Raw genomic sequence first — 50,533 nt, 5'->3', positions numbered from 1 at the left:
CCAGCCTGGCTTGCCAGGTACCCTGTGTGTGTGTGTGTGTGTGTGTGTGTGTGTGTGTGTGTGTGTGTGTGTGTGTGTGTGTGTGTGTGTGTGTGTGTGTGTGTGTGTGTGTGTCTACTAAATGTGACTCTTACTGAATACAGATGAAATAGGATTCAGTTCTCGGAACTGAAACACTCCCACACTAATGGATGAAATATCCCATGTTTTGTGCCATGTAATCCACACTTCATGTTGGTCCATCTTTATTAGTTTTATGTAATAACGATGATGCAGATAATGCAGACTTCACTCAGATATCCAGATATCTCAGTCTTAAAATATAAGCACTATTGTGCATGTGAAAGTTATTGTTTATGATAATCATGGAATAGGCAAAAAAAGCTAAAGATCTAACTACATGAGAAAAATAAGAGATTTAATAGTCTTAATTTTTAAAAAGCAAATGTTGGCAGTGAATAGTGTACAGTCTAAGCTCCTGGATAAAGGTCAGTCTGATGTATTGTTCTCTGTTTTGTTCAGAAGCATGAGGAAGATGTTCACAGCATTTGCCAGCAGAGGGAGATGCTGTTCTATCACATCTCCTTGTGTCAGTCTGTCAACACTGAACTGACAGCAAACTGTGTAATAATTTATTTTCTGTCATAACTGCAAAGACAACTCTCTTGATTGGACCACAGTTACTTTACCTAGAAGGAGATTTTGAGTTGCAACTTCTACAACTCCAACTCCAAGATTTAATCGAGCCTTGCAGGATATTCATATTAGTTGAACAACATCACAGTAACAAGATAAGCCTACAGCTTTGGAGGGAGCAGTCTGATAAGATGAAAACTTGGAAGTAATATACTCCTACTATGTCGTTGTACCATGAAATTCCAAGTTCGAGCAGTAATATGGATTGTTAGATTTTCTTTATATGATGCAGCCCACAATTCACACTACAGGTTTTTTTGTGGTATATGAAGCCTATACTGTAAATCAGATCTATGCCTGATGTGGAGTTTACACAGTAAGAGTGACATGTGTGGGTGAGATGTACTTACTCTTTCAGTGAAATGCGTTGCTCTACTTCTCTCATCTGCACTCCTGCCTTATATAATTCTATAAACTGACCGGTGGCTCAAGTGAAAGCCTCAACAAATTGAGCTTTAAATGCACTTTGAGACCACTTCAAATATATTGCTTGTAAACATTAGAGTGGTTATTGATTAAAGATGAGGATGCAGATTATACCCTTACATAATCTGGGGCTATGACAGGCTCAAGACTGTGGTCTAAAGGATTTGAGACATCAGCCAAGTCAACCGTTTTTCATAAGCCTTTATAAAGTTGGCTTGAATTAAACAGCCTATTTTGGTAACTAGTAATTATCACAGATTTACTGCACAGTGTAAGCAGAACATCTGAGTCACTCTATAGATTAAATAAAGGGTCAGTCAAGGCAAACTTTTTTTTCTTTTTGGGATTGTTAAAGTCAGGACATACTGTACAGTACTGAATGACAAGTGCTCGTTCACATAGTTCCAGCAGTGCTAGCACAATAATTTCACTATCCTCTTATTCCTCATGACTAACTAATATGACTGAATTAGGTTTCAATGCCCCCCCCCCCCCCCCCCCCCCGCCCCCCTTCTGTTGCGTAGATACTTACTGTCATCTGGTAATGTTTAGACTTGTGGCAGTTCTGTTCCCTCAGACAGACCTGGGTGTGGGGCCAACTTTATTCTACACTATGACATTTTAAAGACAGTATGTTGCAGCAGTTGGTCACAAAAAATGTCCAAAGATACTTAATATATCAAATGTACTTCCATTTCATTGAATGGTGCTGTGACAAGAACATGGTTCTGACTATTTGACATAGTGTAAACATGATATTGCTTCAATGAGGAGTTGGAACAAGCTTATGCATAACACAGAATGATGCTGTCAAACTGTAAAATGAGATTATGTCGTCCATCCTTAATATGGGTGGACAACATAGGGTGAAATAGGCTGATAGTTGGTTAACTGCTCCTCACTATTGGGACCCAACCTGTGTCACTCTGGGGGCCACTGACGCACGTATGGGTCCGGGACAAGACAAACTGGGGGCCCCTGTTAGGGAGGTAGGCCCGTGTTTGTCCCGGTCTGTGTGTCGGGATGGGCGGAGGAGCGCGGAGGAGGCGGGGCATTTTGAACTGTTTTTCAACCAGATTATATTTAACACTATTTATAATCATATAAAAGATGTTGTTACAACAGTTGTGTACTGTGTGACAGTAAAAGTTTGCATTCATGCGGCCACTGGATTAACAGAAGTTAGGAGTAATTTCACCCATTTATTCATAGTGTTTAGCTTTGTAATTCAAGGATTTATTCTTTCATTTTCAACCATTAATCCATTACTTTTAGCTAAGCATTGCAAAAGTTTATCTAGTTTAGTTTATTTTGGTCATTTTCAACTCGAATACACATTTGTAAATTTGTCTGTCACATTTACTTAAATATCTGAACTGTGTATTCATTCCTTTACTTATTTCACCATTTTCTGTCACATTTAGTCATTTCAGCTGTTTAGCCATTAGTTTAATCATTTGTTCATTAGCTTATAGACGACAATTTCAACTGTTTTTACATTGCTTTATTACTATTTCAACTTTATTGCCATTACTTTTTAGACTTCTCTGACCCTTTGCTAAGTAGATTCTTAATTACAACATGTAGTATTTAATTTGTGCAAGTGTTTTTAAATGAAATTTTAATTTCTGTTTTGTCACATTTGTTGTATTTTCTTTTTTTTTTTTTTTTTTTTTTTTTTTGTATTTTCCCTTTTTACTTTTTCCTGTATTCAGTCAGAAACAGCTGAGTGATACGGTTCAGTCTGTTATCCATCTGACAGGATCGGGTGCACAAGCAACAAAGACATCCAGCTCATGGGAGTCAGTTATGTGCTCGTGTGTTTGTGTAGTGAAGTGTGAGATTATGAGATTATTGGCTCGGAGAACAGGCGCGCTCGAGCCAGGAGAAGTTATGGGATGAACGGGAAGGGAAACCAGAGACGTGGACGAGGGAAAGGAAATGAAACAAAATCACATCAAGCCACATCAAGCTGCAGAAAGGTCAAGGTAATATCAACAGGGCGAGGAGATTAAATTGACAAAGTGAAGTAAGATTAAAAAGCAAGGAAAGAGCAGAGAGAGAGGCAGCGGCTGCCGGGCAAACAGTCTGTAGTCGAGTCAGACTGTTTACATGCAGCTCCTGTTCGGTGTGAGCGTGTGCGCATTTCTGCGTGCGCGCTATTCCTTCCTCCCATGGGTCTCCAGTGTCCCTGCGCTCCAGGTGGGCTTTGCATTTTTAATCGATCCTGTCTGTAGTGATTAACACCACTCTTCTCTCTGCAGCAGAAAAACAGAAGGAAGGAGGGAGAGAGGGAGACAGAAAGAGAGATGGAAATCTGTCATACACGAGGCAGGGTGTGTGAGTGAGTGTGTGGGTGTGTGTGTGTGTGTGAGTGTTTGTTTGGCAGTAATGACCCTCTGCCTCTGGGCTCCTACTGAGTATGTTTATCTCCCACAGCAGTACCGGGCAAAAATAGACGATGCATCACTGCCACACACACACCTTGTGCATTTTTTCTTTTTCCTCTCCTTTGCTCTAATTGCCTCCCTCCTGCATTCTTCCTTTCACACACACACACACACACACACACACACCCACCTTCGCTCCGCTCCATATTACTTACTCCAGCCTCACATACCGTTAAGGCTCTTTCCTCCTATTTCACTCCTCTCTCATTTTCCCTCCCACTTGTGTTGCAATATGCCTATTAATGATGCAGCTAGAGCACCACTGCCAACTTCCTGCCTCTGACAGAGAGAGAGGAGTGTAGTTGTGGTGTACATGCCCTGCTTTGTACCACTCCCTCTTATCTCTCCACCCCCCTGTCTGTGTTGTTTTCCTCAGAGTTGGCCCATGCGAGCAGCGTGTGGACTGAGTGCAGCTGTTTCGTTCAGAGCAGAGCCCAACATGTGAGAAGATGTCTGTTGGAGGTTGCGCTTGTCCCGGTGAGTGCCTTCTCTCTCTCTCTCTATCTCGCTGTCCCTCTTCTCCCTCTTTCATCGTCCATCTATGTGCTCAGTGGTGCTGTCAGAAAGATGACTTATGTAAAAGCGCTGTAAAGCCGCCTAGGGCCAGCGTCAAGCTGCGTGTGAGTTTGTGTGTGCATGCATGTGTGCGATGGTGAAGCCATGCTGCACTTTCAACACATGTCCTAAAACAAGGTTATGGACTGAGGCTACCACACTTTAGGATTGAGTTGTTCAGCAGACCCTCTCAGTCACGCTAGCTTGCTGTGCAGTAGATCGATGCTTCTGAGATATCAATAAATACTTCACTTGCTGACTCTTTTCACTCCTTTTTACTCTTTTTCCCGGCTTTATCTGGCCACTCTAGGCCTGCTTCTTGATTATTTGTGCTCTTACATGTGTTGAAGAGTTTGTAGAAATCACTGCTCACTGTCACTGGAACTGTTTTTTTTTTTTTTGTATTTGTGCCATGGGTCAGAACTGAATGAGGCAAAAGTACTTTAATTTACTCCCTGCAAAATGGTTTAAAGCTGGTCTCTCTTGATGAGTTTAAACCATTAATGAGGGTACATAAGAAGATTTAACAAAGAGTTGAATTTGCGTGGAGTTAAGCTGCTGTTTGGATATTCGACAGCTTTTTGTCATTGTGACTTTGCATTTTCCATTCCTGCATATTTTTGTTTTGTTTTTTTTACGCAGTTGTTTCGCTTGGCTTGGATTTTCCTGAAATCAAGATTCTTGATCTCATGAGCTTTAAATAAAGGTTATATAAAGTATGGTTTACTGCCATTGCTTATGGTGTCCACATTCTGCTACTGTATAAGACCAAGATGAAGGAAATCTAGTGTTGTCGGAGTCTGTCTGCACATGTCAGTCTTTGGCAAGCAAAATGTTTTGGCAGTTTTTATCAAGTAGATCTTATCTGCCTAATCTCTCCCATAGAGTGTTTGGTCCTTTTTGACTTTGGAGCAATTTGTCTTTAATGGTACCCCAGTGAGAGCAGGCAGGCTACAGAGACAGTTGCCTTGTGCACAGCGAAAAGCCTCACAGTGCCAGGGGACGGGCTCTGTGCAGCACAAGGGAACGAGTAACAGATAGAAATTGAATCGTAGCATCTGCTCGAGGGGATCTCAGAGAAGGCAGATTGAATTAGGGTGTCAGTATCATTTTAATGGGGCTGCTCTGATTCATTGGTAGTTGGCTATCAGATGGAATAATATTAGAGAGGCCTCTGCTTGATGTTCTCTTCTCAGATCATTCCTTACCGTCTTCTGTAGTTTTCCAGTATCTCTGCCTCCTTCGCTCCCTCTGTTGACAGACTTTACTGTGGAGCAGAAAGTTTTAATGACATCCACATGTTTGTGAAGGATGTACCAAGAAAGAGGGTCCTCCAGAGAGAGAGAGAGGGTTGGTGCATGTTGCACAGCAACATTCAAGCGCACACAAAGATGTACACATGCAGACACGCGTGCGAATGCACTCCGTGTACGTACACTCACAATCACACAAGTACACCTTCATGACGCTCCTGCTAGAACAAGTTTAGACTGGTGGATCTCTCAGATAACCACAGAGCAACATTGATCAACACTGGTTTGCAGTTTCTCTCTCCGTCTCTGTGTGTGTGCGCTGTAAATCATTATATTTGAAGGCTGGTTTGTTTACATTCTTGTATGATAGTGGATGGAAGATCCTCCCCACCCTTTGTGTGTGTGTGTTTCTGCTCTGCAAAAACAAATCCTCTCTTATTCTAACATCACCTTCTCTTTTCACCTGGTCCTGGTCATCTTTGTTTTTGTGTTATCGGCTCAGAGTATTACTGAATGCACGACTATGAATTGAGCGTATTTGCATGTCTGCATGCATGTGGGAGAACGTGAGCCATAATAAGGAACAGACTTCTCCTGTCTGTCTGGTTCATTGACAACCCTGTGACATCCTGCTGTTGTTGTGACTTTGCTGTGAATCAGTCTTTTTAAGGCTTTGTTACCCGCATGAAGGAGATCCGTCCTAACACAGTGGAGCCAATCACATCCTTTGTTCAGACTAAATGGTAAAAATAGATTGCCTGTGAGCTGAAGATACCCCCCCTCCTCCATTTTCACATGCACCCACTCAACCATGCACTCCCCTCTGCTCACCACTCTCTCCATCTCTCACCCATTTCATTCTAACCCCTCCCTCCTGTTTCTGCCTTCCTCCTCTCACTCTCTCCCCCTCTTCCTCTTTCTCCCTCTCTGTCACTCCCTCATCCGTTGTTCACTGCCTTTTGCAGTAACAGTGGTGTTACCTCATGCAGAAAGTCACATGGCTCCTGATTGGAGAAAAGTGACTTAAAGCAGAGCCAAAATGGCAGCCAAACAGCCAAGGCTTTTTTGATTACCGTTACACAACAACACAACGGCCTCAGCTTTATCTCACTGCACTGAAAGCCCGTGCCTCTCTTTCTTTTCCTCCTCAGTTCTTCACTTCTTCTCTCTCTCTTCGTCCTCTACTAGTGAGTCTCTCAGATCTTGTTTGCTAGATCAAAATGGCTGTGTGTGCAGAGGCAGAGAGAAAGAAGGAATGTGTGGGAGACAGAGATGCTGGGGAGTCAGAGAGATGGCGGGGAGGGTGGGGGGGGGTGCAGAGTGGAGATGAGCTGTAGTGATGTCACATCTGCTGCAGGCCGACAGGATGGCAGTGGAAAGCTGGCATGTGCCACACAGCCGAGAAGAGGGGGAGGATGGGGAGAAAACTAAATGCGTGGGAAGGGAAAAAGGATTTTCTATCAAAGCGCACCTTTATTTGTGAGAGATGTACAAGTTGCAGAGTCTTTAGACATGAAAGCAGGTCTGATATTGAGACACAACATGACAGTAACAGCTCTCAGATTGAAATAGAGCCGTGCTGAAAACAAAAGCTGCGAGGGCAGCTGCAGAGTTGTTTGAAAGCTGTCTGCTGTGTCTCCGTGCCCCCTGTGTATGTGGGTTCAAGACTATTTAAGGCACAGGTCTGTTGTGTAAATACAGTATACAAATCATGATTAGTCTTTATAAATGTATCTGTTTGAGCCACTGGTTGGTCTCAAAGATTAACTGTGCAAACATACCATGAATGGCACCCACTAGATTTGATAAAGTGTATGTAAATCAAGATAAATGCTGTCATTTTGTGGCTATTAAAGGGATTTCTGCCATAAGACATGGATGAATAGATAATGTCAGCAGGTGGAAGTGTAGTTGGTGTAGTTGGTGGACTGACTCATAGGTTTTAATAGAATTTGCTTTTGAAATGTGACATAAAAATAAGCATTACTTGAATCTAGGGCCTCATGTCGTGAGTTAGATAAAGTGTCCACATTGTGGTAAAATCAAGTGCTGTGTCATAGTCATTTCATTATTCATTATCTGTGGAGAGGCTCCAAGATTAGTCTCTAAATAACTCCAAATAACATCATCACCGCAGTCTGTCTCTCTGTTCTTTAGTTTAAGAGGAGGCATTAAAACTGAGTTGTGTGGTAATATAAGAATACAAGTGTCAATTTTATTTTATGGTGTTTGTGTTTCTTCTTTTTTTTTTACACAGACACATTATAGAAGTTTTGGTGAGACATTTTTTTCATTTAGTTCCCTGGATGTTAGCACTGCAAGAGAAGCTGTAAAAACAACTGTCTTATTAATGGGGTTCACTGCTCAAAACTACCATTTAAACTGCACCAGATCCAATCTGTCAACAACAATCCTCTGTGGCATCCCTTGGGGAGTGGCTAGGTGTGCCTGGATTCAGATCAGTGGCCTCTGTCATTGCAAATGTCTGCAACATCAACCGTCGCACATACATTCGCATACTAGCTTTCTTTTGTTATCCCTCAGTTTATCTTGAGCACGTGCTATTTAACTTCCTCCTGTCAGACCACAGCAGCATCCTCTGGGTGCAGTCTGTGTTAGTTCTGTCTGCTGCCGCGTTGCTATCACTACCAGTCAGGTGTCGCAACAATTTCCCTGACAGGTTTGTTCTTCTACTGTGGCGTCTAGAAAAGCAGCAACAGGAATCTGAACATGCTGTTCACCACTGCTCTCTTCAGATATTCTCAGTATAACTTCACTCTCTCTCTCTGTCATAAGTCTGCGCACAGACACAATATGTCTGAAAGTTTTGGAAAATGTTTTCAAGGCATCTTTACATGTGGCCAGTATAAGGCACATGTGAAGTCAGTTTACCTTTGTTTTGTTTTATCAAGGTTAGGTTCTTCAAGTGTGAAAGTTGTCTAGCTGTATTGGCATTTGAGTAATGAACCAAATAATCAAAAACCAGATCCATTTTCTACTTTTCTTTATTACAGATCACATTATTATTCTCCATGACAGTCCAGTGTAGATGTTATGCACTCTGCATAAAACGGCACATGTAAAGTGGTCTTAGGAGCTAGAGATCTACAAATACTGTACAAGACTTAGTTCTTGTGTATATGACTGTCATATTCTGATTCTGCCTTTAGTGTTATCACTGCCTGCCAGCCTGGCTTGCCAGGTACCCTGTGTGTGTGTGTGTGTGTGTGTGTGTGTGTGTGTGTGTGTGTGTGTGTGTGTGTGTGTGTGTGTGTGTGTGTGTGTGTGTGTGTGTGTGTCTACTAAATGTGACTCTTACTGAATACAGATGAAATAGGATTCAGTTCTCGGAACTGAAACACTCCCACACTAATGGATGAAATATCCCATGTTTTGTGCCATGTAATCCACACTTCATGTTGGTCCATCTTTATTAGTTTTATGTAATAACGATGATGCAGATAATGCAGACTTCACTCAGATATCCAGATATCTCAGTCTTAAAATATAAGCACTATTGTGCATGTGAAAGTTATTGTTTATGATAATCATGGAATAGGCAAAAAAAGCTAAAGATCTAACTACATGAGAAAAATAAGAGATTTAATAGTCTTAATTTTTAAAAAGCAAATGTTGGCAGTGAATAGTGTACAGTCTAAGCTCCTGGATAAAGGTCAGTCTGATGTATTGTTCTCTGTTTTGTTCAGAAGCATGAGGAAGATGTTCACAGCATTTGCCAGCAGAGGGAGATGCTGTTCTATCACATCTCCTTGTGTCAGTCTGTCAACACTGAACTGACAGCAAACTGTGTAATAATTTATTTTCTGTCATAACTGCAAAGACAACTCTCTTGATTGGACCACAGTTACTTTACCTAGAAGGAGATTTTGAGTTGCAACTTCTACAACTCCAACTCCAAGATTTAATCGAGCCTTGCAGGATATTCATATTAGTTGAACAACATCACAGTAACAAGATAAGCCTACAGCTTTGGAGGGAGCAGTCTGATAAGATGAAAACTTGGAAGTAATATACTCCTACTATGTCGTTGTACCATGAAATTCCAAGTTCGAGCAGTAATATGGATTGTTAGATTTTCTTTATATGATGCAGCCCACAATTCACACTACAGGTTTTTTTGTGGTATATGAAGCCTATACTGTAAATCAGATCTATGCCTGATGTGGAGTTTACACAGTAAGAGTGACATGTGTGGGTGAGATGTACTTACTCTTTCAGTGAAATGCGTTGCTCTACTTCTCTCATCTGCACTCCTGCCTTATATAATTCTATAAACTGACCGGTGGCTCAAGTGAAAGCCTCAACAAATTGAGCTTTAAATGCACTTTGAGACCACTTCAAATATATTGCTTGTAAACATTAGAGTGGTTATTGATTAAAGATGAGGATGCAGATTATACCCTTACATAATCTGGGGCTATGACAGGCTCAAGACTGTGGTCTAAAGGATTTGAGACATCAGCCAAGTCAACCGTTTTTCATAAGCCTTTATAAAGTTGGCTTGAATTAAACAGCCTATTTTGGTAACTAGTAATTATCACAGATTTACTGCACAGTGTAAGCAGAACATCTGAGTCACTCTATAGATTAAATAAAGGGTCAGTCAAGGCAAACTTTTTTTTCTTTTTGGGATTGTTAAAGTCAGGACATACTGTACAGTACTGAATGACAAGTGCTCGTTCACATAGTTCCAGCAGTGCTAGCACAATAATTTCACTATCCTCTTATTCCTCATGACTAACTAATATGACTGAATTAGGTTTCAATGCCCCCCCCCCCCCCCCCCCCCGCCCCCCTTCTGTTGCGTAGATACTTACTGTCATCTGGTAATGTTTAGACTTGTGGCAGTTCTGTTCCCTCAGACAGACCTGGGTGTGGGGCCAACTTTATTCTACACTATGACATTTTAAAGACAGTATGTTGCAGCAGTTGGTCACAAAAAATGTCCAAAGATACTTAATATATCAAATGTACTTCCATTTCATTGAATGGTGCTGTGACAAGAACATGGTTCTGACTATTTGACATAGTGTAAACATGATATTGCTTCAATGAGGAGTTGGAACAAGCTTATGCATAACACAGAATGATGCTGTCAAACTGTAAAATGAGATTATGTCGTCCATCCTTAATATGGGTGGACAACATAGGGTGAAATAGGCTGATAGTTGGTTAACTGCTCCTCACTATTGGGACCCAACCTGTGTCACTCTGGGGGCCACTGACGCACGTATGGGTCCGGGACAAGACAAACTGGGGGCCCCTGTTAGGGAGGTAGGCCCGTGTTTGTCCCGGTCTGTGTGTCGGGATGGGCGGAGGAGCGCGGAGGAGGCGGGGCCTTTGTTTGTTCGTGTCTCGGCTGGCAGGAACAAAGGGTCCTGTAGTAGTAGTGGATAGGTAGCACCGTCCCCCAAACAAATGACATTTAAATCATAGAGCCGGGGGTTGCAAATTGACGGGAACCAAGGGAACTAGCGGGAGTGTTTTACTTTCCGTCGCTTGCCGTGCTGTTTGGGATCGTAGGGACTACATTTTCAACGGCCGGCGCTGGAGCCCCCCCCCCCCCATCCAGCCTCTCCGGCTAGCAAGCGAGGCTAGCTGGCTAGAAACACCCAGCGGAGGTGTTGAGCAACACCGTGTTTCGGTGGACCTTTCTCTGCAGGTAACTCAGACTAGCAGTCGCGCTACTTTAGCAGCACCACCGGTTCAGAATAAACGGCTGAAACGGAACCGTAAACAACTACGGGGAATTATAAGTGTACGGCGGTGGTGACGGTGGTGTAGCAGCTGGGTTAATAGCTTAGCAATGGCATCCGTCCTCTGCAAACGGTTAACAAATGCGGCCCTGGGGTTCAGTTTACGCCCGGCCGTGTGTGGTGGAGTAAACACCGGCTTACTGTTAAATGTCGACACGGTGCATGTCCACACATCGAGCAATAAATAGACCTCAGTAAGCACAGCAAGTATGTTGGGTCTTTGCACATTGCTTTGGATGTTTTATTGGCTAAGGGCCAGCCTCCGGATGTAGCTCTATTGTTCGCAATGAACAGTTTGGGCGGACTAAACTGCACCAGATTAATTTATTAAAAGTTAGCCTTTGCTACATTGGTCGTGCATCATGAGCTCTCATCCGATTTTAAACATGTTCTCAGATGAAGGGGCACTCACAGGCTGTAGTTAGGGTTAACCATCTGTGTTTGTCATGTGTGTTTTAACTCAAGATGCTTCCCTGATCCCGTCTTTCATTAAGACGTAATGTTTGGCCCGTGAAATTGTTGTTATATACATGGTTCTGTTAGACTGGGGCCTATAATATGCAGGTATTATGTGGATAAGTTTAATGCTGGTGATTGAGCTTTTTTGGGGGTGTGTGCGTCAGTGTTTATTAGAAATGAGAATAATACTGTGTGTCAGCAATATTAAAGACTGCATTAAATGCATGCATTACGTATTAGAGGCAGTATGATACATATTCTCGTTTGACATCAAACATTGTTATTATGAACAAGATTTATAGTGGAGGAATTATTTGTTACAGGGAATTTGTGTTTTTCACAATGGTCATTAGCATCAGACTAAACAAAGGCTTATCATATTGGGATGAATGCTGTCTTGGGCTAATGGCTGGTGACGTTTGGGGGGGGGTGAGTCTATAGGTCAGAGGTAATGCATAGAAAACCATTGTCGGGTGCTCCTGAGCAGGTTTGCCCCCTTACTAATGGGGAGGAGAACATGACCTGCCATGACTCTGTCTGGTTTTCTGAAGCAGGGAAGAAAGGGATGAAAGTAAATTAAGGAGGAGTTGTAGTTGTTCAAGGAGCTGAGAGAGAGGCTGTGAAGGAAGAGGGAATGATTTGAGTTCACATAGGCATACTTAACCCCAACTCATGCCTTTCACCTTCCATTTGCATTTGCCTTGACCTAAACCACCGTCATTTGTGGAGGGGTCTGTCTGTGAGGCATCCATTAGTTCACCAAAAGTGATGTGTAAAGATAAAAAATTAGATTAGATCCAGTTAGATTGGATCCTGCATGAAAGAGACCCATGCTGGATGTCCATGTTTCTTCCCATTTCTGTTTTAATTTGCTACAATCGCCATTTCATATGCCAAGCTGACAGTGACTGACTGCTTTGCATAAATTGCGACTGAGTCAAAGTAAGAAATTAACATTATGCTGCCTTCAGGTGCCTGTTGGGAATACCTGATTTACAAACAGGGCACGCATAAACACCATTATCAAGTGGGCAAATACAGAAACAGGCAGCGTTTTCTACGCTTCCACTGTTGCCAATTTTATGGATGTATCACTGCCACAGGGATTAAATTCCTCTGGATCACTTCATATTTTTCTGTATTTGTGCTAAAAAGTAGGCTAACTGCAGGGTGGTTATGACGGGTCAGTCTGGGTCATATTTCCAGGGGTTGTTTTTTTTCTTCCAACATCCCAGTCAGCCACTTGTGTATCTTGCTTGTGTGTAAAATATCTTTGGTCAGACCTAATTACACACAGTCGCTGTCTGTGTGAGGTCTCATGGAGCAGAGATGCAGAATAGACGTTTTCTCCGAGTCCTGAATTGTTTGAGCATGAATGCCTTATCTGGGAAGACAAGGGTTAACAACAGCCAGGGCAGAGAGTGGGGGGATGGGTAGAAGAGGCAACTAGAGGGGGAGAAACACACATACACACAGTGCAGAGAAGCATGGTTAGGATCACATGGGGCTGTATGCAGAGAAGAGGGTTCCCTGTAACTGTACGGATGGTGCAAGAACACAAAGAACATACAAGACCATCTCCTCTGCTTGTATCCCCCCATTTCACTGATTGTTTTCTCAGATTTTCTGCATGCTAATAAATATTGCTGTTTTTTCTTTCCTCATGATGATTTGTTTTGTTGTCCATTTACCAGATTGAAGATACATTAGATAATGAAAGCAGCAGGAAATTGTTTTGGCAGCGTGCTTTTATTTGAGTAAATCTCAACAAAATCATCCCACATTAGATTGCTTAGATGCTGCTGTGATTTGAATGAGCTAAATCTAAATCTCCTCTAAATCTCTGCTCTTTTTTTTCTCCCCCCCACCCCTCCTCCTCTACCCTGTGGTTGTGTACAGGCTGTTCGTCAAAGTCATTCAAGCTGTACTCTCCTAAGGAGCCCCCCAACGGCGGCAGCTTTCCCCCCTTCCACCCAGGCGCTATGCTGGACAGAGATGTGGGGTAGGTCTGGGTAATGCTGTCAGGACAGGAGCTGCTCTGTCAAAAGGAAAAGATGAAAAGATATCTAAAACTAGGGCACCTTTTGCATTAATCCAGTCATTAAATCATGAAATTTATTACTTCTCTGATGTCTCCTTTTTACTTCTTGCGAGCTTTAAGTCTTAATATTATAATTTGTCATCCTGACCTAGATATTTTTACACACGAATACAACCTGTCTGTTTTAGATGTTGGTCGTTTTTGTACATAATGATTTGCACTGATGTTTTATGGCTTACATTTTAATGTGCTTTGTCACACATTTTTCAAATTGTGCTGTTGGATCACCCAGCCTTTGATAGTAATATTGAAATAAAATCAAGTGAGAGTTGACTACACAGAAGCAGACTAAGCAGGTTTTAAATGCGTGGCCTAAAAAAAGCAGAAAATAGAGAAGAAGAACATTCAGCTTAATTTAAAGTAATTTAAACGATAAACTCATTACTTTGTACAGTTCTTTACAGTTAAATATATTTTTAATTTTGCAAGTGATGAATATTTTAACTTTTTGTTTTTGTGCCTCTTTATTGTGATGTAATTTATATTTTTATCTGAAACAGTGTTATGTAATATCAGGAACTGAAATCAGTTACTGGCTCTAAATAGTTTTTTTTTTGCAGTTCTGAAATCAAGATGTAGAAGTCATAGTATATAAACCACTTTCCTTATATTATTAAAAGCACATGTGTGGTATTATTTTGATTTCTTTGAAACTTTTCCTCCTAGGCCTACACCCATGTACCCCCCCTCATACATGGAGCCTGGAATGGGGTGAGTACACTGATGCATATAGCTGTGGTTCATCATAGCTTAGAAGTAATGAATAAAACTTAAACTTGGTGCTTGCTATTCACACTAAAAAATATAGCCCTTAAATTGACCTGTATTTAACTGAAGTTTTAGACTGATCTTTGCTTGTACCATTTGTTTGCACTATGGGTGTGGAAAAGTCCCTGAAGCAGCTCAAACTCTGGAGAGTTGAATGCCGTTTTCTGTTTCAGGAGACCCACACCGTACGGGAACCAGACAGACTACAGGATATATGAGCTGAACAAACGGCTACAGAATTGGACAGAGGTGAGAGTCACGTCATCAGTTACACAGAGAGTAACAAGACCTCAACCTGAACAAATACAGAGCATCAGTGTTTCGTTTCCAAGTTGTTTGTGATTACAGTCTGTAATACGCGCTACATTCTGCAGCTTCTGAGAACTACATGTTTCCAGATTTTCCCTCCCAGATGCTGCTTATGTGTAGCTAACCATGCTAGGGATTTTGTGGGATATTAAGCTTGAGAACTCACTTAATTTACATTCAGAGTCTAATAGGATTATCTGATCAACCTGGCTGAAATGTAATTGGAGTGCCAACTGTTTCTATGCCTGGGCGCGCAACTGAGTAGCTGTTAGGAACCGTTATTTTCCGTGCACACCACAACAAATACATGCACCATAACCTGTGTGCAATGGAGAGATTTTAACAAAAGTAATGTTTTATGTCCAGCAAAACACCTGGTATTTGAATGAGCAGCATGTCATATTTAGAAAATTCACCCTCTGAACTTCAGTTTTGTTTGTACTTCTTCACTGAACCAGCAAAACATTTACTCCTAACCAAAGACTTACATGTTCAGAACCACGTGCATGCCTCCCATGTTGTGTGGTTGACCATCATAAAGCATGCACATCTGTTCTCATGCGATCTGCACACTTCCAGTAGTTTACACAAACTTCTACAGATTATTTGGAAGTACAATAGAAGGGCTATAGAGCTGCAACCTATGAGGAAACAAGAATTTCTGCTTCTTTTAACGTTCTGCTTTTTTAAAAAACGTTCATTATGTTTGTTTATTCAAATTAACTTCTGTAACTTCCTCACATGCCTTGAGTAAACACCTCTTGTTGGTTTTGATCAGGGTTGAATGCTAACTGGTATTTTTTCTTTATGACAAATGACCCACTTAGCTTGTTTCATAAAAGGTAACCTGAATGAGAACTGTTTCATATTAAAATGGAGAACATGTAGTATCTATTCTGTCTTCTTCCTGTGTTAGACATAATAGATGTTTCATTTTATTGTTATGATTAAGTAAATCGCCTCGTGTGTCATTTTCGCAAAGTTTTAATTTCAGATTTGAAGGAACTGAAAACTGAGAGTAATGATTCTTCTTCTGCTTTCAGGACTGTGACAATCTCTGGTGGGATGCCTTCACCACAGAATTTTTTGAGGATGACGCCATGCTCACCATCACTTTCTGTCTGGAAGATGGACCCAAACGATACAGTAAGATATTTTTTTTTATTTCAAAAGCACAATCTTGAGTTCTTCAGGTATTTTCAGTTTCTTATTGTAAAGACAGTGAACTATTTTATTTTGGTGATGTATTGGATGTTTTGTATATCTCATCTTAAATTTTCATATATTTTGAATCCTATTTTGTCCTGGCAGATAACTGTTAGTAACATTATGTATATTCTTTCTGCTCTACAATTTCTCCATAATAATTTGGTCCTATATATGGCTGTGTCAGATTATCTGCTACTGTACATTCAGGGCAATCTTTGAGTATTAATTTTGATTTATCAATCATTTTTCTCCGTAGCCATCGGCAGGACGCTGATTCCACGCTACTTTCGAAGTATTTTCGAAGGGGGTGCAACTGAGCTGTTCTATGTTTTGAAGCACCCAAAGGAGTCCTTCCACAGTAACTTTGTGTCGCTCGACTGTGACCAGTGCACCATGGTGACACAGAACGGCAAACCTATGTTCACACAGGTACGTTTAATGTCTCACCGGATAAGTTGTTTACTCCTTATTGCTAACATTGTGACCTCCAACCCCTGATCTCTCTTCTGGAAATAAGGTTTGTGTGGAGGGCCGTCTGTACCTAGAGTTCATGTTTGATGACATGATGAGGATCAAGACGTGGCATTTCAGCATCAGACAACACAGAGAGGTCCTACCCAGGAGCATTTTGGCTATGCATGTGAGTTCTAGACTAACGCAAACAAACAAACACACACCCTCGCTCATATGCACATCATGTGTCATCATCATACATGCAATTATTCATCTCACCTTTTAACTCAACCATGTAGGATCCCCAGATGCTCGATCAGCTGGCTAAAAATATCACCAGATGTGGGCTGTCCAACTCCACGCTCAACTACCTCCGTGTAAGCAAATACTCTTGTGATCATGTTATTGTTTTTGAAATCAGTAATTCAGTTTACCTCAACAACACATGCAACGATCCACTAACACCATTTCATGTCTCTTTGGTTCCTTTTTTTTTTTTTTATCTTCCCTAAAGCTATGTGTGATATTGGAGCCCATGCAAGAGTTGATGTCCAGGCACAAGACCTACAGCTTGAGCCCCAGAGACTGCCTGAAGACCTGCCTCTTCCAAAAGTGGCAAAGAATGGTAGCCCCTCCAGGTAACACACACCTTTAATATTGCTAGTGGCAATTACAGCAGTGTTGCCCTTATATCTGTTAAGCTATGAAGTACTCATAATCAAATACAGCCGCAGTTGCACGACTTTCTTAAGCCGCAGAGACACAACTGATTTATAGAGATTAATTTACTTGACTATGAAACCTCCTCCCTTTTTATACTTGTAGCTGAGCCAGCCAGACAAGCTCCAAACAAGCGGCGGAAAAGGAAGGTGTCCGGTGGAAGCACCGTGAGCTCCGGCGGAGGCAGCAACAACAACAGCAACAGCAAAAAGAAGAGTCCAGCCAACAGCTTTTCACTCTCCAGCCAGGTACCTGTAAGCATTACATCTACTTGACCTCTTTCTGCACCTCCAAGTTCAGCTGAGCAAGGCGTGGGAGGATAAGACAGAGGGTGGGGTCCGGGGCTTGGAAAGGTTAGAAGGTTATTTGTGGGTGATAGCTGGGGCTTGTTAGTGTGCTCAGGAGTAGATACATCAGCGGGTTATGATGGAGGTAGCTTAGACAGGCTTCTGGAGGTGGGGTTTGGGTTCAGGTGTGGTGGGGTGGGGATAAGGATTGATTTCTATAATTCTACAGAGGATTATTAGAATTAGTGAGTAGATCCCCTCATGTGAACCAGTGATGGGCAGTCCCTGGTCCTCTGGGGCCACAGGTTTATGGGTTTATTTATATAGAGGGGGCACAAGTGACCTCCATCTCTAAGTAACGGTATATTTTGGGGCCATGGGGTAGGGTTACCTTGCTCTGATTTCCAGTGGGACAGTTAGGGTTTCTCTCTAAATCCGCTGTATCAACTATGGTTTTAGAGTTACCACCAAGTCTATCAGAGCACATCATTCACACAGCACTGCTGTCTTTGCTTACTTGGTTGCTTGATTGAGCGAACGAGACCCGAGGTGGAATGAAACCCCCCCCCCCCCCTCCATCCCCCTCCGTGATGCAGCACTCAAGGATCAGGGATGCCCACTGCTGGCCAGTAAGGAAGGCCCTTTGACCCTGGTTCTTGGAACAGGGGCAGGGAGTCAGGGCCACATGGACTACTGAGCTGTTAGGGTGAATGCCCTGACAACGTTTTGTGCTTGGGTTCAGAATGAGAGGACACTAATACCTCAGGATTTTAACACTTGGGGGACCACTGGTCCCTAAAACGTAGACTCACGTTGAATGATCAATTATAATGGATTTCATAAATTGAAATTAATTTGCAAAGCTGGAATTGAACCCATTTAGATCGCATCTAGACCATAACCACGTTACAGTTACAACTCGTCCGTGCAGCCAGTCATTCCGCGCACCCCCCTGTATTATGGGGATAATATGTACCGGCCCTTGCTGTCCCCTTTAGGACGTGATGATGGTGGGAGAGCCCACTCTGATGGGAGGGGAGTTTGGTGACGAGGACGAGCGTCTGATCACGCGGCTGGAGAACACGCAGTACGATGGGGCGAATGGCCTGGAGGATGAGGACAGTTTCAACAGCTCGCCTGCACTGGGGGCACACTCCCCCTGGAACAACAAGGCCCCCTCCAGTCAGGAGAGCAAGAACGACAACTCCCAGTCGTCCCAGTAGAGTGCTGAAGTCCCAGCCAGCCCCTTTTTCATTGCTTAAAACCTACTGGGACCCACCTGAGCCAACACGCTAGCGAGAGGAGTCAGGGAGGGTGGCCTCGAGCACTTGTGTTCAGTTAATTTTTGTTTGTTTTGTTCCGTTATGTTATTTTTAAGACAAAAGGAGAGTGATTAGGGAAAGGGACAATAGCTGATGGACTGCCTGAAGGACAGGGTCAGCAGAATCCCACTCTCGATCCCTCACATTGTTGCACATGATCAGTGGTGCTCAGCCTTGGCCCTTGTCTGCTCGGCAGTCCTCTTAGATGTGTGGTGAGGCTGGCGGGGTGGCAGTGTGTGTGCATGTGTGTTTTACCCCCCCATCATCGCTCACCACAGAGTTTGGGCCAAAGTTGGTGTGTCCTAATGTCCGAGTGCTCGCCATGGCGACCATGTCAGTGGGTTCTTGTTCCAACCTCGGGTCTCTCAGGCGTGCGTTTTGCTTGACGACGCACCTCGATGTTTCTGTTGTGTTCATGTCACAGGGAGGAAATGCTTAGCTTTTATTTAACTTATTTTTTTGCAGGCTGCAGAAAACTGTGTGAACTCTTAGTATCAAAATTCAACGTTCAGTTTTTAAAAACTCAATTATTTGTTTTTGTAGGACCTGGTTGGAACAAAAACCTGTACAGTGCCGGAGCTTGAGGACCGGAGTTGAGAACCACTACGCTAAATCTTACCCACAAACACACACTCACACTCACTTACTCACTCACACATACACACATACACACACACACACACACCCACCCACACCCACACACCCATACCAGTGCACACACTAACACACACACTCACCTACACCTACACCATAAAACATTGAGGTACTGGAGAGAGGTGGTACGTCTGGACCAGAGCACCAGACGCTACAGAAGTGTGTTTTCATTTTCTATGTTTTAGACTTGTTTTGAGTTTTTTTTTATTTTTGTAAACAATTTCTAAAAAATAAAACAGACAAGCAAGCAAACAAAAACACCCCAGAATATTCTTTGCACTGTTTTCCACTATTAACTCCAATCTATTTTTCTTATGAATTGACGGTGTATTTTTTCTTTTCTATTATTGCTAATGTAAGAACTGTAAAACAAATGAAACCTGCAGTATATTAATGTATAAGTATTGCTGTTAGATCATTCTTATTGTGATGGTAATAACTTTCATGTAAGTCTATGCTTGATATAATGTCATCCATCTGTGTCAGACATCACACTGTCATCTGGTCCATTGGCTTCAGTGCTAGAAAACAGGCTGTGGAGAACAAGGCTAGTGTTATAATAACTGTACTGGAAACCAGTTTACCCACTAAATTTCCATCAAACGCCTGGTTTGGATCTGTTGTCTTGTCATTGCAGAACTGTTTGCTTTGTCTCGAAATCTCAATCTGGGGGTCCTCTCTTCAGAGAACATAATAACAGAAAACTCAAATTTGCTACTCAAAATATTTTAAAAACAAGTTTTGACAGGATTGTAAAATAAGAAAAAGAAGACTTTTGTATTAACTTAAGTTTCCCAGAAATGTTTTTAATCACAATTAAGAAAGCTGCAGACCAAGGAGCTACATGTAAAGATTCTTTAGATATTGATTACACTGCGCTGTTTTATGTTTTATGAAGAATCATTTTGTTGGCTTTACTCCTCATGTTTGTGTCTGTGCTTGTATATTTTTAGCTAGTAATTTCTGTAAAAGTTATTCTATGTATTCCCCCCTAGAACTATGAGAAACTCAATCTAATGTAAAGAGATGAAAAGCCTCTTAAAAGTTTTTTTTAAACGTGATTTTTAATGGTACAATCACTGATAAAAGAATTTTGCCCTCATTTTAGCAAACTGTATTTATTTTTCTATGTACTGACATTCTGTTTAGGTCCAACCCACCTGTACATTACTCATGATAATATATGGAGGAGTTTGTGGGGCTGCTGAGCCAGTTAATGCTAATAGAGGTCATTCCATTACTTTTGTTCTTTGACTTGCGGCTCCCAGGTCATCCCGACCTGTTTATTACAATGGTTCAGTATGTTCACAGTAAAGAGATATTTAATAGCCATTTTCTGCCGTTGTAGGTTTCTGGTCTATCTGAAAACATGTCAGATGCACTGCAAACCAATAAATAACCACATTTAGAGAAAACGTTAACTTCTAAGTTGTCCTTTTTATTTATTTATTTATTTTTTTCTGTGGAGTTGCTCAATTTTATGGTGAGTCATCTTATCATGTGGAGCCTGGAGGTTTTCAGATGCTGGAAATTTGCCATAGTGGCGCAAGCTTTACTGATTTAATAAAAAAAACAAAAAACATTTAATAAAATTTACCTAAATCTTAAATCATATGATTTTTATGGTTTTGTTTTATAAAGTATTTGATGGACGTTTTTCAGATACATTTAAAGTCTGTAACTGAGAAGTGAAAAGTGCAAAACGCAAACTCGATTATTCCATTAATGGCCAAATATTCTGCTTGTTGACATTGTTATTCTGGATAAAAGACCCACAGGAATTGACCTTAGGCTGCTGTGTTACGGTTTTTTGTTTGCGTGTGTAGAATAAAATGGAAAATGTTGCCTAACTCTTTGGCTTCAACATCAGCCAGATCCCAACTGACAGCATTTGGACAGTAATTTGCAGACTCTCCCAGCAGGGGTCTCTCAGAGCTCCATTACAGACTGAGCAGCCTGTCAGAAATTCCTCCATCATCATACCAGGCAGAAATACTATCTATAAATTGCTACTGACATGTGAGCTGTTGTGTTCAAAATCCTTATTCATTGTCCCTAGCACCCCCAGTTTACTTTTGTGGTGTATCAGTTCAGCAGGCTGACACAGAATTTAATCGAGGGGCAATTTATTGACACAGTGTTTTTTGAGTTCACGAAATTTAGGGAACATAAGGGTTTCTGAAAAACAAAATGGCAATGTACCCATAGCTGGCTCTTGTAGCACCTCATCACAGGGGTGATTTTATATCTATATTTTTTGCCAGGTTTCTGTCATTGATAATTCATGTATAAAGATGAATTTTCACCAAAAAAAACCCCCAACTCTGTTGTCTTTATTGGACTCAGCTGTGATGATTCTTTGTAGAAAAATACTTGGCACTTTGTTGTTAAAATGTTTATTTTTTAGTCACACAGAACAAGAACATAAAAAAATTACACAAACAAGACCTAAAAAAATGATAAATTACTGACATTTACTCCAGTGTGCTTTGGTAAATCTGACCTCAGTGAATTTTTAAAATCACCAGATGTTGAGCAAAATAAACATGTTTTGAACAAAAGTTCTTTCTTGGCGTGCAAAATGGACACAGGAGCTGTGCTTAGTGCAGAAGATTGAATTTTCCTATTGAAACAAAGTTTGAAGTGGAATGTGAGCAAGACCCTGCAGACCTTGCTTCTGAGTTAATAAATAACAAATTGTCAAGGAGTCTAACCCATTTCTATCTGCCAGCATTTTTTGTTTTTCTTCACCAAGGCAGAACTAACTAAGAAGATGGTAGCCATGATGGTTGGCAAGAAAAGAGAGCTACGAAGTTGCTACAATAGTGGCGTCTGTAATAGATAGCGATAGTTATAGATAGCTGATAAAGCAGCTATGTGTCCGCTTCTTCGGCCAAGCTGGTGAACAAGCATCTCAGACATGTGATCCAACAAAAGGTACAATGTAGTTTCTGATGTACAGTGGGTACGGAAAGTATTCAGACCCCCTTTAATTTTTCACTCTTTGTTATATTGCAGCCATTTGCTAAAATCATTCAGATTTATTAAAAAAAGAAAAACTGAAATATCACACAGCCATAAGTATTCAGACCCTTTGCTGTGACCCTCATATATTTAACTCGGGTGCTGTCCACTTCTTCTGATCATCCTTGAGATGGTTCTACACCAGGGGTGTCAAACTGTTCCACAAAGGGTCGGTGTGGCTGCAGGTTTTTGTTCCAACCAATGAAGAGCACACAGTTTGACCAATCAACTGTCTGAAGACTGAGATCAGTTGATTAAATGAGTCAAGTCTGGTGTGCTGCTGCTTGGTTGGAACAAAAACCTGCAGCCACACCGGCCCTTTGTGGAACAGGTTTGACACCTCTGTTCTACACCTTCATTGGAGTCCAGCTGTGTTTGATTATACTGATTGGACTTGATTAGGAAGGCCACACACCTGTCTATAGAAGACCTTACAGCTCACAGTGCATGTCAGAGCAAATGAGAATCATGAGGTCAAAGGAACTGCCTGAAGAGCTCAGAGACAGAATTGTGGCAAGGCACAGATCTGACCAAGGTTACAAAAAATTTCTGCTGCACTTAAGGTTCCTAAGAGCACAGTGGCCTCCATAATCCTTAAATGGAAGACGTTTGGGACGACCAGAACCCTTCCTAGAGCTGGCCGTCTGGCCAAACTGAGCAATCGGGGGAGAAGAGCCTTGGTGGGAGAGGTAAAGAAGAACCCAAAGATCACTGTGGCTGAGCTCCAGAGATGCAGTCGGGAGATGGGAGAAAGTTCTAGAAAGTCAACCATCACTGCAGCCCTCCACCAGTCGGGACTTTATGGAAGAGTGGCCCGATGGAAGCCTCTCCTCAGTGCAAGATACATGAAAGCCTGCATGGAGTTTGCTAAAAAACACCGGAAGGACTCCAAGATGGTGAGGAATAAGATTCTCTGGTCTGATGAGACCAAGATAGAACTGTTTGGCCTTAATTCTAAGTGGTATGTGTGGAGAAAACCAGGCACTGCTCATCACCTGTCCAATAGAGTCTGAATACTTATGGCCGTGTGATATTTCAGTTTTTCTTTTTTAATAAATCTGCAAAAATTTTCAACAATTTTGTGTTTCTCTGTCAATATGGGGTGCTGTGTGTACATTAATGAGGGAAAAAATGAACTTGAATGATTTTAGCAAACGGCTGCAATATAACAGAGTGAAAAATTTAAGGGGGTCTGAATACTTTCCGTACCCACTGTGGCATGGGAGCTAGTTCCTGACCTTTGAATCTTATGAGAAAATCATCTCAACATAAGGTATGCTCACTAGCTTTATGAGAACCACATCTCATAGTCATCATGGAGACAGAAAGCACTCTGCAAAACGGAGAACATCTGTGGTATCACCAAAATCTTAAGTAAAAACAAAACCTGTCCATCTAGTATAATTTTATTTGTTTTAGCCAACTTTTGTTTGAAGAAAAAAAAAAAACATTTCACTAAGTGGTAATGAAAGGTCCTCCTGGGCATTGATGGCGATGAGAGATGTTGTGCTATTTTGCTCTTTGACTTTAAAATACTCCAAAGGTGTCATGTTGGATTCAAGTCAGGCAATATATGTTCTTGGTCAGGTCTTAGTTTTTTTTCCTTCTTTACAGACTCTTGTGTGATTTTTGCAGTGTGTGGGAGATCCCCTGCCACACTGTGTGTTTGAGTCATTTAACATTTTAGTGAAATTGCACCATGGTGTAGGCCTACTCAGTTTTGTTGTGTGTGTGATGGTTTCTGTTTGTGTACACTACAATTTTCCACCAATGTCAGTCTCAAGTTCCTGGAAATGGCAGTGCATGCATTTACCACACCACAATCAGGACAACCAGCAGGAGTCACTAGTGTTTCCTTAAGGTCATGATCCTTCACTGGCTTCCCACCTGTGAATACGGTTGGGTGTTGGCAGGGGAAAGAATTAGAGGGAATTATCCGCCTAAACTGAGAGAGGGGAAAAAAATCACATTTACTTTCTCAAGTCACTGACTCCAGTGTGTTTTTACAAGGATGTTTAAAGGATTTTGACATGGTCTCTTAGTGCTGTTGTTTCAGGAACACAGAACCATTTGGACAGACACTTTGTGCCAACACTGCAGGGCCTTGATAGTCTTCAAGTGCCAAAGCTGCTTGATAAGTGTTCTCTCGGTAGCAGATTAAAGGATCAGCCTGTAATTGATGACTTTGGGTTGACGTAAACCAGGGATGAGTGATCGGCAAGTGATTATGCACCTGATAAGGGAAACGAGGAAAAGAGGACAGACGCAAGCATACAATTCCTGCTTTATTTGCATCAGTAAAGCTTAGGAAGGGAAATTAGATTCATGCCTATGGTACGATCCAGTTCCTTTTTTTTTTGCAAATGTATTTTCTGTCTTTTTTCAGAACAGTCCACGCTGTCGGAGTCTTGTCACACGGAGCCGGGAATATCACAGTGCTCTGCAGATTGTGGACGAAGTTCACTAATACACTTCAGAAACAGCGAAGAAGAGATCTCATGACAACAATTGCCTGTAGGTGAGTAATAACACAATCTCCATCTTGTTCTAGTGAGGTTATTCTTCTCAAAGTATTTTAATACTAGGTGCAATTTAGTCTGTAGATCCTGATCTGCAGTTATTTAATTCTTGTCTTGGCTTGTTTAGCTGCCGAGATGTATTGTAAATCTTCTTTTCTGACAACAGTGATAACATGGGGAAAATACAGTTCCTCAGCTTTTGCCAATAATGTCCTCAGAAATATTTCTGAGGATTTTTTGGCAATGTTTAGATGTGTGTCCTCAAAACTCCCTTCCCCAAGTGTATTCTTCCCAGCTATCTTGTCCTGGATATTTGGGCTGTGTGCACACCATTACAGATGTTTACTGATGCACTTCGAAACAAACAACTACAAAACAAATATACAATCCTTTATTAGAACAAAGGGTAGATTGTGATTAATGGTCATTTTCTGATTTGAAATTGGAACTCATTTTCATTTTGCTCTTCCCTGTTTTCCCTCAGTTTTCCCCCAGTTTTACTAGTATTAGCATGAACCTTTCCAGCATGTTGGTTTGACATCTTCTCCTTTAACCCCTCTGAGAAACTCCAAGTAACAAAATAGGAAAAATCCTATTTTCTTTCTAAGGTAACCCTGCCAGTTTTTTTTGCCACCACTTTCCCTCCCTCTCTCCCTGTTCCTCTCTTTAAGACCCTCCCTCCTCTCCCTCCTCCTGTTCCTTCTCTCCCTCCCTCCCTCCCTCCCTCTCTTCTTAGTATCAGCGTTCTCCCAGCAAACACACAGTCAACTCCAACTTGGCGGCTGCTGCGGAGCATATCAGGTTTCTACAGGATTGCGAGAGTCTCACACCCCTTACTGAATTACTGTCCTTCTCTGTCTCGCCAAGGAAGGTGAGTTGACTGAAAGAAAACAGCTCTCTCTGTTCTCCAGTGTCTACTGTTTGTTTTCTTCTGCATTTAACCTTAAGAGGAACTGCTCAGACTGCTTGTGTCCACAGTCCCAGAATGTAATGTAAATATCCTCAGGATGCTGGGTGTTAGGTTAAAGAAGGTCTCCATGTTATCTAACAAAAATAGTCTGTTTTTTTTTTAAAAAGCAAAAACTGGTAGAATTCACCAGTTGCTTTGACCACAAGAGGAAGTAGATGTATTCAGTTAGTTGGGGACCTTACCCTTGTGAACTTATTTGCTTAAGCGAGCTACACCTACATTAAACATAGTTCATGGCTTTGCTTTGATAAATATTCAAATATTGAGTCTCATGCAGGCGGAGTTAGTTTTGATAAACAGACGTGATGCAGGTATCTGAGGCAGACACAGGTTATATTCATCATTCATGCATCATATCATGTTTTTTTGTAACTTTTAAATGTCAGCACCTCCTATGTTCTATTATAGAAAGTTTCGGGATAAGGATGGTACAAGAGAGAAGCTTAAAGGGCACCTCCTGTTCTCAGAAACTAAATAGGCAATGGCTTAGCATTTAGATTTCCCTTTTACAAAATGCCATTGTTACGTTTGTTCTGCAAAATAGCAGCAGGTTTTTCCATTGCCATTTAGTAAGGAACGGTGCTGCCACCGCTTTCTGTGTGACTCAGTCTGTGGGTTTCTTCTCCCGTCTCTAATTCTCCCACCCTGTAAGAGTGTGTCATTGTATTCTGTCTTTTTGTCTTATTTCCAGACACATCAAAACAGAGCTTGTGCCATGAAGTGATCACCCTACAAACAAGCTTCCTTTGGGTCAAGTCTTGCCCCACCTGTCTCGCCTGTAAACATGGGGTTGTGTGGGAGTATGACGGGTTGGAGATGCTGGGGCAGTGCTGGAGCGCTCAGAGCCAGCGTAGGAGTGATGCTGCTAGGACTCAGCCTGTCTCAGTCTGTCCGTCCACAGGCTGCCTGTGCAGCAGCTGCGGCCCCACAGAGCCTCACCCAGCCCCAATACCAGGACACGATAGGGGAGGAAACCGGCGCGGGCTTCATGGCAGCTCTGGTCCACTCCTTCCTCTACGCAGTCCAGCCTAACCCATTTCCAGGAGGTCAGTGTCGTCATCACTAATTAAAGATCTCAAATCTCTCCTGTCATGTTTGGATTTATAGTACCTTACTCAGTCCACAATACTTTATCCAGACTCTAGCTCACAGAGCAGCCAGGTTCAATTTAAATTGTATTGAAATCTTCTGGTGAACATTTTCCTGCAAGGGCAAAGGTAAAGCCATCGGTTTTAACCTTTACCCTTGCTTTAATAGTACCCATACAAAAAGACGACAGGATCGGTAAATCAATCATTTAATGGATATTCCTGAATCTTTTCTGGTCAATCTTTAACCTTTATGTCCTGCTCTGATGTTTTTTGACCAGTGTTTCCTGTTGCTCAGACTTGAGTCACACCTGCGGTCTATTGTCTGGCCTGTCAGCGGTTTTAATTGCTCAATAAACCCTTCTCTGTTTCGTGCGATCTCTTCCTGCTTGGTATTGATTTCAAAAACCAAACAAATTGAAGCACAAAAATGTCCCTTTACCTTTACTCAGTTCAAAATTGTTCTCAGTTATCATCATTCTGAATATGATGGATTGAACGTTGACACTGAGAGGTTGTTTGAAGACACTAGCTGCTACCACTGTATGACAAGGCAAATCTCTTAATGACTCATTGTAAACAGTGGTTTTCTGCTTCACAATAAGCCACTTATCCTGAGGTTATAAATGTTAGCAAGTAGTCTTTTGTGGGAGCCTTTTGTGGGAGGCCTGCAGATCAAAAGGCAGAGGGGTATTTCTGGTTTAATTAATAGCTAGAATGACAAAACAAAAGCACTGGACATGCACCAAATGTTCACAACCTGGCAACACAAGATTTATTTTTATTTATGCATTTTAGCAACTTGTTTCTGATTTGTGAAGAATTGCTTCACATGTAACCAAGACTTTAACCAAGGCTAAACTGAACAGACATTTGCTCCTTGTTTGTTGGTTTAAGTCTTACAGGTCATCCTCTATTCTACAAACTAGTCTTAGAGTCTGGATCCTAAATTTCACCCTCTGGTGAAACAATGAATCATAAGATTTTCAAGAAAATGACAATTTTTAAAAAAATTATCCTCCAACAAGTGCCCAAGAGATATGAGATAACGAGAATATAAGCAATTTTCTTTTCTTTTTTTTTTTTTAAAAGATACAACAGGTTTTAAGGAGAAATTCAAAGCAATGAGATAAGGTACAAAGAACACTATTGCTGTGCAGCAGTCTGAATTAACAGACAGATGGTGAGAACTACACAAATAGCTCATGCGCAAAACACCTGAGCAACATGTCTTCTCAGTTACCTGCGCCTGTGTTTTGTGAATAACATCCATAATAACAGTGTTTGGCTGGAGTGTGAACGGCAGGCTTTGTGTGGTATATTTTTTGTGTGTGTAAAAATCCAGTCACTCCTGAAAGCTGTCCTGGTTTCCTAGTAACCACAAGATGGAGGGGTCAGATTTCCACTTCTACAAAGCCAGAGATTAAAATGTTTGTATTGAGCACAGGACACATTATTCCCATGGCTGGGCTTTTGTACATGGAGAGTAGCAATTTGCTGCTGCTGGTTTCTGAAAGATGTGTTTCTATGACTTCTGTTTTTTTTTTTTTAATACTCAGCCACAAAAAAACTGTTTTCTCTTCCACTTTCTTTCTAGATCTAATCTTGAAAATAATAGATTTTCAGCAAGTGCTGTCAAATCAAGAACTCATCAAAGAAGTAAGTGAATGTACATGAATTCTACACACACATCATACATACGTGGGAAAAAACCAGACACACCCTCCCCAGAGCCCCCCCCGAGCTGGTAATCTGAGAATGTTTAATGTTAAAACATCCTTGCGTGTACGTATACGAGTCTACTGAAGTTACTGAGACTCTTTCATGCTCCCTGATTGTGGATTGTCAGCAGAGTAAAGTAAAACTACTGTTTGGTGATGTTTTACCTTTTTGATGAAACAACAGAAGACCCGCTGCAGTTCCCTGAAATTGATATTTGTGCCACTTCAGTTGTAGTACCTGTTATTTGTCTGTGTGTGTTGTTGTGTTCAGATCCTGGTGTATAGTGTGGGATTCCTGGTGTGTGTAGCAATTGCCATCCTGTACATCATCCTGATGCCCGTAGTTGGCTTGTTCTTGGCGTGCTGTCGCTGCTGCGGTAACTGTGGTGGGAAGATGTACCAGAAGCAGACGTCCTCCATTCACTGTCGCAGAAGAACTCTCTACTGGAGTGCATTCATCACCACAGTCATTATCCTGTGAGTATGTGTGTGTGTGTGTGTGTGTGTGTGTGCTCTCATGTGCACTTTTGAATAGCATAATGATGTATTATCTGAAATTAGCGTCAAGAAAAGACAGCTTGAGTGTGCGTGCCTCACTGGCTGCGTGTGTCTCCCTCGGATCAACATGACACCGATTTTTGTGTGTCATAAATGTTACCAATGTGTGTGTGTGTGTGTGTGTGTGTGTGTGTGTGTGTGTGTGTGTGCATGTTTATAGTGCTGGGAACATCTGCATGTTCAAAAGCAATGAAGCCCTCAAAGTAAGTGTGGATCAGAGTCCAGCGCAGCTCAACACAACTCTAGACAACATCCACAACTTCATCACAGCTGTGCCTCAGGTGAGAGAAAACCTCTTGTTGATTGATGTACATAGTGTGTAGTACACAAAGGTCAAAGGTCTGGGTCTTTGGTTACAACGTTAAAACTGTAACTAATCTTGTCAGCGTCTGCTTAGGATTAGCCACATTATCATCAATCTGCTGTGAGTCGACAGCTTTTGTGTGAGATGCAAACAGACCACACAGTTCTCCAATCAGTCCACTGATTAAGTGGACTGATTGGAGAACCGGGCATTGGACTGTTCTCTGCAGTGTCAATACACTTATCTCAAGATGCAAGAGAGTTGGTTGGAGGGACAGATAGGGTTATGTTCTGTTTGTCCTTCTTCATTTGCAAATGCTGCAATGCACGACTGGCTTTGTAATCAGTCCTTGACATTGCATTTCAACTCGTATCTTATGTGCACACTTTGGAATAGTTTGTTTTTCCTCTGCCTATCTCCAGCAAATTGATTATGTGGTGAATGAGAGCTACAAAACCATAGAAGAGGTGACCAGAAACCTAGAAGGTAAGAACAGGGAACTAATAATGTAGAAATAGAGGAACCACTTTTGTTTACTCTAACCGCTGTGATACAGTGCAGTTTCTTGATTAACCGTCTCTTTGCCTGTATGAATCAGGCATTGGATATCAGTTGGGGACAGACATCCAGGACCGATTCAATGGAACTCTGGCCCCAGCCCTGCGCCCAGTTAGGCTTCTGAACCAAGGTATGATGTACCTGCATGCGCTGCCCTGTTTCAGTCAGAGCAAGTAAATACTTGTGTGAATATCTGATAGAAGATCAGTAATCCCATCGAAGTGGTTCTGCTCATACATGCCCTGTGCAGTGTCACTGCATTTAACTTCTTACCCTGACACTGAAAAGTTTGACGAAGCAAAGGATTTTTTTTCTGAGCAATAATTGTCCCAGTGATCTCCTCCTTGTGGGCAGGTGCTGCACAGGCCTAGACTACACAGGCTCCAAACCAGAGCCTATGTTTGGTGTGACTTATTTACATGTCTTGTTGGAAAATAAAAGTGCTCAGTCAAAAGCAGGGGTGTAATCAATGCCTCTTTTTACCCCGTAATCCCAATATAATTCCTTTAATGTTGAGTATCTGTTGTTTCACTGGCCTCTTTAGATAGTGTCCTATAACACTGTGTATATTGTTCTATAATCTATTAGTAAATCTAGAGTATAATGTGCACTTTCTGTGTCGGGAGGCTTTGGTGAGGGTTTAGAGAGCCTGGAAGACAGACACACAAACTTAAAAACATGTTTCATAACACTGCATGTTTTACACAGGAGTTGCACAGATCAGGCATAGCAAAACAATGTGGAAAATATCTGTGATGTTTTACTAAAAGCAGCCAGATAAATCTCCCCTAATAATATTTTTTCCTGATATTCTCTCTCTTACAGGCCTCATGCTTTGTTTAGACCTTCATCTAGCTTTTTGAATTGCTTTTGATTTCAAAACCAAGTAGCATCAAAGAATAGATTAATGCCTTAAGATTATTATTTTATTATAATAAGTGTTCATACACTGACTAGTGTTTGTGTTTTTCAACTGTATTGACAGAGATTACAGACACCAATGTTCAACTTAACCGACTGAACTCATCTTTGGCCCAGCTGCAGTCCAGCATGGACCTCCTTCAGGCCAATGTCACCGCTGTTAAAAATCGCATCAATCAGACTTTATCCAACTCAAACTGTCATGGCTGTGAAAACCTAAAGCCAGAGCTACAGAGTATAACACTGGACGCCTCCATCACTGTAAGTACTGAGTTTGTGTGAACCTGGTGAACCTGAACCTTAAAGGCAAATTAACTTGAGCTTGGTCCGAACACTCACTCGTTTCAGCGTAAGGGTTTTATGCAAAAGAGGAAGTCGGGCTTCAGTTAAGAACTCACTGAGGTACAGACTGGGAGTCAGGACTGTCACCGGGCTTGACAAGATATTTTCATGAAGCAACAGGAAGAATCATTTATGCAATCAAACAACTTCTGACGCAGGCTGAGTGTGACACATGATAATAGCTCTTCATATTTGGCTTTGTCTGAACAGCTGATTTGTCCTCCTCCCATCTGTTCTTCCCTATCTTCATCCTACACTCCTCAATCTCTGACACATCCACACTCCCCTCTCCCCTCCCCTCCCCTCTCTTCTCCTCCCCTGCTCCTCATCAGTACTTGAGGGAATGTGCTTTATAATTTATAATCTTCATCACAAAAACAAGAATAAGACATTGAGAGAAAACAGAGATGCCATTCATTGTTCTTTGGGAATCCACTCATTTGTTTGTGGCCTTGAGGCACTTGAATAACATCCATGAAAACTTGCAAGTGCTTGTTTTGCTGAAGTTTGGCGCCTCCTTGTGATAGTCTCAGGTGTAACATGTAATCGTTTTACAGGTTCCCAGCTTGAATGAGTTCCAGTCTGCGGTGGATAAAGTCATCAAAATTAATCTCACATCCAGAATCGAGGAGGTCAGTGCCCCCCCCCCCCAACAAAAACATGATAATGAAATCACCAGTCTTCATATTATAATGCCTGCTTTGTTACCATATCAGAGTATACTAGCAGACAGGGGGAGGAGTGTGAATAGGTTTTAACCAAAGATAATGGACTAAAATGTGACAAATGGATTTTCACCCAGATAAAAGTGCATTACATGTGGTTAAAAAAAAGAGATAAATGCCTTTTTAAAAATAGTTTTTCAAATGTATACAGATAAACACTACATTTCAAAACAATTTATGTGCTACACTTTTCTTCATTTCAGGTGGAGGACTATTTCAACAGCATCCCCCAGGCAGTGACCAATGCTACCAAGGATATAGTTGCAAGTGAGTGAGCACATTTAGTGGCACGAATGTTTGGCCTTTTCTTCTCTCTCAGATTTTGGTCTCCTCATTAACGCATTTAGTTGATTAAGGTCAATTTAAAAAAGATATATATGTGTATGTGTGTGTATACTGTATGTTTGGGTCTGTGTATTTCTTAGAAAGCAAGCAGCTGCTGGGTGATATAAGATCACAGCTCTCACGGGTTACTGATAGCATCCCTTTATCTGCTCTGACCAATGTGTCGGGGGCTCTGAACACGGCGCAAAGAGAGATCAGCAAGATCACCCCGGAGGTCGAGAGAGCTGAGCATATAAGGCAAGAAGCCTGGAAGTGCAAACATGCGTGACTGATTGAGGGAAAAACCCACAAACCATTCATCAAATGTTTTTTTTTTCTCCAGATGGAAAGTATGTGTTGCGGTATGCTGTGTGGTGCTCCTGGTAGTGGTGTGTAACCTCCTGGGTCTGGTCCTGGGCCCTCTGGGTCTGACACCCAAAGGAGACCCCACAAAACGCTCCACCACAGCGAATTGTGGAGGCACCTTCCTCATGATGTGAGTAGTGGGTCTTAATGTCGCTTTCATCTTGACTCACATTGCTCATGTTCTGTTTTACCTAATGAGCACCTGTTTGATCTCTGACCTGGATGTGGTTGCAGGGGTGCTGGTTTCAGCTTTCTCTTCTCCTGGCTGTTCATGATAGTGGTGGTGGTGCTGTTCCTCCTGGGTGGAAACCTTTTCACCCTGGTCTGTAGGCCCTGGAGCAGCGGAGAACTCCTAAAGGTAGTGATAAACAGTAACACATCTATGTATAAATGCCCATGCAGGGCATGACAGGGCATACAAAAATAAGAGATGCTGTGTTAAATATCTTTGTGGTAAGATGGTTGCCTCTTCCCTCCACAGTTCATTGATACTTCGGGTTTAATACCAGAAAGTCAGAGTTTTGGATTGAAAACCAACATCAATCTCTCTGAAATCTATAGGTATGTAATGCCACTTCAGCTCTCATATAGGAACAAATGCATGTATTTTTATGTACATACACAAACACTGGCATGATTCCCCCACCGGCTTCATTAATCTAAATCTAGCAGGACACATAACGCACTTAAGTGATTAGGGGGATCAATCAATCAATCAATCAATCAAATAAGTTCGACTTGATTTCACTTGATGTTAATGTTTACAGAGACTGTGAGGAAAACCAGCCTTTGTGGACAACATTGCACTTGGATGAAGTGATAAACCTTGGAGACCTGCTCAATGTATCTAAAGTGAGCTTCCTTACCGTGCTTTTCAAAATAACTAAAGATCTGAAGATGTGCTTATAAATTTACTTGCATTCATCATTTGTTTTCTTTTCTCACTTTCCTCTCTGTCGGTCACACACAGTACACTGAGCGGATCCAGCAGCAGTTTGAGAATACGGACATCACTCTGTCCACCATCACTCTCCTAAGCCCTGAAGTTAAAAACCAACTCAGCAACTTCTCCACCAAGGCTAAAAGTTTTGACGCCGCTGCCATCACACAGCAGGTAGCCGTCACACGTATCTTTGTGTAGTTTTGCTGTCATTACATGTTTTCATGTGTAACGTGTAATTGTGATGTCTTGCTTCTTGCTTGTCTCTGTCAGATGAACAACATTTCCAGGATCAATCTCAATGCAACAGCAAAAAAACTGAATGGTTTAGCTCAAAATCAAGTGAGTGACAAGACACAAACACACACAACACATAATCTACTGTTAATATTTTACACTCTGCTGTTCTGCTTTATACACTCGTCACATGAGTCCTAACTCAATACAGTGTTTCTATCATGCCCATGTTCTATCTACTAACTGAGCATTTGCTTGTCTCTAGACAAACAATGATGTTAAAAATGAGCTTCAAAATGAGGCCAAGGACCTGATTCAGATCCAGATCAGCATAGAAACAACTATCATCCCACAGCTGGTGAGAAGCTTTCCTTATCTTGGCAGCTCTGCCTGATATCCCCATTCTAGCTCTCAGTTCATCTGAATTTAAACAGAGACATCTACTGCATCTACCCTCAGGAAAACCTGAACTCGACCATCAAGAGCCTTCAATCCATCACAGGAAAAATCAATGTGAGTACAATGACTAACACCTGAAACTTCCAAGAATAGAGCTCATTCTCCCCTCTTTCTTTCTTTCTGTGGCTCATTCTCTCCTCTCTGGCTCTCCCAGGGCACAGTGGGGGAGGTGCTGAGCAGCGTGGGAGCAGCACAAGACTTCCTCAACACAAATACAACACAGATCGTCAAGACCGTGAGTAGAGCCACGGGTCACATGAGTTAGAAGAAAAAGTGCTCCATGTGGTCTGTTAATGCCCGTGGTCGGTCAGTCATTTAGCCAGAGGGGGCGAGCGAGGGGGAGGTGCTACAGCTGAGCTAGTACGGGTGTGCTGCTTGTAGCTGAAACAATGTGCTTGTTGGTTCCACATCCACACGGCAATGATTACATTTAATGTCCAGTCGTATTCATCTTCATTTGTAGTTATGTATGATTTTTAGCAGTGAATAACTGGTTGCTTTGAAGTGAAATAGATGTACACTTAGAATCTATTCTAGTTCGGATATTCATTTTGTTCTATTTAAACCCTAAGGTCATCTCGTAGCTGTCTGCTAACCATCCTCAGAATCCAAACTAAACATGGAGAAACAGCATTTACTTGCTAAGCACCTGAATTTAATAACCATTAAATCTGCTGCCTTTGACAGAAACTTAAACATCCACTTCAATTCTCCACCTTGCATTAACATCTTGACCTGTCTAATAATCACCTAGTCATCTTCCGTTTGAAGGATAAGTGTTGACTTAGTCAGTATCCTCTGACTTCCCTTACCTGTCTGTGGCACTTGGTTTCTCATTTTTCATTCACATCTTTAGAAATGGCTCACAAATATGTAGTCTTAATTTCCCAAAACTGCTTGGTTCACCCAAACAGTAGTACAGCAGTGTGGCTCAATTATGTATTTATGTTTTTGGACATAGGCTATATCAAGCTTTGTATATTTTTGTTTTTGTTTTTTTGGACTTTGCATGCATTTGGCATGCATTATATAAAACTTTCCTTGCCTGTCTAATCACAATGCTATTGCAGTTATTTACGGGTCACTTCAGAGGATTTACCCAGAATTCCACACTGCTGAGATGGCTAGGCGTTCCACTGATTCCTCATGACTTCCCACTGTAAATCAGGGAGAGAATGTGTGGAATTTATTCTCTTTCTCTCTCTCTCTCTCTCTCAATCCTAGGAAAGCAGAAGGTTTTTGGACTGTCAGCTGGGTTACTTCATTGCTTACGCTGACTGGGCCAACCTCACGGTAAAGTCTGTTCAGATCTTTTCCTGCATTGTTAAAACATACTTGTCCTGTGTATGAGTTCAGAGTGGCTGACCTGTGTGTTCTCCCTCAGATCACACAGCAGGTGGGCCGCTGTCAGCCGTTGGCGGGAGCTCTGGACACTGTGGAGCTTGTCCTCTGCTCATACATGGTGGAGTCTCTGGTGAGGATCAGATGTCGTTAGCTCCACCTACAGCTGCACATCTCCACCCATAACTGACAAATACATTGAAAAAATGGAGAGCAGGGACCAATTTCAAGACACGGCAATTTATGTTTGTCAGACTGCTGTAAATCACAATTTTTTTTTTTAGCACTTCTGCATTGCAGTCACCCTTGTTCTCTCTCTTCAGAATGCGTTCTGGTTCAGTCTGGGATGGTGCATACTTTTCTTCATCCCCAGCATCATCTTTTCCATCAAACTAGCCAAGTACTACAGGAAAATGAAGTACTCTGATGTCTATGAGTAAGTAGCCCACAAAAAAAAAACAACCACAAACATACATCTACCAGAGCTATTTACACACACATATCCATGTGTGGAAGAATCACATGACTGATCACATGACTGTGCTGGCCTGGCTTTCACTGCTGTCAGTGTCTCTTTTTCCAGAAACCACATAACTATGAACCACATCCCGCGGGCCCAGATGAAAATCACCTGAGAGGAGGGCATGTGTGCGGTACAGCTTTAAAAGGCCGCAGGCACGACTGTGGCATCCCTTGACAGAATAAAAAACTCATGGTGCACTTCTGCACAGATGTGGCACATTGTCACTCTGGTGAAAAATCTCAAACTGAAAAAAAAAAAACAAACAAAAAAAAAAAGAGAGTTAGGTCATCTACTTCACTTTACCTTTACTTTTTTAAATTCCAATTTTCACACTAAATGCAAAGCAGCTTATTAAATGACTGCAGTGGTCATACAACACATTTCATACAACACGCAGCATCTTTGCATTGACCTCAGGGGGACACAGGGCATAAGGGAATCTTCAGGGATCAGTTTTTCATCACTTATAATAAACATTTAAAGAGATTTATTTCATTCATAGTTTTAAATAAATGGATTCCATGTATTTGATGTATGAACTGAGCCTGCTGTTGGAATATGAGAATATATATTTATTTTGCTGAGAGTTGATCACATATAGTAATGTCGGTGGGCAGTGCTTTCAGAGAATGCAGCAGTGTGTTACTGTGCCAACTGGCATTTGTAATGTGCCAGCCTCTGTCTGCTCTTCTTGGAAACCTAATTCCAGTGGAAACACTTAACTAAATTCTAATTTTACTTGCACTGATCTTTGAAATCAAAGCACAATTTCCTGTGTAAATCACGAAATGAATACACTTTTTTTTTGTGTGACAAAGACTGAAAATGTCAGTCACCCTATTGTTTCTATTTGAAACTACACAATGCAACTTAAAGTTTTTATTTTTAACATTTTGTTTGCAAATATGCTTTTGTAAATCTTGATTTTGACTGACGTTCTTGATTTAATAATGCTGATTTTTGTACTTTGTACTCAGTAGTAGATTGTTTCATCTGTTATACAGCACTTTATATGTTGTTTTCAAAAGGTTATGAGCATTTCTATCAGCTGAATTGTAAAAACTACTGTGAATACAAATTGTTACTGTTACTGACTGTGTTTTCTATCTTTTAGCTGTAACATGAGGGATATCTCAGAGATCAGCCTGTGACTATTTTCCACACATTCCATGAAAGTGCTTTTCACAGTGCACATTTGTAGCCCAGTGTGTCAGTTTGGGGTGTATATGACCCTTCATCCCACTGCAACAATATGTCAGAAATTAAGGTTAACAAATACGGTATCTGTACAATCCTATAGTTAATGTCTGACTTAACTCAAAGACTCAGTTGATGCTTGTGCGTGTAAACTGTGTGCACACAACTAAAAACACTACTGTATACGTGAATTACGTATTAACATAGACTCGCTTTTTCTCTAGGTAATTCTGACTTGTGTGAAATATGAACTAAATCTAGCACGAGAACCCCATCACTATAAGTGATGAAAATTATCTCTCTACTGATTCATTCATTTGAGCAGCTCTGTAGGATATAATCAGCTGTTTTGAGACAGAGGACGGAGCAGCAGGCAGGGCCAGCCAGCATCTGTTTAAATGTACTACTGTTTACAGAATGCCTTTTATCTATAATTAGAACAAGTGCATTGATGGCATTACAGCACAGGCACGACTCAAAAACCTTGTAATAGGAGAAAAGAGAAACACAATAGGAAGGGGAAAAATGTGAGATGCAAAAAGCAGAAGAATGAAAGGAAAGTGGGAGGAGGGGAGAATTGGCTGAGGGATGTTAGGTATCAGGTTATGGCTGTTTTTGCAGCTCTCTGCCATTTTGTTGCCCTTTGGGAAGACTCAGCCTCTTATTACCTTCTGCCTCCCTCTGACACCGAAGAGACGAGATTCTCTACCCTCCACTTTCCACCTCTACATTTATTCCACTCCTGTGATTATACCCTCACGTCCCCCGTGTGAAACCTGCCTATGTGCTGTGAGATCCAGCAGCCACACATGTACTCACTGTCCTTCTGCTTTTGTTGTTATCAGTTAGTTAAGAGGCAGCCTCTGATTCAGAGGCTTAATTACTGAACATTCCTCTTATAGGCTTTGACCACAGAAACATTTGAGTGCATTTACACACTCAAATCCTTCCACTGGATCTCACACACACACACACACACACCACTGCAGCTGTAAGTGGATTTGTCCATGGAGGGGACATGGCGAAACTCAGAAATGGGGGCAGTGGATCATATGAATGAAACACTGTGTGTAAGCCTTTAGATCAGTAGACCATTTTTCTGTTACTTAAACCAAAAACAGTGTTAAGGCCCTGACTTGTCAGTGGTTTGAGAATGAATAGTGTGTGACCTATCGGCTAGACCTGTTGTTGTGCAGTATTGTGAAAATAATAAGTGAGCAAACCAGATCTACAGCAATCTGTGTGAACAGAGACTTGGCAGGTAGGTGACAATGAATGACACGCACTTGGAAGTTCCATTAAAAGGTTGTTACCTATGTTGCGTGGAGCACCGAAGCAGGAACAACAAATTAAAGCTTTTGAAAAGCTACTAGACAGCAATCAAAACCTCCACACTAAAAATTATGAGCTTCACAGTTTTTATAGGCCTGTTGCGGTGAATTGGATTAAACTGTACAAATTCATAACAAGCAAACCCAGGACAGAAAGCAGAAGTTTTATCTTCAGTTTAATGGCATACAGCATGGTTCATAAATACTAGGATCACCAAAAATAAACCAATGTAGATGTGAAACTCTGTCAGGCAAATCTAAGAGAAATTCCTATTTGTTAAAGGGAATTAATATTTAACATCTGAACAGTCATAACACTGGGCTGAGTGATCTGTGTGGGGAAGTTCAGGGAGTTCCCATTTACTTTCAGATGGGTTGAAACATGTCTGGTACACAGTGAAACCCATGGCACTAAACTGGAATCAGTCAAGCAGATTTTGACATGCTTGTTCAAGTGTGCAAATCTTGGAATGACACTATAAAATACACCAATTAGGAGTATGAAATCAGCAGGCTTCATGTCGAAATTAAGATACAGACAACATTTGACTGTAGAGACCAGGAGCTATTCCCCACATAGAGAAAAAAAGGAACACTGTACTCTACAATACAGAGAGAGAGAACAGATCCTCTGATCTACCTCCAGTTCTTTCTCTGAAATATGACTGGAGCTGAGGAGACGCAGCAGAAATGTGACACTGTCCTGTAAATGAAGAGCAGCGATGTGAAAGGCACTCTGATTGTTCTGCAGCATTTTGGAGTCTGATTGTCACTCAACACTTTAGAGATATCAGAGGAGTTTCTGTTGTCAGTACCTCGCCCATGTGGAGCTCTACATTTACGTACAAAGAAACCAAAAAAAAAAAAAAACAAAAACAAAAAACAAAACAAAACAAACACTTTTCTGTAATTAAAACACGCCTTGCAGACTGCTTAAAGAGAAAGCAATAACAAAGGCATTGAAGACAATAGGCACTTAAATGTACTTTTGTTCACGGCACTTAATCAGAAAACATTCATTTCAACAGATGAATCAAAAGCATAGTACAAACAATACTGACTGGGGTGATTAAAAAGTGCAACTGGTTTCAGAGAATGAAGAAAAAAATAGCAGGGGCAAGACAGAGCAGCCTAACATCTCTAATAACATTACCCACAGAGTCCATGGAGGACGATATACATGACCTTATGCAAGCAGCAGGACGCCTGTGTTTGTCACAATGTGCCCAACCTGCACTCAAATCCTAACAGAATTACGCCGAAAATTCAATTTCAAGTCGAACTGTGAGTCAGTTTTACTCTGTATTCTGTCTGGAATGTCCTGTGTGTTGGACTGCAAGGGACAAGATGGAGTCTAGAAAGAAAAATGGACGACAACATTGGGTAAAAAAAAAAAAAAAACACGGAGAAAGGCAGAAGCTGGACAGACTGACTGCTTCCAGTTTCGTTCACAGACGTTACATGGTCTGGTTGAACCCATCGAAACCAGGTTAATGTTTAAGCACTTATAATACGTTAACTACAATACTGCAACCTTGCCCCCCCTTCACCATACCTCACTTAAAACATTCAAACACAAAGGCCAGCTTGTCTGGATAAAACTCAGTAGATTACCCACTGCAGGAATGCACTTTGACATCAGCACGTGAAAGGCAGCTATATTTGACTACAACTAACAGACACCAGCTACGTCGGACAGAAAATATTGTACACACACACACAAAATGGCTGTTAGGGGATTTGTTACTGAGCAGTTAAACACTTAACTCAATATATTATCATTATTTATTGATGATACTTTGATAAAGGCTAAGCTTATTCAAGGCAAGACTACGCAATAACTTTCTCATCCACGTGCAGTTAAGGCTTAAGAGATAAATAACATTGCAGATACAGTATATACACATTAAGACTTCAAATTACCAGCAGTATTTACATTGGTAAGATCTTCAGTAGTCATTTCATAGTTTCTGCTTGTCATACTTCATTTGAAATTACCTGTTATCTTTTTAAAAACACTATCAAATAACTGCATTACACTGATGACACCTTTAACACACTGATATTATTCTGTTTTCATTTGATTGTCAACACACACTGCTTCACAGTCTGGTCAGATTATGTGTGGAATGTTTTATGAGACAGTTTTTTTTTGTTCCTCCATGATGAGTGTGCTTGTTAATTTTAATAATTTTAATCAGAATGGGTTGGCAGGTAGTGCAACCCTTGCCCTTTGCACAGTTGTGTGTGTGGATGACTGCTGTTCAGGTGTTTCTGTCAGAAGAGCCGAAGAAATGTCGCTGCCCAGAGCGAAATCTGTACTGGGATCTGCGACAGTCCTAGGCTGTTGTGCCGGCTGACGAGGAGGTGCCGGAGGGGGAAACAACGGGGACTGGAGGATGTCAGCATAGCGCTGGCTGGGCTTGGCCTCCCGCTGTAGGACTTTTCTCAGCAGAGGTTTCAACAGCCCGATGGTCAACTGGCTGCTGTGGGGGTCTGCAAAGGGAGCAGGGGATGAGGAGGTTGTATTGGACATGGGGAAGGAGGAGAAAGGGGAGGTGTTAGGGGAGGGGAGGCTTTTCAGCACCAAGTTGAGTATGGTGGTGACAGTGAGGTCCTCAGGGCACAGAGTCCACAACAAGTCCAGGTATGGGTCCAGATCCCTGTGTTGGGCCACCTCACACAGCAGAGTAGTGAAAATCTCCTTGTTGAGCAGCGGACTCTCTTTGCAGAACTTCTGGGCCACCTGGGTGACCCGCTCCCACTCCTGCTTGGCCATGAGGACCCTCATCGCCTGCAGGATGGCATTAGGCCGCCCACTGACCAGCAGCAGCTCAACCTCCAAGTCCTGGCGTTGGTCTCTGTCTTGGCTCAGGCTGGACAAGACGCACAGAGCTCGCTTGTAGAGCGGTACATTGTTCTCCCTGCCCTCCCCATCCCTCCCACCAGCGAAGCTCCATGAGGAAGAGGCCAGACTCAGGCCCAGGCTGACTGAGCCCTGCTGCTGCTGGGCGAGCTCGAGGAACCTGGGCAACCAGCTGGGCTGGAAGTGGAAAACTGAGTGGCAGAGGAGTTCAAACACAGGCAGGGCAGCTGGGGAATTGGAGTTTGGGGATTTGGCTTTACAGTTCACAACCTGATCACCTTTGACGCTGTGATTGTGTTTTGGCCCACCATTTGTGAATCGGAGGGAGGCTGGGGAGCTGGAGGATGAAGCAGGACTGAGGACAGTTTTCCACATATCTGGGGGCGCCCTGCTGGACAGAGAGCCCTCCCCGTTGTAGTGTAGCTGGAGGGCAGCCTGCACCGCCCTCCACGCCTGGCAAGGGAAGATGCTGAAGATGGAGTTGAGGTAAAGCAGATCCTCTTTATCCAGCTCTGAGGATGACAGAAGTCTGGCTACTTCTTTCTCAACTAGACTCTCACACACTGCCTCCACCTCTTTAACACTTCCCCTCACTAAGCTCCCCTTCAGTTCCTCCAGAGAGACCAGAGCCTTCAGCTCGGCCTCCAGAGAGACCATTAGCTTGTCTTGGCCAGCAATACATCCATCTCCTACATTCTGGGACAGCTCTGCACCCTTCTGCCTCGACCCTACGCTGAAATAGTTCCTGAGTATGGAGGCTAAAGAGATGGGCGCCTGGAACCTACCTCCTTTCTTCACTGCATCCACAGTGAGCTGGGTGCTGCTCAGGCTCCTCTGCTGGTAGTATTTACAGGCCTCCTCAAAGACAGCCTCTACCAGGAGGGCTCCAGGATGAATACCTTCCACTGTACTAAAACCAGAAGGCTTCATCTTTGAGTTGCAATCCTTGGAATCTGTCTCCTTGTTCACAACCACAAAAAGTCCAGCTTCTGAGAGCAGGTGAGGTGTCCTTCTTTCAGCCCGGTTTGTGTATAATAACCCCTCTCTCTTCAGCACAATCTTTTCCAGCTCCTTGCCGCAGTTCACGTCTATGAGATGCAGGTTTTGCCCTGACAGCAGCGCCAGGGTGTCCTGGTACATGCAGAGGCTAGTGTGAGTGCCATATTTCACCAAGCAGTTGTCTGCCTGTTTGTATACCTGCCGCAGCAGCCCATCTTTCTGCAGGAGACACAGCCAGCCGGTGCTGAGCAACAGCAGCAGGTCTCCACAGGCTGTAGGAGCGAAGTCATAGATCTCAGGTGGTTCAAGTGTGGATAAATATCCTAAAGAGTCTGTCACCAGCTTCTTAAAGTCGGCCTCTTTAGCCGAAAACCTTTTTAAGGGAGTGTTTTTACAAGTGGTGCTGATGCTGAAAGAGTCCTGGGAAGGGGACCAGGAAAGGAAAAATTTGGATATGCTCAACATTGGTTTCAGTTTCGAGTCAGGGAGAAGATACACATATTGACCTGAGCTGACCACAGTGAATTTGGGATTGTTGTGGAGGGCGATTTTCACTCCTCCCAAGCTGACAGCCCCCTCCTCCACTTCAAAGTCACGTCTGCAAACACAGTATCTCAGCTTATTCCTTGTAGAGCTGAGGGCTGAGGAGCTTTCCGAGGGCGGCCTCTCCTCACACCATATGATAAGACTGGAGCAGGCACACACAGATAACACTCTGGCTCGGGGACTGTTGCACAAGTCTGATGTTTGCAGGAGATGCCAGCCAGCTCTGCACTCCTGGAATTTCCAAAACTCAGCTTTTCCATTCTCATAAACCACCGCTAATGTCGCTGCGTCTCTGCTGCTGCTGTTATTATTATTATTATTGGGATCCAAATATAAAATATCCACAATGGGCACAGTTCGTGCCAACCGCGAATCCAGCTTCTTCTGGTTCTGGACCAGCTGGGGTCTCTCATACTTGTCAAAAGTCACAAGACCGGCTTTAGGCTCGCGGAGGATGACATGGATGTGACGACCATCTGGGCTCAGGCGGACGTCTGACAGACTGCTTCTGTGCTCGTTGTTAGTCAGTTCAAGCATTTCAGTTAGCGCCTTGCTGCCAGTAAAGTCCCCGAAATCTGACAGCTGCTGCAACACTAGCCGCGCCATAACTCCGTTTCGAGCACGAGCAGTAGCTTTTAATTAACCACAACGTATTAACTAGCCTGCTAGCTCGTGTGGCACAGGAATCTGACCTCCCGGGAAGCTAACTGAACGGCATCCCGTTAGGTCCGATGAGAGGCTTCATCCCGCTGCTAACATCCGTGCGGAAAGATATATCCACCGACAGCCTTGGACCCCGACAAGCCCATGTCGTTAGACAACAACGGAGCTAAACTGTTACCTGACAACAGCTGCCGAATGCGTGTTTTTTTTGTTGTTGTTGTTAAGCCGGAATCGAGAAAGGCACAGCAGTCATTCCGATGCTATGCGAGCACTCCCCTCACATCACGGGATTGTTAATTTCCGGATACCGAGCGTGTTTAGCGTAAGAGGAGGAGCGGAGCGACGACATGGACGTCGGTAAAGATTGTGTACAGGCGGAGAGAAGAGGAACTGCCGCTGCACGCACGTCTTCAGTCAGCCATTCAATCCAGCCTGAACTGGTAGGCCACAGTCGAGCTAAGTTAAACATCTTAACATCTTGACACCTCTCTCCAAATGCTAACGCGCTGCTGCTTTTAATTTCATGAATCAATATATAAGTTACAACTTATCATTTTTAGATTTATCTCCTTAGATAGCAGAAGAAAAAGAAGGCAATGACAACACACAGTTTTGTGCATTTCTTTTTTCTTTCTTTCTTTTTTTATTTATTTCCAAATAGGCCAATGCCTTATCGTTTGCCCCTCTGGTTGTGGTGACTTGGCAGCATGCTTATAAAGCTTTGGATTTTGCCCCATGCACTTCTGGAGACTTCTTTTCCATCCAACATTACGCACAGCTTTTGCACCAGTACTTGTTTTTGCTTTGAAAACATGTTTAATGGCAAAATGGGTTCTCGAGGCCTATCTCATGTGGTCATGAATTATATTTTTAATCAGTTCACCGTGTGATGTGCTTTTGTTTTTGGTGTACTTTGCTTTGACTAGTCAATGATTTATCAATATATTTACACAATAAGGTCTTTCCCCCTCAGTTGAAAAACTGAAGAACTACAGAGAAATGTGCAATTAATTCACTACATGAGTCACATATGTGTTTTATTGTTGTATTTAGTAAATGCTGAAGTGGATTTATCTTGAGTAAGATATTGAACTGCTTTCAGTAGCGGTGTGTTCCTCATGTTGTTGGCGGACAATTCAAAAGAAACAGTGTTTGCAGTAATGCTGGTACTGTTTGGCTGAAAACAGCTCGAATGTTGCAGCAGGGGAGTTGAATACAGTGTCTAGATAAGCACAAATGAGGAACTGAGCAAATTTCCTCATCTGCTTTGGCAGCATACACTTTAAAGGATGTTTTTAAAGCTAACTCTTACAATGGACAGGTAATCAAGTTGACCTCCTCAGACCTGGGGGCAATGAAACTGAGAAACTGTTTCAGTACATCCTTGTACATTTTGGCAAGAGGCCGTGAAAAGACTGGCTGCCCAGTAATAACCTCAGCTGGGTAAATACCAACCTGAGAAACTGACACACTTTAATCAGCTTCAGGAATAAGAGCCATCCCACTTCACACCACAGATGTGGTTGCAGGAGGATTTGAGAAGTGATGTTGGTCAGGCTTAGAGGACAGCTTGGTAGGCGTCTCAGGGACTAAAAAAAAGGCTAACTCCAACAAATCTGAGAAGGTGCCAATTACATTTCCTTTCCTTTATAGAGAGACCAACCAGAATGAAATGTTGTGTGTTTGAATTTCTTGTCTCTGCATTGACTTTGTGGAATCCCTCTTGGTTTGTATACACCTTCTTATCTTCGCTGTCACTTCCAGAAAACTGCTTTCTTGTGATTTTAAAAATCATGTTCTCCACACATCCTTTTTTTTAAAATTTGGTCTTTATCTGTTATACATAGCCCTTAATGGAAGCTTTTAAGCTCACTGTTGTGACTGAAAAACCCCAATGACGAAGCTGGGCACAAGTTTGTTTGATAGTATTAAGTGAATTAGAAGACAAGCTTGTGATACCAATAACATAATCAAATCATTATGAAAGTTCCAGAGTCTGAGTTGCCTCATGTTTATCTATGGCACAAGGATTTGCTGACTTGTCTCAGTTGCATGTTTTTCTTTACATTTGGACAAATTTGGCTTTTTGACCTCTTAAATGTTGTCTGCTAAATTTAAATCACAGGATCTGACTGTTCTACTTTGCCTTGTCTGTCATGCCTGTACGTCCACTTCATTTCCAGGAGGAGGCAGTATTGATCTTCAGTCACTGCACATGGGTAGTTTGACAGCTCAGTGTACAAATGTAAATGAACGAAAATATCTGAAAAGTGCTCACTAGGGTAGATTTAAATATGGATGATGTTTTTCTTCTTAATTTCTCCTTTTCCACTTTACCCCAAATTTATAAATGCATTGAATCTAAAACACTGCAGACAACACTCACTGTGTTTCTCAATGAATGTCACATGGCTATTCAGATCCAGCATCACAAGGTTGCTATCTACTCTCGCCCACAGTTAACTGAACTTGTCCATTAAATCACATGACTTTTATTGTTTCTGGTTTACCTCCGTGCTTCTGGACTGTTTCAGCTGTCCTGTAACAGTCATCCTGTGATGGTGGTTGTGTGCGTTCACTGAGACCTGAGGTGACTTTTTTTTCCATCTCGGATTAAAAGTAATGACTTTCTGGTTATAAAAGCTGTATCTTTCCTCAGATTCACATATTATTAATCTATCTTTCTGTTACTAGCTGGAAGGAGAAAGTCACCTTTTAATGGGAACAAGTGAGGAAAACAGTGAAATTCGCTTTTACTTGCTTCTTTTAAACTTTCTCTGACTGAACCAGCTGAACAAAAACAACCTGAATACGTTTCCTTGAGGTTGCTCTTTCAAACTCTGTGCTTTTCTTGCCCCTAGCTTTCATACATTTATACAGGCTGTCTGTATTATTGTGACAGAAAGCACTTTAATGGAGGCAGGTGCATGTGTGTCCATGTATTTATGTCCTATTATGTCGCTTTGTCATTACTGATAAAGTATATGGGTGCAGTATGTTATTCAAACAGTAGATTCAAGCCCTGCCGCCTCCAGTCAGGCTTGCCTTGGACAGAAAACACCCTCTATTAGAGAGTGTGTTTAGTCTGCTGTGCCTGTAGACAGGAAGATAAAGTGCTTGTCTGGAGACTAGAGGGGGTGGGAGGCAGGGGAGATTTCCTTTTTGAGTTATATGGTGTAGAAAAGAAAACCAATGGCTGCAGAAGTTTGCTGCTCAGGGTAAAAGAAGATGGGTAGGCTGTCAGCTTTGCATCCCCTCAGGATCGAAGTATTTTAATTTGAGCACAATTTAGAAGAAAGAAACGTCTGTGCATTCAGTGTGTGTGTATGTGTGAGAAAAGAAAGATGTTTCTCAGCCTGTTTGGAGTTTGAGTGAGATGCTACTTCTCTGTATCTGGGTGTCAAATGAAAGTTGCAGCTGCCTGTCAGCCTCCTGTCTCCTGTGAGAACAGGCAGATATTGCTGTCAGTTTGCTCTCGCTGTTGTAAAGCTGTCATGTGTGCAGCCTCTCTTTCACCATATTCCCCCTTTGCTTCTCTAAGTCACTTCACTGGAGCATTTTGTCTTGAGCTTCAAGGGTCTTTCATTGACTCTTCTCTGGGCTGGCATACAGTAGCATTGTGAGAGCTGAAGTCATCCATCATTATTTTTTTCCCATTCTGTCACACATCTTTTATACTCGTATCAGAGATAACAACAAGAATGAAAGGATCAGACCTGAAGTAGGGAAAATGGAGAAAAGATGTGGATGATAAGAACACAGCTCAGTATTGCTGACATCTTTATTTCATTTAAATAATTTCAATATGTTTCCTTTATTCTGTTATGATCTCTCTGAATGGCGTTTTAAAACTAAATATATTTCACTTGTGAGGTTTTCAATATATTTGTGCTAGACAGAAAACAGAGAGGAACAGACAGAAGAATATTTGCCCGGAAACTCTGAATAAATAAAGCAAAACAAAAGGATTGTGGTACAGTGCTGATGAAATATTGATAAGTGTTTAATGGATTTGGACAATTTGAAAATTTAATAACCATGTTAATCTTTAGAAATCTATATGAGAAATGTTCATCATCTAGATTTTTTAATGGTTCAGAGTGCTTCGGTGGCTTGAAAGTTTAATTTTTTTTCTCTTTCCAGAGCTTAATTTCTGACACTGATGGAGCTTCTTTAAGTGGTAAATGTTTTTCAGCCAGATTTTATTCAAATATCCAAGCTCACACTTCAGCAGCTTCTCTACAATACTGACTGCATAATGAATTTGTACAATCACATGGAGTGGCAATTCCTGATAGACTGCCGGTGCTGGAGAACATGGAGGAGAGATAATGCAGAGAGAGGGGAAGCTTAGCGGTTCATTAGGAAGACAAACAGACTTGTAGATAAATGAGCTACGACTGACTATATCTTCAGCTGAGATGACTGAACAATAACAAGCTAGATGAGATGTTAACAACCACTTTGGAAATGTTATCGGCCTTGATTTTGGCAGAACGAACAAAGTTGATATTTGACAGGAGAGGAAAAAAAAAAAGAAGAAGTTGTAATTAGAATATCCCAGAATTAGGGAAAACTTTGAAATGACCTCAGATGAACCCAAATGAGAGCTCACAGCAGTGGTGAAATGTCTGTGGTGCTGTCGCTCATAACAGATACCCCGCCTCATTGGCTGATTAGATAACAGGCCATTTACAATTGACTGTCCCTCCGCATTTAGCACTGGCTCTTATCTCAATGATCCATACCCTGACTCTGAGCATAAATAGCATTAGCTCTCACATCGCACTATTAATCGGATTCATGGCCCTTGGCTCATTGTGGGATGTGCTGATGTTTTGGGAGCCCTTTGCCTCTCTTCCTTGTCTCCCATCTCTGCATCTCATCTGTCCCTTCCTCATAAAAGGGCACGCATAAAGACACACTCACTCGGACACTGACGTGTATTACTGTGTGTGACCACAGATTGGCAGTATGTGCTTTGATGGCACAGCAGAGGTTGGTCATGTGAGAATAAAAGAAGGTTGTGCCATCACCGTTGTTGCACACAGCTCGCTGACTGAACTGTTTAACCGTATCCAGAGGGTGTAGAGTAGAGTATATATACTCTGCCATAAAATCCTCGCTCTTTCTGTGATTGTGACAAGGGAACTTACCAGCCAGCAACGCAACTCCATTTCCTCTGTGTTTTAGAGCTTTGGAAACAGGTGTGAGTCACTGTGCTTGCTGCAGCTTTGAGTGTACAAAGTCTCGCTGAAGCGAAAGATCAAAGACCAGGATCCAGCCTCAGCTTCCTTCTAGATTTCCTGTTCATTTCACCTCACTGCCTCTTCATTAATCAGCCTGGAATTGTATCAAGGTTTCCCTCCACCTCTGGTATTTATGCTCTCTCTCTCCTTCTCTTTCAGGCTCAGCTTCTGCTTGTCTCTCCTTCTGCTTCCATCTCTCTGTCCCAGGATCAGGTATAATTGCTGCTGAGATAAACCCTCCAATGCAATTTCTCCTTTTTGTCTCTGAAAACATCCGCCTCGCCTCAGCAACATGGAACAGTCAAACCGGTATCAGTGTAGCCTTTGATCACGCAGAGCATCCTCTCCCCAGCCTTGGCCTAATTTAACTGGTTCTGTATCGACGAAACCTTGATGCTGTCACTTAAAAGGCCTCTGCCTTGGCTGCATTCTGAGGTGAATTTGACAGCATCTCAGCATGATCAGACCCTCTAAGCACAGGTGGCGTGTATGCATGTGTGTCTTGCACGTGTGTTTGTTTGCGTGCGAAAGGTACGCACATGCTGAGTGTGTTGCTGGTGGTTTCCTCCTAAGTTTGCCCCACTTGCATGAAAAGAGAAGCCGTCACACCTGTGACGAGGTGCTTGTGCTGTGCCTGATGGGGGCCTCACACGGTGAGCTGTGAAACGATAATGTCTTGCCACGTCATTAGAACTCGGTGGCATTTGAATTCGTCTGCGCGTGCTTTCAGAAACTGCCTTTATGTGCCTGTAATCTTTTATAGGTGGTAGTGATAGCTCTAACAGATGCATTAACAACAACATCTGTTTCCCTTGCTCTTGCACACACAGGCAAGCACATAGAGACAGACGCCGTCTCCTTTCTCGTTCCCTCCCTCTCTCTCGCTGCTGCTCTCGTTGATTGAATGGTATATTCTGCTCTAAGACGCCTGCATATGGAGCAGGTTTTTTTTTTTGCCTGATCCAGCAAGCAAACATTATCCTGGATACAGCTTATTGTAAATACCAACAGTCAGCTGCCGTCAGATCAGACTGAATATGTAAACGAGGCAGACACTATTGCTGGTTACCTGGTAAAACCTCAAAGCTTTCTGTTATTTGTTGGGCTCCTGTTTCATACAAACTGGGTCTTGTTCTTGTAGTTTTCACCAATCCTCCCTGCCAGTAATAAAAACATTCCTAAAAAGAAGTATAACTAGATCGGAAACACTAACTTTTAAACAAAATTTATTTGGAAGACAAAACAAAGATGAGTGTTTTAAACATCCATCACACAGCTTGACCAGCTTCAAATTTTCATGAGCATTTTTCATGAGCATCATGA

At 42.1% G+C, this 50,533-nt stretch overlaps 3 protein-coding genes across 7 annotated transcripts; 2 read left to right on the top strand and 1 right to left on the bottom strand.

Moving 5' to 3' along the window:
- Positions 1-3,911: 3,911 nt before the first annotated feature.
- ldb1a (LIM domain binding 1a) lies at positions 3,912-21,714 on the top strand. 4 transcript variants are annotated; one of them, XM_041049813.1, is made up of 11 exons: positions 3,912-4,049; positions 13,516-13,618; positions 14,384-14,428; positions 14,659-14,734; positions 15,838-15,940; positions 16,260-16,432; positions 16,521-16,643; positions 16,756-16,833; positions 16,971-17,094; positions 17,282-17,430; positions 18,462-19,320. In XM_041049813.1, exons 1-11 carry the CDS (start codon positions 4,022-4,024, stop codon positions 18,684-18,686), a joined length of 1,227 nt encoding a protein of 408 aa, XP_040905747.1. In that variant the 5' UTR covers positions 3,912-4,021; the 3' UTR covers positions 18,687-19,320. The 4 variants fall into 4 exon arrangements, with proteins under 4 accessions (XP_040905747.1, XP_040905750.1, XP_040905751.1 ...); XM_041049816.1 differs by lacking the exon at positions 18,462-19,320 and adding an exon at positions 19,329-21,714 and having other exon boundaries at positions 3,921-4,049; XM_041049817.1 differs by lacking the exon at positions 18,462-19,320 and adding an exon at positions 19,329-21,713 and having other exon boundaries at positions 3,925-4,049; positions 17,282-17,424.
- Positions 21,715-24,809: 3,095 nt separating this feature from the next.
- On the top strand, positions 24,810-37,454 carry prom2 (prominin 2). 2 transcript variants are annotated; one of them, XM_041050202.1, is made up of 25 exons: positions 24,810-24,981; positions 25,719-25,853; positions 26,644-26,998; positions 28,638-28,699; positions 29,033-29,238; positions 29,480-29,600; positions 30,046-30,109; positions 30,222-30,311; positions 31,167-31,363; positions 32,002-32,076; positions 32,373-32,436; positions 32,595-32,751; positions 32,837-32,989; positions 33,094-33,217; positions 33,341-33,420; positions 33,627-33,711; positions 33,830-33,973; positions 34,073-34,141; positions 34,302-34,394; positions 34,496-34,549; positions 34,650-34,730; positions 35,720-35,788; positions 35,880-35,969; positions 36,160-36,272; positions 36,420-37,454. In XM_041050202.1, exons 3-25 carry the CDS (start codon positions 26,737-26,739, stop codon positions 36,469-36,471), a joined length of 2,505 nt encoding a protein of 834 aa, XP_040906136.1. In that variant the 5' UTR covers positions 24,810-24,981; positions 25,719-25,853; positions 26,644-26,736; the 3' UTR covers positions 36,472-37,454. The 2 variants fall into 2 exon arrangements, with proteins under 2 accessions (XP_040906136.1, XP_040906134.1); XM_041050200.1 differs by having other exon boundaries at positions 25,654-25,853.
- A 1,592-nt stretch (positions 37,455-39,046) lies between these two features.
- On the bottom strand, positions 39,047-44,258 carry LOC121190058 (Hermansky-Pudlak syndrome 6 protein). The gene has a single exon (XM_041050617.1). It carries the CDS (start codon positions 43,902-43,904, stop codon positions 41,085-41,087), a length of 2,820 nt encoding a protein of 939 aa, XP_040906551.1. The 5' UTR covers positions 43,905-44,258; the 3' UTR covers positions 39,047-41,084.
- Positions 44,259-50,533: the final 6,275 nt, after the last annotated feature.

The sequence above is a fragment of the Toxotes jaculatrix genome, chromosome 11, assembly GCF_017976425.1.
Source record: "Toxotes jaculatrix isolate fToxJac2 chromosome 11, fToxJac2.pri, whole genome shotgun sequence".
NCBI classification, from domain to species: Eukaryota; Metazoa; Chordata; class Actinopteri; family Toxotidae; genus Toxotes; species Toxotes jaculatrix.
Note: the sequence above shows the minus strand (reverse complement) of the source record. Positions and strands in the feature narration are given on the sequence as shown.

Coding starts and splice junctions, on each gene's coding strand:
- prom2 (XM_041050202.1), top strand. CDS start 26,737: ATGGGGTTGTGTGGGAGTATGACGGGTTGGAGATGCTGGGGCAGTGCT. Junction 29,601..30,045: donor TCATCACAGCTGTGCCTCAG/GTGAGAGAAAAC, acceptor GCCTATCTCCAG/CAAATTGATTATGTGGTGAA. Junction 32,752..32,836: donor GAGAGAGCTGAGCATATAAG/GCAAGAAGCCTG, acceptor TTTTTTCTCCAG/ATGGAAAGTATGTGTTGCGG.
- LOC121190058 (XM_041050617.1), bottom strand. CDS start 43,904: ATGGCGCGGCTAGTGTTGCAGCAGCTGTCAGATTTCGGGGACTTTACT.
- ldb1a (XM_041049813.1), top strand. CDS start 4,022: ATGTCTGTTGGAGGTTGCGCTTGTCCCG. Junction 14,735..15,837: donor GGCTACAGAATTGGACAGAG/GTGAGAGTCACG, acceptor TTCTGCTTTCAG/GACTGTGACAATCTCTGGTG. Junction 17,431..18,461: donor CACTCTCCAGCCAGGTACCT/GTAAGCATTACA, acceptor TGTCCCCTTTAG/GACGTGATGATGGTGGGAGA.